This window comes from Nicotiana tomentosiformis, chromosome 3, assembly GCF_000390325.3.
Source record: "Nicotiana tomentosiformis chromosome 3, ASM39032v3, whole genome shotgun sequence".
In the NCBI taxonomy this organism is placed as follows: Eukaryota; Viridiplantae; Streptophyta; class Magnoliopsida; order Solanales; family Solanaceae; genus Nicotiana; species Nicotiana tomentosiformis.
In genome coordinates this window covers 28,879,976-28,952,064 of record NC_090814.1, presented here as the reverse complement: position 1 = coordinate 28,952,064, position 72,089 = coordinate 28,879,976, and the positions used below count along the sequence as shown (strand labels likewise).

General features: G+C 40.2%; 3 protein-coding genes across 4 annotated transcripts; 2 read left to right on the top strand and 1 right to left on the bottom strand.

Moving 5' to 3' along the window:
* Positions 1-14,788: 14,788 nt before the first annotated feature.
* LOC138907542 (uncharacterized) lies at positions 14,789-15,235 on the top strand. The gene has a single exon (XM_070198141.1). It carries the CDS (start codon positions 14,789-14,791, stop codon positions 15,233-15,235), a length of 447 nt encoding a protein of 148 aa, XP_070054242.1.
* A 288-nt stretch (positions 15,236-15,523) lies between these two features.
* Positions 15,524-17,865, top strand: LOC138907541 (uncharacterized). The gene is made up of 2 exons (XM_070198140.1): positions 15,524-15,952; positions 17,467-17,865. The coding sequence occupies exons 1-2, from the start codon at positions 15,524-15,526 to the stop codon at positions 17,863-17,865; spliced, it is 828 nt and encodes a 275-aa protein (XP_070054241.1).
* Positions 17,866-35,825: 17,960 nt separating this feature from the next.
* Positions 35,826-41,562, bottom strand: LOC104097816 (probable alkaline/neutral invertase B). Of its 2 annotated transcripts, none has more exons than XM_009604435.4 (5): positions 41,416-41,562; positions 40,275-40,720; positions 38,634-39,065; positions 36,890-37,448; positions 35,826-36,402 (listed from the first exon to the last, which is right to left on the bottom strand). In XM_009604435.4, the coding sequence occupies exons 2-5, from the start codon at positions 40,701-40,703 to the stop codon at positions 36,113-36,115; spliced, it is 1,710 nt and encodes a 569-aa protein (XP_009602730.1). In that variant the 5' UTR covers positions 40,704-40,720; positions 41,416-41,562; the 3' UTR covers positions 35,826-36,112. The 2 variants fall into 2 exon arrangements, with proteins under 2 accessions (XP_009602730.1, XP_018626888.1); XM_018771372.3 differs by lacking the exon at positions 41,416-41,562 and adding an exon at positions 40,815-40,947.
* Positions 41,563-72,089: the final 30,527 nt, after the last annotated feature.

Sequence of the window (72,089 nt, the reverse complement as noted above, 5' to 3'; positions counted from 1 at the left end):
CGCATATGATGGTTCAAAAAAATTTAGGTGATCCGATTCCGGGGGGCCCTACCCACTGGGAAGGCGTAGGCTATAGCACACGAAAATATGGGAATGAGGCGAAATTCTAGTTTTTTGGTCGAAAAACGCAAAAAATGATGAACGATCATGGAAGGGCGTTGACTATGGTTCTCTAGGTCATATTTGATGGCCCGACAAAATTTTAGGCGATCCGAGTCCGGGGGGCCTGGCCAACTCAGAAGGCGTGGGCTATAGCACACGAAAATATGGGAATCAGGCGGTATTCTAGTTTTTTGGCCGTAAAATGCAAAATATGTGTAAAGGTCATGGAGGGGCGGTGACTATGGTTCCTTAGGTCATATTTGATTGTCCGGAAAAATTTTAGATGATCCGGTTCCGGGGGGCCCTACCCACTGGGAAGGCGTGGGTTATAGCACACGAAAATATGGGAATCAAGCGAAATTCTAGTTTTTTGGCCGAAAAATGCAAAACAACGAGGAACGGTCATGGAGGGGCTATAGCCCACGCCTTCCGAGTGGGCCTGCCCTCCCGTACCCCGATCGCCTAAAAATTTTTCGGGCCATAAAATATGACCAAAGGAACATAGTCACCGCCCCACCATGATCGTACCTCATTTTTTGCGTTTTTCGGCCAAAAAATTAGAATTTTGCTTGATTCCCATATTTTCGTGTGTTATAGCCCACGCCTTCCCAGTGGGTAGGGCCCAACGGAAGCGGATCGTCTAAAATTTTTCCGGATAAACAAATAAAACCTAAGGAACCATAGTCACCGCCCCTCCATGACCTTTACACATATTTTGCATTTTACGGCCAAAAATCTAGAATACCGCCTGATTCCCATATTTTCATGTGCTATAGCCCACACCTTCCGAGTGGGCCGGGCCCCCCGGACTCGGATCGCCTAATATTTTTTTGGGGAATCAAATACGACCTAGAGAACCATAATCAACGCCCTTCCATGATCGTTCCTCATTTTTTGCGTCTTTCGACCAAAAAACTAGAATTTCGCCTCATTCCCATATTTTCGTGTGCTATAGCCCACGCCTTTCCAGTGGGTAGGGCCCCCCGGAACCGGATCGCCTAAATTTTTTCGGACCATCATATACGACATAAGGAACCATAGTCACCGCCCCGCCATAACCTTTCCTCATTTTTTGCATTTTACAGCCAAAAAACTAGAATTCCGCCTGATTCCCATATTTTGCTATAGCCCGCGCCTTCCAAGTGGTCCTAGGACCCCCGAATCCTGATCGCTTAAAATTTTTTCGGGCCATCAAATATGACCTAAGGAACCATAGTCATCTCCCCACCATGATCGTTCCTCTTATTTTGCATTTTACGGCCAAAAACCTAGAATTCCGCCCGATTCCCATATATTTTTGTGCTATAGCCCACGCCATCCAAGTGGTCTCGGGACCCCTGGACGTCGATCGCCTAAAAATTTTTCCGTGCCATCAAATACGACCTAAGGTACCATAGTCACCGCCCCGCCATGAAATTTCTTCATTTTTTGCATTTTATGGCAGAAAAACTAGAATTCCGCCCGATTCCCATATTTTCGTGTGCTATAGCCCACGCCTTCCAAGTAGTCCCGGGATCCGCAGACCCCGATCGCCTAAAATTTTTCCGGGCTATCAAATACGACCTAAATAACCATAGACACCGCCCCGCCATGATCGTTCCTCATTTTTTGTGTTTTACAGCAAATAAACTAGAATTTCGCTTGATTCCCATATTTTCATGTGCATAGCCCACGCCTTCCCAGTGGGTAGGGTCCCCCGGAGCTGGATAGCCTAAAATTTTTCCAGGCAATCAAATACGACCTAAGGTACCATTGTCACCTCCCTTCCATGACCTTTCCTCATTTTTTGCATTTTACGGCCAAAAAACTAGAATTCCGCCTGATTCCCATAGTTTCGTGTGCTATAGCCCACGCCTTCCAAGTGGTCCCGGAACCGCCGGACCCCGATCGCCTAACATTTTTTCGGGCAATCAAATACGACCTAAGGAACCAGAGTCACCGCCCCGCCATGACCGTTCCTCATTTTTTGCATTTTTCGGCCAAAAAACTAGAATTCCGCCCGATTCCCATATTTTCTTGTGCTATAAAGCCCACGCCTTCCAAGTGGTCCCGGGACCGCCGGACCCCGATCGCCTAACGTTTTTCCGGGAAATCAAATACGACCTAAGGAACCATAGTCACCACCTCGCCATGATCGTTTCTCATGTTTTGTGTTTTTTGGCCAGAAAACTAGAATTCCTCGCGATTCTTATATTTTCGGGTGCGCCCACGCCTTCCGAGTGAGCCGGGCCCCCCGTGCCCGGATCGCCTAAAATTTTTTCGGGCCATTAAATACGACCTAAGGAACCATAGTCACTGCCCCGCCATGATCGTTCCTCATGTTTTGCATTTTTTGGCAAAAAAACTAGAATTCCGCCCGATTCCCATATTTTTCGGTGCTATTGCCCACGCCTTCCAAGTGGTCCCGGGACCCCCGGACCCCGATCGCCTAAAATTTTTCTGGGCCATCAAATATGACCTAAGGAACCATAGTCACCGCCCCGCCATGATCGTTCCTCATTATTTGCGTTTTTCGGCCAAAAAACTAGAATTCCGCCTGATTCCCATATTTTCTTGTGCTATCCCACGCCTTCCCAATGGGCCGGGCCCCCCGGATTCGGATCGCCTAAAATTTTTCCGGGCCATTAAATATGACCTAAGGAACCATAGTCACCGCCCGCCAAGATCGTTCCTCTTTTTTGCGTTTTTCGGCCAAAAAACTAGAATTCCGCCAGATTCCCATATTTTCGTGTGCTATAGCCCACGCCTTCAAAGTGGGCCGGGCCCCCTGGACTCAGATCGCCTAAAATTTTCCCAGGCCATCAAATACGACCTAAGGAACCATAGTCACCGCCCCGCCATTATTGTTCCTCATTTTTTGCATTTTACGGCCAAAATACAAGAATTCCGCCCGATTCCCATATTTTCGTGTGCTATAGCACACGCCTTCCAAGTAATCCCGGGACAACCGGACCCCGATCTCCTAAAATTTTTTCGGGGCATCAAATATGACCTAAGGAACCATAGTCACCTCCTCGCCATGATCGTTCCTCATGTTTTGCATTTTTCGGCTAAAAAACTAGAATTTCGCCCGATTCCCATATTTTCGTGAGCTATAGCCCACGCCTTCCAAGTGGTACTGGGACCCCTGGACCCCGATCACCTAATATATTTCCGGGCCATCAAATACGACCTAAGGAACCATAGTCACCGCCCTGCCATAACCATTCTTCATTGTTTGCGTTTTTCGGCCAAAAAACTAGACTTTTGCTTGATTCCCATATTTTCATGTGCTATAGCCCACGTCTTCCCAGTGGGTAGGCCCCCCGGAGCCGGATCACCTAAAATATTTCCAGGCCATCAAATACGACCTAAGGAACCATAGTCACCGCCCCACCATGACCTTTCCTCATTTTTTGCATTTTACGGACAAAAAACTAGAATTCCGCCAGATTCTAATATTTTCGTATGCTATAGCCCACGCTTTCCGAGTAGGCCGGGCCCCACGGAGCCGGATCGCCTAAATTTTTCCGGACCATCATATACGACCTAAGGAACAATAGTCACCGCCCTTCCATTACCTTTCCTCATTTTTTGCATTTTACGGCCAAAAAACTAAAATTCCGCTCGATTCCCATATTTTCGTGTGCTATAGCCGGCGCCTTCCAAGTGGTCCCAGGACTCCCGGACCCTGATCGCTTAAAAATTTTCCGGGCCATCAAATAAGACCTAAGGAACAATAGTCACCGCCCCGCTATGATCGTTCCTCTTGTTTTGCATTTTACGGCCAAAAAACTAGAATTCCGCCTTATTCCCATATTTTCGTGTGCTATAGCCCACGCCTTCAGAGTGGGCCGGGCACCCCGGACTCGTATCGCCTAAAAATTTTTCGGGCCATCAAATATGACCTAAGGAACCATAGTCACCGCCCCGCCATGATCGTTCCTCAATTCTTTGCATTTTTCGGCCAAAAAACTAGAATTCCACCCGATTCCCATATTTTCGTTTGCTAAACCCACGCCTTCCAAGTGGTCCCGGGACTGCCGTACCCCGATCGCCTAACATTTTTTCGGGCAATCATATACGAACTAAGGAACCATAGTTACCGCCTCACCATGATCGTTCCTCATGTTTTGCATTTTACGGCCAAAAAACTAGAATTTCGCCGGATTCCCATATTTTCTTGTGCTATAGCCCACGCCTTCCAAGTGGTCCAGGGACCGCCGGACGCCGATCGCCTAAAAGTTTTTCCAGGCCATCAAATACGACCTAATGAACAATAATCACCGCACCGCCATGATATTTCATCATATTTTGCATTTTACGGTAGAAAAACTAGAATTCCTCCCGATTCCCATATTTTCGTGTGTTATAGCCCATGCCTTCCAAGTGGTCCCGGGATCCTCGGACCCCGATTGCCTAAAATTTTTCCGGGCCATCAAATACGACCTAAGGAACCATAGTCACCACCCCGCCATGATCGTTCCACATTTTTTGTATTTTTCAGCCAATAAACTAGAATTTCGCCAGATTCCCATATTTTCATCTGTTATAGCCCACGCCTTCCCAGTGGGTTGGGCCACCCAGAGCCGGAACGCCTAAAAATTTTCCAGGCCATAAAATACGACCTAAGGAACCATTGTCACCTCCCCGCCAAGACCTTTCCTCATGTTTTGCATTTTACGGCCAAAAACTAGAATTCCGCCTGATTCTCATAATTTTGTGTTCTATAGCCCACCCCTTCCGAGTGGGCCGGGCCCCCCGGACTCGTAACGCCTATAATTCTTTCGAGCCATCAAATACGACCTAAGGAACCATAGTCACCGCCCCGCCATGATCGTTCCATATTTTTTGCATTTTTCGGCCAAAAAACTAGAATTTCGCCCGATTCCCATATTTTCGTGTGCTATATAGCCCATGCCTTCCAAGTGGTCCCGGGACCGCCGGACCCCGATCGCCTAAAGTTTTTCCGGGCCATCAAATACGACCTAAGGAACCATAGTCAACAACCTGCCATGACCGTTCCTCGTTTTTTGCGTTTTACGGCCAAAAAAATAGAATTCCGTCCGATTCCCATATTTTTGTGTGCTATAGCCCACGCCTTCCATGTGGTCCAGGGACCCCCAGACCCAGATCGCTTAAAATTTTTGCTGGCCATCAAATATGTCCTGAGTAACCATAGTAACTGCCCCGCCATGATCGTTTCTCATTATTTGAATTTTACGGCCAAAAAGCTAGAATTTCACCCGATTCCCATATTTTCGTGCGCTATAGCCCACGCCTTTCGAGTGGGCCGGTCCCCCCGGACCCCGATCTCCTAAAATTTTTTTGGGCCATCAAATACGACCTAAGGAACCATTGTCACCGCCCCGCCGTGATCTTTCCTCATTTTTTGCATTTTTCGGCCAAAAAACTAGAATTCCGCTTGATTCCCATATTTTCGTGTGTTATAGCCCACGCCTTCCAAGTGGTCCCGGGACCCCCGGACCCTGATCGCCTAAAAAATTTTCGGGCTATCAAATACGACCTAAGGAACCATAGTCACCGCCCCGCCATGATCGTTCCTCATTTTTTTGCATTTTACGGCCAAAAAACTAGAATTTTGCCTGATTCCCATCTTTTCGTGTGCTATAGCCCACGCCTTCCGAGTGAGCTCGGACCCCCCCCCCCAAAAAATCGGATCGCCTAAAATTTTTCTAGGTCATCAAGTACGATCTAAAGAACCATAGTCACTGCCCCGCCATGACCGTTCCTCGTATTTTTGCGTCTTACGGCCAAAAACTAGAATTTCGTGTGCTATAGCCCACGCCTTCCCAGTTGGTAGCCCCCCCCCCTCGAAGGCGGATCGCCTAAAAGTTTTTCAGGCCATCAAATACTACCTAGAGAACCATAGTCACCGACCCGCCATGACCTTTCCTCATTTTTTGCATTGTACGGCCAAAAAACTATAATTCCGCACGATTCCCATATTTTCGTGGCCGGCCCCCCCGGACTTGTATCGCCAAAAATATTTCAGGGCCTTTAAATACGACCAAAGGAACCATATTCACCATCCCGCCTTGATCGTTCCTCATGTTTTGCGTTTTTCGGCCAAAAAACTAGAATTCCACCCGATTCCCATATTTTCGTGTACTATAGCCCACGCCTTCCAAGCGGTACCGGAACCCCCGGAGCCAGATCACCTAAATTTTTTCCGGCCCATCAAATACGGCCTAAGGAACCATAGTCACCGCCCCGCCATGACCTTTCCTCATTTTTTATATTTTACCGCCAAAAAACTAGAATTCCGCCCAATTCTCATATTTTCGTGTGCTATAGAGCACGCCTTCCTAGTGGGCCGGGCCCCCGAACTCGGATCGCCTAAAAGTTTTCAAGGCCATCAAATACGACCTAAGGAACCATAGTCGCCACCTTGCCATGATCGTTCCTTGTTTTTTTGCGTTTTTAGGCCAAAAAACTAGAATTCTGACTGATTCCCATATTTTCGTGTGCTATAACCCATGCCTTCCAAGTGGTCCCCGGACCCCGATAGCCTAATATTTTTCCGGGCCATCAAATATGACCTAAGGAACCATAGTCACCGCCCCGCCATGATCGTTCCTCATTTTTTGTATTTTACGGTCAAAACACTAGAATTCCGCTCGATTCCCATATTTTCGTGTGCTATAGCCCACACCTTCCAAGTGGTCCTGGGAACCCCGGACCCCGATCTCCTAAAAAATTTTCGGTCCATCAAATACGACCTAAGGAACCATAGTCACCGCCCCGCCATGATCATTTCTCATTTTTTGCGTTTTTCGGCCAAAAAACTAGAATTTCGCTTGATTCCCATATTTTCATTTGCTATAGCCCACGCCTTTCCAGTGGGTTGGGCCCTCCGGAGCCGGATCGCCTAAAAATTTTTCGGGCCATCAAATACGACCTAAGGACTCATAGTCACCGCCCCGCCATGAACTTTCCTCATTTTTGCATTTTACGGCCAAAACACTAAAATTCCGCCCGATTCCCATATTTTCGTGTGCTATCACGCCATCCGAGTTGGACGGCCCTCCGGACTCGGATTGCCTAAAATATTTTCGGGCCATTAAATACGACCTAAGGAACCATATTCATCGTCCCTCCATAATCGTTCTTCATGTTTTGTATTTTTCGGCCAAAACACTAGAATTCCGCCCGATTCCCATATTTTCGTGTGCTATAGCACATGCCTTCCAAGTGGTACCGGGACCCCTTGACCCCGATCACCTAAAATTTTTCCGGGCTATCAAATACGACCTAAGGAACCATAGTACCGCCCCGCCATGACCGTTCCTCATTGTTTGCGTTTTTCGGCCAAAAAACTAGACTTTTGCTTGATTCCCATATTTTCGTGTGCTATAGCCCACGTCTTCCCAGTGGGTAGGCCCCCCTGAGCCGGATCGCCTAAAATATTTCTAGGCCATCAAATACGACCTAAGAAACCATAGTCAACGCCCCGCCAGGACCTTTTCTCATTTTTTGCATTTTACGGCAGAAAAACTAGAATTCCGCCCGATTCCCATATTTTCATGTGCTATAGGCCACGCCTTCCAAGTGGTACCGGGACCCTCGGACCCCGATCCCCTAAATTTTAATGGGCCATCAAATTCGACCTAAGGAACCATAGTCACCGCCCCACCATGACCGTTCCTCAATTTTTGTATTTTTCGGCCAAAAAACTAGAATTGTTTCGATTCCCATATTTCCGTGTGCTATAGCCCACACCTTCCTAGTGGGTTGCCCCCCCCCCCCCCCGGAGCCGGATCGCCTAACATTTTTCCTTGCCATCTAATACAACATATGGAACCATAATCACTGCCCCACCATGACCTTTCCTCATTTTTTGTATTTTACGGCCAAAAAACTAGAAATCCGCCCGATTCCCATATTTTCGTGTGCTATAGCCCACGCCTTCCAAGTGGGCCGGGCCGCCCGGACTCGGATCGCCTAATAGTTTTCCAGGCCATCAAATATGACCTAAGGAACCATAGTCACCGCCTTGCCATGATCGTTCCTTGTTTTATTGCGTTTTACGGCCAAAAAATAAGAATTTTGCCTAATTCCCATATTTTCTTGTGCTATAGCCCATACCTTCCAAGTGGACCCCCGGACCCCGATCTCCTAAAATTTTTTCGGGCCATCAAAAATGAACTAAGGAACCATAGTCACCACCCCGCCATGATCATTTCTCATGTTTTGCGTTTTTCGGCCAAAAAACTAGAATTTCGCTTGATTCCCATATTTTCGTGTACTATAGCCCACGCCTTTCCAGTGGGTTGGGCCCCCCGGAGCCGGATCGCCTAAAAATTTTCCAGCCCAACAAATACGACCTATGGAACCATAGTTACCGTCCCGCCATGAACTTTTCTCATTTTTTGTATTTTACAGCCAAAAAACTAAAATTCCGCCCGATTTTTATATTTTCATGTGCTATAGCCCACGCCATCCGAGTTGGCCGGCCCCCCGGACTCAGATCGCCTAAAAAATTTTCGGGCCATTAAATACGACCTAAGGAACCATATTCACCGTCCCGCCATGATCGTTCCTCATGTTTTGCGTTTTTTGGCTAAAAAACTAGAACTCCACCCGATTCCCATATTTTCGTGTGCTATAGCCCACGCCATCCAAGTGGTACCGGGACCCCTGGACCTCGATCACCTAATATTTTTTCGGGCCATCAAATACGACCTAAGGAACCATAGTCACCGCCCCGCCATGACCGTTCCTCATTGTTTACATTTTTCGGCCAAAAAACTAGACTTTCGCTTGATTCCCATATTTTCGTGTGCTATAGCCCACGTCTTCCCAGTGGGTAGGCCCCCCGGACTCGGATCGCCTAAACATTTTTTGGGCCATCCAATACCACCTAAAGAACCATAGTCACCGCCCTGCCATGACCGTTCCTCATTGTTTTGTATTTTACGGCCAAAGAACGAGAATTCCGCCCGATTCACATATTTTTGTGTGCTATATAGCCCACGCCTTCCAAGAGGTCCCGGGACCCCCGCACCCCGATCGCGTAAAAAATTTTCGGGCCATCAAATACGACCTAAGGAACCATAGCCACCGCCCCGCCATGATCGTTCCTCATGTTTTGCGTTTTACAGCCAAAGAACTAGAATTTTGCCCGATTCCATATTTTTGTGTGCTATAGCGCACGTCTTCCGAGTGGGCCCGGGCACCCCGAAACCGGATCGCCTAATATTTTTCAGGGTCAAAATTTGACCTAAGGAACCATAGTCTCCGCCTGCCATGACCGTTCCTCAATTTTTTGCGTTTTACGGCCAAAAAACTTGAATTTTGCCTGATTCCCATATTTTCATGTGCTATAGCCCACGCCTTCCGAATGGGCCCGGCCCCCCGGAACCAAATCGCCTAAAAAATTTTCGGGTCATCAAATACGATCTAAGGAACCATAGTCACCGCCCCTCCATGACCGTTCCTCTAGTTTTTGCGTTTTACGGCTATAAAACTAGCATTTCACCCGATTCCCATATTTTCGTGTGTTATGCCCACGCATTCCGAGTGGGCCCGGGGCCCCCGTAACCGGATCGCCTAAAATTTTTTCGGGTCATCAAATACGAACTAAGGAACCATAGTCACCGCCCCGCCATGACCTTTTCTCATTTTGTGTATTTTACAGCCAAAAAGCTAGAATTCTGCCCGATTCTCATATTTTCGTGTGCAATAGCCCACGCCTTTCGAGTTGGCCGGGCCCCCCGGACTCGGATTGCCTAAAAATTTTTCAGACCATCAAATACGACCTATATAACCATAGTCACCGCCCTTCCATGACCGTTCCTCGTTTTTTGTGTTATACGGCCAAAAAACTAGAATTCCGCCCAATTCCCATATTTTCGCGTGCTATAGCCCACGCCTTCCAAGTGGTCCAGGGACCCCCGGACCCTGATTTCTTAAAAATTATCATGGCCCAACAAATACGACCTAAGGAACCATAGTCACCGCCCCGCCATGAACTTTCCTCATTTTATGCATTTTACGGCCATAAAACTAAAATTCCTCCCGATTTCCATATTTTCGTGTGCTATAGCCCACACCATCCGAGTTGGCCGGCCCCCCGGACTCGGATCGCCTAAAAATTTTTTGGGCCATTAAATACGACCTAAGGAAACATATTCACCATCCCGCCATGATCGTTCCTCATGTTTTGCATTTTTCGGCTAAAAAACTAGAATTTCGCCCGATTCCCATATTTTCGTGTGCTATAGCCCACGCCTTCCAAGTGGTACCAGGACCCCTGGACCCCGATCACCTAAAAAATTTTCGGGCCATCAAATACGACCTAAGGAACCATAGTCACCGCTCCGCCATGACCGTTCCTCATTTTTTGCGTTTTTCGGCCAAAAAACTAGACTTTCGCTTGATTCCCATATTTTTGTGTATTATAGCCCACGTCCTCCCAGTGGGTAGGCCCCCCGGAGCTGGATCGCCTAAAATATTTTCGGGCCATCAAATACGACCTAAGGAACCATAGTCACCGCCCCACCATGACCGTTCCTCATTTTTTTGCATTTTACGGTCAAAGAACTAGAATTCTGCCCAATTTGCATATTTTCGTGTGCTATATAGGCCACGCCTTCCAAGAGATCCCGGGACCGCCGCACCCCGATCGCGTAAAATTTTTTTGGGCCATCAAATACAACCTAAGGAACTATAGTCATCGCCCAGCTATGATCGTTCCTCATTCTTTGCATTTTACGGCTAAGAAACTAGAATTCTGCCTGATTCCCATATTTTCGTGTGCTATAGTCCCCGCCTTTCAAGTGGTACCGGGACCCTCGGACCCCGATTTCCTAAAATTTTTACGGGCCATCAAATTCTACCTAGGGAACCATAGTCACCGCCCGGCCATGATCGTTCCTCAGTTTTTGTATTTTACGGCCAAAACACTAGAATTCCGCTCGATTGCCATATTTTCGTGTACTTTAACCCACGCCTTCCAAGTGGTCCTGGGACCCCCTGACCCCGATCTCCTAAAATTTTTCCGTGACATCAAATATGACCTAAGGAACCATAGTCACCGCCCCGCCATGATCATTTCTCATATTTTGCGTTTTTCGGCCAAAAAACTAGAATTTCGCTTGATTCCCATATTTTCATTTGCTATAGCCCACGCCTTTCCAGTGGGTTGGGCCCTCCGGAGCCGGATCGCCTAAAAATTTTCCGGGCCATCAAATACGACCTAAGGACCCATAGTCACCGCCCCGCTATGAACTTTCCTCATTTTTTGCATTTTACGGCCAAAATACTAAAATTTCGCCCGATTCCCATATTTTCGTGTGCTATCACACCATCCGAGTTGCACGGCCCTCCGGACTCGGATAGCCTAAAATGTTTTTGGGCCATTAAATACGACCTATGGAACCATATTCACCATGATCGTTCCTCATGTTTTGCATTTTTCGGCCAAAAAACTAGAATTTCGCCCAATTCCCATATTTTCGTGTGCTATAGCCCACGCCTTCCAAGTGGTACTGGGACCCCTGGACCCCGATCACCTAAAATTTTTTCGGGCCATCAAATACGACCTAAGGAACCATAGTCACCGCCCTGCCATAACCATTCTTCATTGTTTGCGTTTTTCGGCTAAAAAACTAGACTTTCGCTTGATTCCCATATTTTCGTGTGCTATAGCCCACGTCTTCCCAGTGGGTAGGCCCCCCGGAGCCGGATTGCCTAAAATATTTCCAAGCCATCAAATACGACCTAAGGAACCATAGTCACCGCCCCACCATGACCTTTCCTCATTTTTTGCATTTTACGGCCAAAAAGCTAGAAGTCCACCCGATTCCTATATTTTCGTGTGCTAAAGCCCACGCCTTTCGAGTGGGCCGGGCCCCCCATACTCGGATCGCCTAATAGTTTTCCGGGCCATCAAATATGACCTAAAGAACCATAGTCACCGCCCTGCCATGACCGTTCCTCATTTTTTTGTATTTTACGGCAAAAGAACTAGAATTCTGCCCGATTTGCATATTTTCGTGTGCTATAAAGGCCACACCTTCAAAGAGATCCCGGGACCGCCGCACCCCGATCGCGTAAAAATTTTTCGGGCCATCAAATACAACCTAAGGAACCATAGTCACCGCCCAGCTATGATCGTTCCTCATTCTTTGCATTTTACGGCGAAGAAACTAGAATTCCGCCCGATTCCCATATTTTCGTGTGCTATAGTCCACGCCTTCCAAGTGGTACTGGGACCCTCGGACCCCGATTTCCTAAAATTTTTAAGGGCCATCAAATTCTACCTAGGGAACCATAGTCACCGCCCCGCCATGATCGTTCCTCAGTTTTTGTATTTTTGCCAAAACACTAGAATTCCGCTCGATTCCCATATTTTCGTATACTATAACCCACGCCTTCCAAGTGGTCCTGGGACCCCCGGACCCCGATCTCCTAAAATTTTACCGTGCCATCAAATATGACCTAAGGAACCATAGTCACCGCCCCGCCATGATCATTTCTCATATTTTGCGTTTTTCGGCCAAAAAACTAGAATTTCGCTTGATTCCCAAATTTTTATTTGCTATAGCCCACGCCTTTCCAGTGGGTTGGGCCCTCCGGAGCCGGATCGCCTAAAAATTTTCCGGGCCATCAAATACGACCTAAGGACCCATAGTCACCGCCTCGCTATGAACTTTCCTCATTTTTTGTATTTTACGGCCAAAAAACTACGCCCGATTCCCATATTTTCGTGTGCTATTGGATTTTTAGTGGGAGATTAATATGTATTTAGAAATTGTGGATAAAGCTTAATGGAGACATTATCCCCGCGTGGCAGCAAGTGAAATTAGAGACCCAAAATCAAATGGTGACTCTTGGGCTATATGGCTAGGTGGCATGTTTAGGGGGATTTTGGCAAAATAATCCTTACAAAAGTGGGACACACAAACCCACAATTATAAGAGATCTTCTTATCTCATTAAGCTGTGATGTGAAGTTTTCTAAGTAACGGATTGAGATCAAACAACTCATATGAAACTTCATAATATGATACCAGCGTGAGATTTGCGATTCTAAGGGAGTATGCTACAATCTTTCTCAAGAATATCATACGGATTTTTCCCTACTTCGATCCGCCGTTACGTGTTTTGTCACAATTGACGTGTGTTAGAGGAATTATCAAGAGAATCGGCTCAGGTATGTTAAGGCTATCCCTTCTTTTCTTTTGGCATGATCCATATGATACAAACGAAAGGAGCAAACGCACAACTTTCATAAATGTTTCTATTCGTAGAAGCACTAGGGGTGCCTATATTCTTGAATTCCCATGTGTCTTATTATTATATCTTCTGTTCATGGGTCTTGAAAAAATACATAGTTGATAAAAGTTTATCCTAAGACATGTTGATTTTATGACATTTCAAGAAATCTTATAAACTTACTTCTTATGCATTTCATTCATTTATACATGTACATTGACCCATGACCAGATGGCTTTATAAATATTTCAGGATTCACTAAGTTATTTAGACTTACGGGCATATTCCTTTACTCCATGTTTCATTTATGTCTTTTATGTACTAATTTTCTTGACATTACATACTTTGTACATTATTCGTACTGACGTCCCTTTTGCCTGGGGACGCTGTGTTTCATGCCCGCAGGTGCAGGTAGAAAGGTTGACGGTCCCCCTTTTTAGGATCCTTGATCAGCGAGAGTTAGTGTGCTCTACTTGATCTGGAGCTGTTATTAGTTTTGGTACGCTATTTTTGTATGTCTATATGGGTACGACGGGGCCCAGTCCTGTCCTTTATACAGTTGTACACTCTATTAGAGGTTTGTAGACAGTCATGTATAGTTGGATAGTATGCGGCCTTGTCGGCTTCCAGTTTGGGATATATAGTTGTCTATAGCAGCCTTGTCGGCTCGCCCTACTGTATTCCTCATGTATATGTATATATGTCTTTTGGACATGTTTTCTTCACGTATGTTATTCACGTGATTCAGTAGTTCATTGACATATGTTATTCATGACCTACCCTCAATTCATGTTTATATCTTAGACGCATGCTTAGGGGTGTTCGACAGGTAGGACTCGAGCACTCGTCATGGCCCATCAGTTTGGGTCGTGACAAAAGTGGTATCACAACAGTTCTGTCCTAGGGTTGTCTACAGACCGTGTCTAGTAGAGTCTTGTTTATGAGTGTTTTGTGCACCACATTTATAAATGCGAGGCTACGGGACATATAGGATATTATCCTCCCTTCCTATCTTAGATCGTGCGATATAAGAATTCATTTTCCTAACGATGTGTTATGTTTTCAGCGATGCCTAAGAAGGCTATTGCCACCCAGAAGGGCAAGTCCGTGGTTGATGAGACTACTAGTCGAGCGCCACGAGTTACCAGGGCTCGGGAGAGTCTCATAGTGAGATTCCATCTCAGACTTCACATGCCCCGCCCTCTCCAGAGCAGCTCGGAGGGGCACCTGCTCCAGCACCTGCCCCTGTACAACCAGCTCCTCAGCTAGATGCACCGGGTCAGGAGATGAGAGATGTTATTCAGCTATTAACTCGATTCGTAGCCGCATAGGCTTGGCGTCAGGAGGTAGGTATTGCTCATGAAAATAGGGCCATTAGTGTGGGGGTTTGTGATTTCATTAATTTGGACCCTTCGGTATTCACTGGAGCAGATCCAAACGAGGACCCTCAGGTATTTATTGATAGGATGCAGAGGACTTTGAGGGTAATGAAGGACACTACGACTGAGTCACTTGAGCTAGCTTCCTATAGACTTCAGGATGTTGTAGTTAATTGGAACGAGTCTTGGGAGTTATCCAGAGGTGAGGATGCCCCTCCAGCATTATGGCAGGAGTTTACAGAGGCTTTTCTTCATCATTATCTACCACCAAAGCTTAGACGGGCTAGAGTTGATAGGTTCTTGACCTTTTGGCAGGGTAACATGAGTGTTCGGGAGTACATTCTTCAGTTTGATTCGTTGGCTAGGTATGCTCCCACTATTTTATCTAAGAAGGAGGATCGGGTTCACCGGTTCATGATGGGGTTGGAGCCACACCTGCTTAACGACTGTATGTCGGTCTCACTTCAGCCAGGCATGGATATTTCTCATATTCAGGCATACGCTCAGGGTGTAGAGGAGCATAAGAAGAAGTAGAGGGCAGATCGTGAGCATGATAGGGGCCAGAGTAAGAGAGCAAGATCTTCGGGTCCTTCTGGTGAATTTTGAGGTGGTGAGAGACAACAATACCCGAGGTATCCAGCCCAGCCATCGGCTAGCGCACCCCCTCAGTTTGCCGATAGGAGATTTGATCGTTCCACATATTCAGGGCCTAGTCAGAATTTTAGGGCCTCAAGTTTACAGTATAGGGGTGAGTCATGTCAGATGAGGCCGCCCTTTCCACGATGTGCTCAATGTGGTAAGCAGCATGTCGGGTAGTGCCGTATGGGGTTGGGTGTTTGTTATACTTGTGGTTATCCAGGCCACGTTGTGAGAGATTGTCCGATGAGAGGTGGTACAAGCATAGTTCAGCCAACGGGATCTGTAGTTGGTTCGTCATCATCAGTACGCCCCCCTAGGGAAGGTTCGCAAGCACCAATCGGTCGTGGTAGAGGCAGAGGTGGAGCATCTAGCTCGAGCGGTCCTCAGAACCGCATTTATGCATTAGCAGGTCGACAGGATCAGGATTCATCACCTGATGTTGTTACAGGTATATTATCAGTCTCCTCATATGATGTATATGGATTGCTTAACCCAGGTTCCACCCTATCATATATTACCCTGTTGGTTGCTAGTAAGCTTGGAATAGAACCTGAGTTGGTTAAACCTTTTGAGGTGTCCACACATATTAGGGATCCAGTAATAGCTAGGCGGGTATATAGAGATTGTACAGTAGTAGTTCATAGTCGATCTACAGTAGCAGACCAAATTGAGTTAGATATGGTAGAATTTGATGTTATACTGGGTATGGATTGGTTGGCTTCTTGTTATGCCAACGTTGATTGTAGATCAAAGATGGTTCGATTCAAGTTTCCAGGGGAGCCTATTTTGGAGTGGAAAGGTAATATGGGATCGCCGAGAGGTAGGTTTATTTCCTATCTCAAGGCAGGGAAGATGATTAGAAAGGGCTATATTTATCACTTGGTTCGGGCTCAGGATGTGAAAGTAGAGTCACCAACCATTCAATCTATCCCTGTGGTTAACGAGTTTCTTGATGGTTTTCCCGATGAGCTTTCGGGTCTTCCGCAGAGCAAGAAATTGAGTTTGCTATTGACATATTACCAGATACTCAGCCAATATATATTCCTCCGTATAGAATGGCTCCTGCAGAGTTGAGAGAGTTGAAGGAATAACTAAGGGACTTGCTTGAAAATGGCTTTATGAGACCTAGTACATCACCGTGGGGAGCACCTGTGTTATTTGTGAGGAAGAAAGATGGTTCCTTGCAGATGTGTATTGATTATAGATAGTTGAATAAGGTAACAATCAAGAATAAGTATCTGCTCCGGAGGATTGATGATCTATTTGATTAGTTGCAAGGTGCCAAGTGTTTTTCGAAGATAGACTAGAGGTTCGGGTACCATCAGGTAAGGGTTAAGAAGAAAGATATTCCGAAGACAACATTTAGGACCAAATACGAGCACTTTGAGTTCCGTGTTATGTCATTTGGTTTGACCAATGCCCCAGCAGTATTCATGGACTTGATGAACCGCGTCAGACCCTTTTTAGATCTGTTCGTGATTGTATTTATCAATGATATATTGGTTTATTCTCATTCAGAGACTGAGCATGCAGATCATTTGCGTACTGTGCTCAGAGTTCTACAAAAAAGGAAGTTGTATGCAAAATTCTCTAAATGTGAATTCTGATTGAATTCTGTAGCTTTCCTTTGGCATATTATTCTAGGTGAAGGTATCCGGGTTGATCTACAAAAGATTTAGGCAGTAAAGACTTGGCCTAGACCTATGACACCGACGGAGGTTTGTAGCTTTCTCGGTTTGGCAGGTTATTACAGAAGATTTGTAGAGGGATTTTCTTCTTTTTCAGCACCATTGACAAAGTTGACTCATAAGGGAGCTAAGTTTTAGTGGACCGATGCTTGCGAACGGAGTTTCCATGCATTGAAGGATAGACTAACTTCAGCACCAGTTCTAACACTCCTAGAGGGAACCGATGGTTATGCTATCTATTGTGATGCTTCTGGTGTTGGATTGGGTTGTGTACTAATGAAGCATGGTAAGGTTGTAGCTTATGCTTCTACACAACTAAGAAAGCATGAGAAGAATTACCCGACCTATGATTTAGAGTTAGCTGCGGTGATTCATGCACTAAAGATGTGGAGGCACTACTTGTATGGCATTCATGTTGATATCTATACGGATCATAAGAGCCTTCAGTATATCTTCAAGCAAAGGGAAATGAATTTATGCCAAAGGAGATGGTTGGAGCTACTGAAAGACTATGACGTTGATATTTTATACCATCCGGGGAAGGCGAATGTAGTAGCTGACGCCCTCATCCGTAGATCTATGGGTAGCATGTCATATTTACAACCAAAGAAGAGTAGGATAGCCCATGACATTCATCAGCTAGCTAGTCTTGGAGTTCGATTACTGGACTCAGGTGATGCCGAAGTTACTTTTCAGGACGCGGCAACATCCTCTTTAGTAACTGAAGTGAAGGAATGCCAGTATGAGGATCCGGTGTTAACTTATTACAGGGATACAAACCCTCAGAAGGATAAGACACCATTTGAGATTACAGGAGATGGAATCCTTAGATATTGAGGACGATTATGTATCCCTAGTATTTCAGGGCTGCGCTGGGAGGTTATGGGAGAGACTCACTATTCTCGTTATTCTATCCATCAAGGAGCAACAAAGATGTATCATGATATCAGGGAAATATATTGGTGGGACAGAATGAAAAAGGATATAGCGGAGTTTGTTGCTTAGTGCCCTAACTGTCAGCAGGTTAAGATTGAGCATCAAAAACCCGGTGGATTATTGCAGGCTATAGAGATTCAAACTTGGAAGTGGGAAGCAATTAATATGCATTTCGTCATAGGCTTACCCCGTACCCAGCATAAGTTCGATTCTATATGGGTGATTGTTGATAGACTTATAAAATCAGCCCATTTTCTGCTTGTTAGAACTATATATTCCACAGAGGATTATGCAAGACTTTACATTAAGGAGATAGTACGACTTCATGGTGTCCCTATATCTTTTATCTCGGATAGAGGAGCTCAGTTTACAGCCAATTTTTGGAGGTCCTTCCAAAAAGGATTGGGAACTTAGGTAAGTCTTAGTAAAACATTTCATCCCCAGATAGACGGATAGGCTGAGCATACTATTCAGACACTGGAGGATATGTTACGGGCTTGTGTGATAGACTTCAAGGGTAGCTGGGATGATCATCTGCCGCTTATTGAGTTCGCGTATAATAATAGCTATCATTCCAGTATTCAGATGGCTCCATACGAAGCTCTTTATGGATGAAGTGTAGGTTGCCTATAGGATGGTTCGATGTTGGGGAAACTAAGTTAGTAGGACCAGAGTTGGTACAATAGGCAATCGAGAAGATTAAGCTTATACAGGAAAGGCTATTAGCAGCTCAAAGCCGTCAGAAGTCTTATGCAGATAATCGACGACGAGACTTGGAGTTTTAAGTTGACGACTGGGTATTCCTAAAGGTATCACCGATGAAAGGTGTTATGAGGTTCGGTAAGGAAGGAAAACTTAGCCCTCAGTACATTGGACCATATTAGATCATACGCAAGGTAGGCCAGGTAGTATGTCAGTTAGACTTGCCTTCTGACTTGGAGTCTGTACATCTAGTCTTTCATGTGTTTATGCTCCGTAAATGTATCGGAGATCCTTCCAGAGTTATGTCAGTTGATGATATTCAGGTCACAGAGCAGCTATCATATGAGGAAACTCCCATTGCTATACTAGATAGACAGGTTCGAAGATTGATGACTAAAGACGTAGCTTAGGTGAAAGTACTTTGGAGAAACAATAATGTAGAAGAAATAACTTGGGAAGTTGAAGAACACATGAAGTCTAGGTATCCTCACTTGTTTCCTCTTCCAGATGAGGATCTGACTGAAATATCACATCCTTAAGGTGCATGTATGGATTCATGTTTTAGTTATTGTCATTGGTCGTGTGAGGTTATTGTCGTTAATGATGATTGTGGCCCTATGTGGCATTGAATCATTGAGTTTTCTATGAGAAGGGTCGGTAGTAGTACTGTTACAAAGGTGACTCTGCCAAAAATTTATATAGATCACGGGGAGTTAAACATTCGAGGATGAATGTTTCTAAGGGGGAAAGGATATTACATCCCGCATTTCGTACGTTAAAGTTTCGCCGTAAGTTAATCGACGTAAGCTCAGGAATGAGATTATTTTTGAGGTTATAAGTATTTATGTTATTTGTAACAAGTGATAAGTGAGTGACGTGAAGATTAGAGGGTAAACAAATCAAAGAATGAGTATTCGTTAAAGTTTGTCAATTTGGGATAAAATACAGTCCAGGCTATAATACCTGATATTTATGGACTAGTGCCATACAAGGTACCACATGACCATGTGTCACGTCCCAAAATCGAGGAGCGCTACCGGCACTCAACGGAGAGAACCCGGTCGAGCAAGCCTGTTAGATTTCCTTCTACCCAAACTCATCCATGAATAAAGAGGAGATGTACTCCATTAATCAAACACTGAAAGGATTTTATTAACAACTTCCTTTTCATTCCCATTAGCAGCTTCATTCATAATTTCCAAAATGTTACGAGTTTATAGAATTACTGAAAAACATAACTTCCAAATACAAACATTTCTAGTTCAATTTCCAACATCAACTACAACCCACAACCTGTCTACGGAGCCTCTAAGTAGAATAGAAAAGTAATATGGAAATGCCGGCAACAAGGCCCCGGCTATACCTCAAATTACAGTACATGAGAAACAAAAGATACATGACCCCGAAATAAAGTGGGGCTCACCAAATCAGCTGAAAAAGAGTGCAATGCTATCATTGATCAATGCCGCCTGTTGTAGAACCACCTGCATCCATTAAAGATGCAGCGCCCCCGGCAAAAGGGACGTTAGCACTGTCGAATAGCACTAGTATGTATAGCTAAAAGTTCCCTTTCAAAATAGAATGCCCATATAAGAAAAGGCAACACATAGAAACAACAAATCTCAATCAACAATATCCAAATGTCCAGTTAAAACATAATAATTTTCAAAATACAAACCTCATATACAATTTTGGTTGGGAGATCATTAGCATCGATATTCTACTGTCTTTGTTAGCACGGAGTCCGATCATGCCCAATCGGCTAGGCCATCTCCCCCCGGACAATGTGGTTTGACATGTGATGCAAAAGAAAGTTGTTACCAAGAATAGTACCACCATGTGCGCAACATGGAGTCCGATCTCCACCCGATCAGCTAGGCCGTCTTCCCACATATGTCGTGTGGGTTGATCTTTTACATTCCATAATTATTACCATCTCATCCCAATTAAGGGAAATAATATCATAATTTCATCCCAAATAAGGGGAATAACCAGAATCCACCCCTACACCGGTACGTGTAGTTTCAGGTATGGGCCTTATGACCCACCCTTCCTCGGTTTTACTAATGATGCTCCCAAAATTATTTTTATTTATTTGATTTGCACATAGAGGTAACATAAATACAATTATACTCACCTCAACATCTTTTACATTGTATAAGTTCTCATTAGTATTTCCAGTCATTCACAACGACAATATTCTCTTGGCTCATTTGGCCATTCACAAGATTCTTTATTCCTAGCACGATAGCCGTATTTCATATTCCACACTTTCACCCCTTTCAGTTTCAAAGATCACCATCAAATATCAACATATAGAAAATTTTAGAAATCATATACTTCAAATCCATTTGAAATGCGAATTTCAAACACAAATGGTTTCTTCCCAAAGAATGAGGCATACCAACCAACAATAGAAACACACATGAAAAATCATAAACAATCAATACACCATTTACTCTTGCAATACTCTTCCCCAGAATGACAAGGTACAATTTTAACACATGAGTATATAGAACTCGAATCACACTTGATATATTTATAAAGCAAAGCATTAGTTAAAGCAGCCACTTATGGGCATGAATTGAGTACAAAAGCTTTTAGGCAATTCTATTTTCGAAATCGTTTTTAAACAATTAAGTCGAGGCTCATTTCATATTCTTTATCACATCCTCTGAAATCATTTGCACTACTAGCCTCAATCATAACTTAAATTCTTGGCACGTTGGCCACACTCTATATCCCCAATTCACTTATTTCATCTTCAAGCATCTTTATAGATTATCAACCACAAGACATTTTCAGTCAAGACTTTAGGTACACATATTAGCAATTAAGAGTCTTAAGAATATTGAGATTTTCTCACACAATTTGGCATCATAACCTTCATTTGGAACACGACTCAAAGACATAGCATTTTAATACGCAAACCATGCTTTGAACAACTATCTTTCGACATAAGGATCATTCGGAATAACCAAGTTTATAGGGAATAACCCGGAATATAGAAGTTAGGAAATCTTGAGCCAATCATACTTGATCTTACGGAAACATTATGGAATTCGATTCTAAGAGAGAAAGTTTAGCCAACATACATCAATTTAGATTCCTTAAACTCTATAAGGTTCTGCAATTCTTAACAACTTCAATCTATTTTAGAAATATAACAAATTGAACCAAAATTAGGAAGATGATCATGGTTCTAGCTCACTTGAGCTTTTTATCAAACACTAGATGTGCATAACATTCAACTACCTCTAGTAATGGTGTTTCTTTCTCCAACAATACCTCCTTACCACCATCAAGATATACTACAATATCCTTTGTCCACTAACTACCTTCTTAGCACCATTATAATCACCAATGAACTCACATCTACCAAATTTTACTAATTAACTCATTACAAAATCTCTACCACACCCAATAATCTAGTTTAAGTATTTATGGCTTCCAATCACCATCTCATAAGTGCTAGTACTTATTCCTTGCTCATTTATTCACTAACAATCCATACATGTAGGTTTAAGGGTGAAAGATTACCTCTTGTAGACCAAATCCTGAAAGTCAACTTTTGGAGTGTTCTTGAGATTTTGAAGAAATCCTATGGAATCCAATACAAAACCTTGTTGTAACTAGTGATTGAGAAGTGAAATCAACATAAAAACACACCTTAGATGTGTATTTGAAGCCTTGGCCGGATGGGTGGTGGAGAGAAAGCCCTAGTATTGAAGAAATGACTTAGCCCCTCTCTATACCTGTCCTTGGGGTATTTAATGGGTTCTTACGTGCGCGGCCGCGGATTTGGCCGCGCATATGACATAGGTCCAGTAAAATGGACATAACTCACTGTATACATATCCAAATGACAAACCGTTTAATGCGTTGGAAACTAGATTCAAAGCTCTTTATTTGATAGGTAGATGACCACATAAATCATTATATTTAGGGAGTTATATTTATTTGAATTTGGGGCTTGTGCCAATTGAAACATCCTTGCCACTTAATGTGTCCAACTTGTTCCACACAAGTTCTTGCCATTCTCAAAACTCCTTATTATGTTCCAACACACCTTAAACATACATTATCAATTCAACATGATGTGGCTCTACCTCATAGGTCTCCTTTAATAATAAAATACGTTATTCCCAGATACCTTTGGCACACTATAAAAACTTAAATCATTAGGAAATTTTTACGGGGCCTTACATTTTCCCCCACTTAGGATCATTCGTCCTCGAATTAGGAGTAGAGTCCATCCCAAAACACTTAACATAACTCAACTCTTCTTTCCAACATTTCAATCCCCCAAATTTGACTAACTCCAAAACTTTTCAGAAATTTCGGCAGAGTCTCCCCTGTAATTGGGTCTAACCACCTGTCAGAGAATCACCAAAACCACCCTAACAACATATCCATAACTCAACAAAGTATCACAGTATATTTCAACAACACTGATCTCAACATTAAGGGCATTACATTAACAGAAGTGGTATCTAGACATGAGTTGCACATAATTAAATCATAATAAAAAAAACAAGTACCCTTTTGAATCACAACCATTTGGTTATACAAGCATGTGAGAATACTTCCTTGACTTTGACAGAGGCAGATCTCAGTTTTCGGACTTATCTAACAGGGAAGACAACTATATACCCCTCATAATCCAATTATCCATTAACTTCACATTCGCTAGATTTCACCAGAACGATAGACAAAGGATTTATAATTACCTTCATAGACGGAGACACATGATACATCGGGTACACGGAGGACAATAATAGGGAAATATCATACTCATAGTTTGGCCTATTTCCTTCAAGATTCCATAAGACCTAATGTGACTACACATACTTTACCTTCCTTAACAATTCACCCAATATATTCATAGAGGAAATCTTAAGAATAACCCGTTCACTTTCTTCAACTCTAAATCACTACGTCGAACGCCCAAACTAAACCCTTTGGCGACCTCCAACAATTACTCTAAGATGTGCTAGCTTTAATATTACCATAAAACTTCCGTTCCAATATATTTGATCACGGGATGATACTTCTTCTTTGACATGTTTGACCCTTCAACCCTCATAGGTTACTATAAATAGGAACAACGAGGTCCGAGATTGGGCTGGAATTGTTTTCAAGATTCCATCAATGTGCTGAGTAGGTCATTTTAGGAGGTTATATCCTAAGAGACATGAAAGTTACTACCAATAGTGCTGACATGGTTAATCATTGTGATGACATCCTTGATTCGACACATGAGGCATAGAGTTGCCTAGTAGGCATTGATAATGTAGGGACCATGTTCATGATTTTGAGATTTAAAAGAAATGAGTCATTTTAGACATGTGACATATGGGAGGCATGGTCGGGAGGATAAAGACATTAGCGTCAGTTATTCTTGGAAGACTAAGAGTCATGAAAAGGACATCAACAATTGTTTCATTCCATATGTGCCTTGTTCGACAATAGTAGGCCTCAAAGAGAAATAGCCAAGTACGTGACACCAGTCGCCTCTTGGAATGTAGGGCAAATCAGTTCAACTCGAAATGAGAATATTTTGGCACCCCGAATGTGATATGGGTTTCAAAATGCATGAAATTGCATTATGGTCTTAGGATTAACTGACAAAAGGAATCTATGTCACAAGCCCATGAGGATGAAAAAGAAGTTGAACACTTGTGAGATTATTATCATTCTCACAACTTAACCATTGCCAATAGTTGGTCCTATATGAGAGGACTAGAGATACGACAAATTTGTCTTTCAATTCAATATGCTCATCATAAGACTGCTTAACTTTCGACCTCACACAAGTGAAATCATGTAGCTAGGACATCTTAATGTTGCGATGAAATCATGTATTGGTCAGAGAGAATGAATACTTTGCTGTGAGCTAGACATGTTTTTGCCATAATAACTCTCAAGTTGCAATACAAGGCCACTTCATGGGCAACTACAATACTAGGAACAAAGTAAGTTATTCACTGAGGCATGTTCTAGGTGGACATGAAAGTCATACTGAGATGGACAAACAAAAAGATCTTCTTGTGACGAATTTGTGAAAATTTCAAATTTCCTAAAAACTTTGTGCAGAGAAGTGACCCCTTCCAATTTAAATATACACATGTGATAGGTATTTAGATATGCTCTCATGTTATAAACAATGAAAATGATTCATGATACTATTCATAAAGGAGTAAAGTGACTGTTCCAACCATAGGAGCCACATACACCGGAGAGAAGAAAGAGTGGCTTAAGAAGGATCTCAACACTAGGCCACTATACATTGGATTTTATACTACATAGGTAAACTTTATGACTGTGCATGCATAAGCACAAGTGGGCATATATTATCCATTTGAATTAAAAGGTTCTGTACGAAATTCATCAGGTATGGTCTCTTGTTAAGAATTTAGGAAATCAGGTGGGAAGTATTACTCCTAGAGTTATAAATCAATTCAAGGACATAATTATATAGCTCAATTCCACAAGAGGTTGTAAATAAGAGAATTTGCGATCAAGAGGCTTCACGAATACTGCGTCTCGTTCAAAGAGTAGGTACATGGAATATTTTGTGATTCAGCATTTTGGTTAAGACCATATTTATGTAGGGCCCTTCAATATGGATGTACATATACAACAAGGGAAATAATGCGGTGTTCACAATAAGGTATCAAGGAGTGACTTACTTGATGACTTTAGATTGACAGGACAATACTTTAATTGATACTCCTCTACTCCACATCCAAAACATACATTAGTACCATAGTGACATACCCCCAAATGACATCTCATACACTTCACACAACGAGGATGGGGTCCGTTAAACTGACTCGCCCCACGTACCTAATATTTACCCTTTTTGTATACATCTTAAGTATTTCCCTTAGTCTTCCTCCAAGCCTTCATGGCGGGAGTAACAATCTCTGCAACAACTCATTGTATGGAATTTTGGAATTTTCCAAATCTACCACCCCTAACACGCTTCTGAGCATGCTCACAACATGACGCAAATTATTTTCACCCGCATATCGGGAAGACCGGAATAGGTATATCTAACCTAAGGGCATTTGTTCTTCTTGTGCCCCCTCTTTCAACAACCGTAACATATTTCAAGAATCATCCAACATAAACCAAGTGGCTAAACCTGAGTGGCTCTTCTTTCATATCAAACATTTCGGCTTATTAATGCCAATAATCCTCTTTCATTTCTTAGGTGCTCTCACCACATAAACTGGTGGCGGGGCAACATTAATAAAAACAGGGACACTTCCCCTAGCAACCGGTTCTTTCATTCACTCCTTGCTTCCTCAAACTTACGGGTTACTCATATGGAAAATGAGACATGACGAGGAAATTAGTTTCCTATTTTGAGCTCTATCACACGATCTAGAGTATCAAAGAAGTGTGAAATTCCTAAATGTCCAAGTAGCCTCCTCATTATAGATGTGGTCAACAACACACTGATAAGAAGGACTCTACTAGACACGGCTCCGAGACATCCTAGGACACTTTAAAACCTTAGGCTCTGATACCAAGTTTGTCACGCCCCAAAATCGAGGAGCGCGACCGGCGCTCAACCGAGAGAACCCGTCCAAGCAAGCCTATTAGATTTCCTTCTACCCAAACTCATCCATGAATAAAGAGGAGATGTACTCCATTAATCAAACACTGAAAAAATTTTATTAACAACTTCCTTTTCATTCCCATTAGCAGCTTTATTCATAATTTCCAAAATGTTACTAGTTTATAGAATTACTGAAAAACATGATTTCCAAATACCAACATTTCTAGTTCAATTCCCAACATCAACTACAACCCACAACCTGTCTATGGAGCCTCTAAGTAGAATAGAAGAGTAATATGAAAATGTCGGCAACAAGGCCCCGGCTATACCTCAAAATACAGTACATGAGAAACAAAAGATACATGACCCCGAAATGAAGTGCGGCTCACCAAATCAACTGAAAAAGAGTGCACTGCTATCACTGATCAATGCCGCCTGTTGTAGAACCACCTGCATCCATTAAAGATGCAGCGCCCCCGGCAAAAGGGATGTTAGCACTGTCGAATAGCACTAGTATATATAGCTAAAAGTCCTCTTTCAAAATAGAAGGCCCATATAAGAAAAGGCAACACATAGAAATAACAAATCTCAATCAACAATATCCAAATGTCCAGTTAAAATATAATAATTTTCAAAATACGAACTTCATATACAATTTTGGTTGGGAGATCATTAGCACCGATATTCCACCATCTTTGTTAGCACGGAGTCCGATCACGCTCGATCAGCTAGACCATCTCTCCACGGACAATATGGTTTGACATGTGATGCGAAAGAAAGTTGTTACCAAGAGTAGTACCACCATGTGTGCAACATGGAGTCCGATCTCCACCCGATCAGCTAGGTCGTCTTCCCATATATGCCGTTTGAGTTGATCTTTTCCATTCCACAATTATTACCATATTATCCCAATTAAGGGGAATAATATCACAATTGCATCCCAAATAAGGGGAATAACCAGAATCCACCCCTACACCGGCACGTGTAGTTTCAGGTGTAGGCCTTATGACCCACCCTTCCTCGGTTTTACTAATGATGCTCCCAAAAATATTTTTATTTATTTGATTTTCACACAGAGGTAACATAAATACAATTGTACTCACCTCAACATCTTTCACATTGTATAAGTTCTCATTAGTATTTCCTATCATTCACAACGACAATATTCTCTTGGCTTATTTGGTCATTCACAAGATTCTTTATTCCTGGCATGATGGTCGTATTTCATATTCCACACTTTCACCCCTTTCAATTTCTAAGATCACCATCAAATATCAACATATAGAAAATTTCAGAAATCATATACTTCAAATCCATTTGAAATGGGAATTTCAAACACAAATAGTTTCTTCCCAAAGAATGAGGCATACCAACCAACAATAGAAACACACATGAAAAATCATAAACAATCAATACACCATTTGCTCTTTCAATACTCTTCCCCAGAATGACAAGGTACAATTTCAACACATGAGTATATAGAACTCGAATTATACTTGATATATTTATAAAGCAAAGCATTAGTTAAAGCAGCCACTTATGGGCATGAATTGAGTACAAAAGCTTTTAGGCAATTCTATTTTCGAAATCGTTTTTAAATAATTGAGTCGAGGCTCATTTCATATTCTTTATCACATCCTCTGAAATCATTTGCACTACTAGCCTCAATCATAACTTAAATTCTTGGCACGTTTGCCACACTCTATATCCCCAATTCACTTATTTCATCTTCAAGCATCATTATAGATTATCAACCACAAGACATTTTCAGTCAAGACTTTAGATACACATATTAGCAATTAAGAGTCTTAAGAATATTGAGATTTTCTCACACAATTTGGCATCATAACCTTCATTTGGAACACGACTCAAAGACATAGCATTTTAATATGCAAACCATGCTTTGAACAACTATCTTTCGACATAAGGCTCATTTGGAATAACCAAGTTTATAGGGAATAACCCGGAATATAGAAGTTAGGAAATCTTGAGCCAATCATACTTGATCTTACGGAAACATTATGGAATTCGATTCTAAGAGAGAAAGTTTAGCCAACATACCTCAATTTAACTTCCTTAAACTCTAGAAGGTTCTGCAATTCTTAGCAACTTTAATCTATTTTAGAAATATAACAAATTGAACCAAAATTAGGAAGATGATCATGGTTCTAGCTCACTTGAGCTTTTTATCAAACACTAGGTGTGCATAACATTCAACTACCTCTAGTAATGGTGTTCCTTCCTCCAACAATACCTCCTTACCACCAACAAGAGATACTACAATATCCTTTGTCCACTAACTACCTTCTTAGCACCATTATAATCATCAATAAACTCACATCTACCAAATTTTACTAATTAACTCATTACAAAATCTCTACCACACCCAATAATCTAGTTTAAGTATTTATGGTTTCCAATCACCATCTCATAAGTGCTAGTACTTATTCCTTGCTCATTTATTCACTAACAATCCATGCCTGTAGGTTTAAGGGTGAAAGATTACCTCTTTTAGACCAAATCTTGAAAGTCAACTTTTGGAGTGTTCTTGAGATTTTGAAGAAATCCTATGGAATCCAATACAAAACCTTGTTGTAACTAGTGATTGAGAAGTGAAATCATCAGAAAAACACACTTAAAAACTCACCTTAGATGTGTATTTGAAGCCTTGGCCGGATGGGTGGTGGAGAGAAATCCCTAGTCTTGAAGAAATGACTTAGCCCCTCTCTATACCAATCCTTGGGGTATTTAATGGGTTCTTACGTGCGCGGCCACGAATTTGGCCTCGCATTGGCCGCGCACCTGAGGCAGAAACTCCCAAATATGTGAGGCCGCGGATTTGGCCGCGCATATGACACAGGTCCAGTACAGTGGCCATAACTTTCTGTATACATATCCAAATGATAAATGATTTGATGAGTTGGAAACTAGATTCAAAGAGATTTAATTTGATAGGTAGAGTACCACCTAAGTCATTATATTGAGGGAGTTCTATTCATTTGAAGTTGGGTCTTATGCCAATTGAAACATTCTTTCCACTTAATGTGTCCAACTTGTTCCACACAAGTTCTTGCCATTCCCAAAACTCCTTTGTATGTTCGAACACACCTTAAACATACATTATCAATTTAACATGATGTGGCTCTACCCCATAGGTCTTCTTTAATACTCAAATACGTTATTCCCAGATATCGTTGGCACATTATAAAAACTTAAATCATTAGAAAATATTTACGGGGCCTTACACTATGACAGTAAGGTATATAAAGTATGTTAAAAGTGATTAGTATTTTTAAGTAATTTGAGATAATTCTTAATTATGTGAATAATTGGTTAATTATGAATTTTTAGTGGGAGATTAACATGTAATTAGAATTTGTGGATAAAGCTTAATGAAGACACTATCCTTACGTGGCAGCAAGTGAAATTAGGGACCCAAAATCAAATGGTGACTCTTGGGCTATATGGCTAGGTGGCATATTTAGGGGGAATTTGGCAAAATAATCCTTACAAAAGTGGGGCCCACAAACCCACAATTATAAGAGATCTTCTTATCTCATTAAGGTGTGATGTGAGGTTTTCTAAGTAACGGATGGAGCTCAAACAATTCATATGAAACTTCATAATACGATAGCAGCGTGAAATTTGCAATTCTAAGGGAGTACGATACAATCTTTCTCAAAAATATCATACGAATATTTCCCTACTTCGATCCGATGTTACGTGTTTTGTCGCAATTGACGTGTGTTAGAGGAATTGTCAAGAGAATCGGCTCAGGTATGTTAAGGCTATCCCTTCTTTCCTTTTGGCATGATCCATATGATACAAACGAAACGAGCAAACGCACAACTTTCATAAATGTCTCTATTGGTATAAGCACTAGGGGTGCCTATGTTCTTGAATTCCCATGTGTCTTATTATTATATTTTTTGTTCATGGGTCTCAGAAAAATACATAGTTTATAAAATTTTATCCGAAGATATTGATTTTATGACATTCCGAGAAATCTTATAAACTTACTTCTTATGCATTTCATTCATTTATACATGTACATTGACCCATGACCAGATGACGTTATATACACATATATTATACGTATATGGGATATAGGAAAAGGTTACGGGGTTATATACGCACCACCACCTGATCTGTTAGTATACGTGATGATTTCGCCCACAGAGGACGAGATGATATGACGGGATGCCCTCAGAGGCAGGATGATGTTATGTACACATATACCTATGCATAATACGACATTTATACGTACATGCATGACTTTATAAATATTTCAGGATTCACAAAGTTATTTAGAATTACGGGCGGATTCCTTTACTCCATGTTTCATTTATGTCTTTTATGTACTGATTTTCTTGACATTACATACTCGGTACATTATTCGTACTGACGTCCCTTTTGCCTGGGGATGCTGCATTTCATGCCCGCAAGTGCAGGTAGGCAGGCAGACGGTCCCCCTTAGGATCCTTGATCAGCGAGAGTTGGTGTGCTCCACTTGATCCGGAGCTGTTATTAGTTTTGGTACACTACTTTTGTATGTAGATATGGGTATGACGGGGCCCAGTCCCATCCTTTATACAGTTTTACACTTTATTAGAGGTTTGTAGACAGTCATGTATAGTTGGATAGTATGTGGCCTTGTCGGCTTCCAGTTTTGGATATATAGTTGTCTATAGCAACATTGTCAGCTCGCCCTACCGTATTCCGCATGTATATGTATATATGTCTTTTGGATATTTTTCTTCACGTATGTTATTCACGTGATTTAGCAGTTCATTGACATATGTTATTCATGACCTACCCTCAATTCATGTTTATATCTTAGATGCATGCTTAGGGGTATTCGACCGGTAAGACTCGGGAACTCGTCATGGCCCATCGGTTTGGGTCATGACACTTAAGGAATATGATATCACCATTATATATCATTCCAAGAAGGCCAATGTAGTGGCTGATGCCTTGAGCTGAAAGGCGGAGAGTTTAGGCAGTTTAGCATATCTACTGGCAGCGGAGAGGCCATTAGCATTGGATGTTCAGCCATTGGCCAACCAGTTTGTTAGATTGGATGTTTCGGAGCCGAGTCGAGTTCTCGATTACATGGTTTCTCAGTCTTCTCTATATGATTGCCTCAAACAGCGTCAGTGTGATGACCCCTATTTGTTTGTCCTCAAGGACACGGTTCAGCACGGCGATACTAAGGAGGTTACTATTGGGGATGACGGTGTGTTACGGATGCAGGGCCGACTATGTGTGCCCAATGTGGATGGTTTGCGTGAGTTGATTCTTCAGGACGCCCACCGTTTGCGGTACTCCATTCATCTGGGTGCCGCTAAGATGTATCACGACTTGAGGAAGCACTATTGGTGGAGGAGGATAAAGAAAGACCTAGTGGATTATATAGCTCGGTGTCTAAATTGTCAGCAGATGAAGTATGAGCATTAGCGGCCAGGTGGGTTGCTTCAGAGGCTTGAGATTCTCGAGTGAAAATAGGAGTGAGTTACCATGGATTTCGTTGTTGGGCTCCCACGGACTCAGAAGAAGTTTAACGCAATATGGGTGATTGTGGATAGATTGACCAAGTCGGCTCATTTCATTCCTGTGGTGACTACTTATTCTTCAGAGCAGCTAGCTCAGGTCTATATTTGCAAGACTGTCTGACTTCATGACATGCCGGTATCCATCATCTCTAACTGGGGTACGAATTTTACTTCACGCTTCTAGAGAGCTGTACAGTGTGAGTTAGGCACACGGGTTGAATTGAGTACAACATTTCACCCTCAGACGGACGAACAGTCCAAGCGCACTATTTAGATATTAGAGGATATGCTTCGTGCATGTTTCATGGAGTTCAGGGGTTCTTTGGATCAGTTCTTGCCGCTTGCGGAGTTTGCCTACAACAACAGTTACCAATCGAGCATTCAGATGGCTGTATATGAGGCCTTACATAGGAGGCGGTGTTAGTCTCCGGTGGGTTGGTTTGAGCCAAGTGAGGCAAGGCTATTGGGTACTAACTTGGTTCAGGATGCTTTGGAAAAGGTTAAGGTTATTCAGGATCGGCTTCGTACAGCCCAATCTAGATAGAAGAGTTTTGCGGATCGGAAGGTTCGCGATATTGTATTCATGGTTGGACAGTGGGTCTTGCTCCGGGTTTCACCCATGAAGGGTGTTATGAGGTTTGGGAAGAAGGGCAAGTTGATCCCTAGGTATATCAGACCTTTTGAGATTCTTCAGAGGATTGGTGAGGTGGCCTACAAGCTTGCATTGCAACCTAGTCTAGTTACAGTTCATACGGTATTCCATATTTCTATGCTCCGGAAATATCACTGTGATCCGTCTCATGTGTTGGATTTCAGCTCAGTCCAATTGGACAAGGATTTCTCTTATGTTGAGGAGCACCGTCTTGGGCAGGCAGGTCCGAAAGTTGAGGTCGAAGAGCATTGCTTTAGTGAAAGTCCAGTGGAGGTGTCAACCAGTCGAGGAGGCGACTTGGAAGGCCGAACATAATATGCGTAGCCGTTATCCTCATCTTTTCACCACTTCAGTTATGTCTTTATACTCGTTCGAGGACAGACGTTTGTTTTACGAGGGGGAGGAGGATGTAACGACCCGGCCAGTCTTTTTTTAGTATTTTAGCCACATTCCCCTATTTATTGCCTCCTCTATGTTGTATTGTGGTTATGTGACTTGCCGGGGATATTTGGTTTTGGTTCGGGTGAGTTTCGGAGTGAAATGGGACACTTAGTCTCGAAGTTGAAAGTTTAAGTGGGCATTTGGACATAAGAATTATAAAATTTCAAAAAAAAGTGAAAATTTTCAAGTGAAAATGGTGTTTGAAAATTAGAGTTGTGTTTGGACATGAATATAATTTTGGGTTGTTTTTGAAGTTTTGTGAGTGATGTGAGTGAAAATTTTAAAAAATAGCTTTTTGGAGTTTTTCAAATTTTTGAAAAATTTCAAAATTCATCTTTAAGTGAAAATTAAAAATTTTATGGCCAAACACCGATTCGAAGAAAAGTGAAAACTTTTCGAAAAAAATAAAAAAATTCTTATGTCCAAACGGGCTCTAAGTTGAAAGAGTTGACCGTAGTTTGACTTTTATGTAGACGATTCCAGAATGGAGTTTTGGCGGTTCTTATAGCTCTGTATGGTGATTTTGGACTTGGGAGTGTGTCCGTATATTGATTTGGAGGTCTGTAAGTCGTTTCGACTTGAATTGGCGAAAGTTAGAAAGCTGAAGGTTTGGAAGGTTGAGAAGTTTGACCGGGAGTTAAATTTATTGATATCGGGGTCGGATTCCGATTCCGTAAGTTAGAATAGGTCCGTTTATGACTTGTGTGCAAAATATGAGGTCAATTAGAGTTGTTTCGGCATGAATCAGAGTTACTCTAAACTTTCAAGACATATAGACGTATTACAATAATCATTCATGAATAAGATAGCTATTCATATATGGTCTCAATTTTATGTGGAATTACAATCGAGAAGACATGCTTCGTTTCATCAAAATTTACTCTTTTTAGGTGACATCTAAATAAAATAAATAAATAAAAAGAGGGATCCTTTTTAGGTGACATCAATTTTTTTTTTAATATCCTTTTGAATAGACATGCACGAGACCAAGCCTCGTATTAGTAGTTTTGACAAGTTTAATTAGTCCACCAAGCAATATTACCAACTACCATGTATAAAAGCTTCTCCAAACCAAAAAATGGTAGTAGTCTATATTCACGAAAAAAGTAATTCAACCAAGACAAAATTAACTTGTTTCTTAGTAATGAAAGCTAATTGATCTCGTCATGATTTAAAAGAAAATCGAAACTCACGATAGTAAAGGCCAAGACTTCTGATAATTGCCTTGCTTTCATATAGGCGAAGAACAATTAATATTAGAAAATTGTTGACCGATTGTAATACTCGTAGGTAATGTAACATGAAGCATAGCAAATTATCAATGGATAAAATGGCATTGCACATATATAGCTATATAGACGAACTGTCAAACTGATATGGTAGGAAACCTCCAATACCGCCTCTCCTTTTGGCTATTTTCCAGTCTCTATTGTACTTGCACTCTTTATTACATAATATATGATCTTTTAGATCTCAATCACCGCGTAGACTTTTTAATTTCGAATATCATGAAATCCATTTATACAAGAGATACTTAAATAATTTGAACCTAGAGGTCCTAAGTTCAAATTGCCTATTTAGTTCTTTTGCGTATTATATATTTTTGAATGCGATCAATTAATGTGCTAACTGATGGTTGTGGAAGATCAATCGGGCGCCTCATCTCCATATAATTCCTCTCCATGTGATAACTTACTGTGTGAAAATTAGTAACTTGAAAATCAGTTACATAAACTGCTACTATTATCATGGAGATGAGCAATTAATATTACTAACATGAGTCTATCATGAAGTTAAAGTGTTAAACAGCATGCATATGTGTACCTCAATTCTAACTCAAGACTGTCTTATTTTGTATCTCAGTCTCTCCTATGGTTAAAGTTAAGCATTTCAAGCTACATCTAACATGGAAATACACTACTTAGATTAGGTCTATAACCAGTATATTTTAAAGGGTCTTTTGTTTCAAAACCAGGATATCCCAGAATTATAATCCTAGGATTATAACCTAGATAATCAATTTCACCTTCTATACGGGATAAGTTATACCAAGATTTTTGTACAAAAATTAATAGTGGTTTTAGCTAATACATCTAACCAAGTAGAAATGACATCAAATAGCCACTCTAAAAGGCTGTTATTTAGGAATTAGCCAGTGCATCCTAAATTTAATTTTTCCGTGCCATTTTTCAGGACAAAAATGTGTTGAGTTATCCTGAAGTTAAGATTTTTAGTTTAAAATTTCAGGACAAAATAAGTATCGGCTAATCTCTAAATAACATCCATGAGAACGGCTATCTGCCAGTTGCCCCTGTAACCAAACAGGGGATAAATCTAATTCCAAAATTTATACACGGGATAATTTACCTAATTCCTTGAACCAAACGGCCCTAGTTGTTAATCTAACAGTACATTAGATATGTAAGCAATATTACCATGTAAGACTGGTCAAATGAGGAAAAAGGAGTTAAAGAAAAAGTGAAAAGATGTATTTTTGAAACAACATCTTGGTGATCATAAATGTAGAGATACCTTGTGGTGAATAAACTTGAAGTTAGTACTGCATTCTGATTACAAGTGAGAGCCTCTAAAAGAAATGAAAGCTACATCAATCCTGCTGCTGGAATGAGAGAGCATCTAGCACTGAAGCTCTATTAAGTATTCTTTACAAGTGAGAGCCTCTATACTGAAAAATTACGAATTTCTTCCTCAAGAGAGAAATATGTAGTTCAGTTGTAATATGACAGTCCAGAAAGGAGGGCGGAGAGGAAAAAGATGCATTAAGTTGTTCAGAACGTCGCTAAACAATATGCACCAAAGCTTATGTAAGAATCAGCATCATTAATCGTTCATTGGGGATTGACGATTAAGAAATTAATAGACATGTGCAAATGCAAGTACGTCTAAGTAGGTTAGTGATCACAAAGTTGACCATGTTAAGAGCTAAATGTCAATTAGCATTTGCGATCATATTAGAAGTAGATTGTTGCCAATGCTGCTAAACTAAGTTCCGGAAGAATTACAGGGTGGGTAGGAAAAGAATCGGAGTAAAGCAAACTGATGGCATTCTACAACAATCTTACTTGTAACTTCCCTACAAGACCTTTGCTTGTTTTCTTCTGTTCTTTCTTCTATGATGCTCTGGCACTTCATTTGTATTCCTCCACATTCTGAAATGTTATGCGATTTAAAAGCTTAGAAGAAACTTGTGTAACAGGTGAGATATAACAATCAAAACGAATTTGATCTTTTCAAGACAGGCTTCAGCTGCTTATCTTCCTCAAGTGCAACCATTCCCACATGGGATGGGTCTTCAAGCATCATCTTTGCCACCAAGTAGCCAGCAATTGACCATGTCTGGTGTTTCCGAGCTTGCTTCCCAATGAATCGCCCAAGTTTTCCATCATAATATTCAGGCCACCCATCCTTGGACAACCTCGTTTCAGCAAGTTCAATGGCACGCCTTGCTATCTGGGGCCGTCCAGTCTTGATACACGCCGCCGTGAGGAGCCATAAAAGCACTGCCGCCAAACACAAAAATAAATATCAGCAGAGCAGTATGCTTGAAAATGTACACAAGACTACCAATGATAACATGTGGCAAATTAGTACTTTTTTCATGACTATTACGCAGTAAATAATTCTTGTATTACCTGAATAAGGTTCCTTAAAAATGTTCAAGTTAAGCCATACAAGGAAAAATACAACAAGAAACTTTCATATGAACAGACTGAGCAGTACATATATGTCAAGGAAGTGTTGGTTAGAGAAACAACTAGCTGGTTGTGTTACAGGAAAATAGAACAAAACTTATCTGAACAAAGTACACCGTTTTACAGACAGGATTAGATTAAAAAGTGAGCTACAATATCAGGAAACATTCTTCAATTAAGATCATCGCTATTTTATTTCACACTTCACTATCCACCAAGGAACACTACTAAGCCAATTGATCTTTTCTTTTCTTTTCTTTTCTTTTTGTGATGAAAATTACTAATGCAATTGTACCTGGCCATGAACCTCCATTATGGTAGCTCCATCTAGTATTTTTTGGATCACATCCTGTTACAATCCGCCACTCATGACCCTCTATAGCTGGATAACAAACCTTCAAAGGCATTTCCCCTACCAGTTCATGCCAACGTGACTCAATAAGATCCATGATCTTAGTTTCCTGTTCAGGGGTCGCTAAGCAAGATAAAATTGCAATACAATTGCCCAAGCAGAACCATCGGAAATCCATGTTTGAAGGGCCAACATTTCCAATGAAATAGCCTCCATGAAGTGGCATGAAATCAAAAACCCATTCTGGAAGAGAATCGGGAATGACATTAAACTTGTTGACTGCTGTGTGGGAATATTCTTCAGTTTTATATCTGTATATGTCATTAACTTGCTTCAGATCGAGCCAAAAGTAGGTTCTCATGTGATAGCTCAATGCGTGCAGTCTCTTTACAATTCGTTCTATGAACTCCTTCCCTTCAACATCTTGCTTGAGTAAGAGAAGTGCACATCTTAAGGCCATGAAGAATAGTGCTTGTATCTCTATTGGGTATCCGTAAACACCCTGACAATGTTCATGTACCACAATATAGTCAGTGAAACTGGAACATTAAATGCATACTTAGGGTAAGCACAATAATATGGAAGAGCAAATTGTCTTAGTTGCATTAAACATTATAAGTTCAGCACTGACGATGCGAGGTCTGTATGAGAAAGAGGAGAGAAGGAAAGAGATCTGCTTACAACCAAAAACCGCAAGGAGATTTAGAAGGGAATACCATTCATGTCCTGAACTTCTCTAGATATAGATGTAATTCAGGATTGCTTCACTTGCCTGTGTGTAGTATGCAATAGTGCTCTCGGACACATTCAATGTTTACACTCAGCTGATTACCGATTACTGGTAGACATGCTTCAGTTATAAGTATTGTTATTTGGTTCGGCAAGCACTAAAACCTCTGGGGCGCAAAGAATTTTTGTAGGGATCTCGCTTTAATTTCCTTTGCAAGAACACTTGGGTTCAAAGGATGGCTTTATTTTCTCTGTTTTGACATGATAGAACAAATTCTAGAAGCAAATTGGTTCCGATCTTTATTATCAAATAGCCACTTTTAAATATTAGTATTACAAAGGCATTTGATATCACCAACCAAGCAACATCAGTAGATCTAGATGGAGTGAGCTTAAGCAAAATTCCTATATGAACACAGAAATCACCACAAGGAAACACTTTTGAAGAAATTCATACATATTTCTGGAGAATGGCAATTTAGCCCAACAAATAGGGGCAATACACAAGGAAACAATTTTTTTGTTTTATGAATCCTACACCCACTTAGTTGTTGTCTCTCAAGTTTTTCTTTTTTCGGCATAATCGCAGATTCCCATACCGCGTTAACAAACATTTCTACAGCTGTAAGAAACCTATCTTTGAAACAGACCTAAGAATTTCATAGGGCACTTCTTAAGTCCAGAAGAGGCAACAATAAAATAATAAAATTACTAGGTAGAAATGGAGAATGAAATCCAATTAGCTAACAACTCCAGGAACTAAAAGGAGCATCTGTTAAAGCCCCCCATGATACGAAAATCATGTCTGCAAATATGAGATCGCGTCTATATAGAAGAGGAATACACATGAATTTGTATAAACCTCCATTAACATTTTAGTATATCAAGCTCACAAGCCCAAAGTGAGTGCATATAAATCACTTCACAACAATTGTGTACGAACAGCAGGAAAACTCACCATTCTACGATCAATCATACAGCATCCATCAGCACAAAGAAGAGTCGGGAATGTGTCAAACCCTTCTGAAAGGCATAAACTAAGTATCAGGCGCATTCCCTTCTGACATTCAGGCATCTCAGACAAGGAAGTATCCCCTGTCGATTTCGTGTATGCACGAAGTAATATAATCCACCAAAATCCAGAATCAATAGGAGCCACTCTTCCTATCGCGCTCTCACCAAAATCTGCCATTAATGTCTCTGTATTCCTGACTGGATCATGGAGCACTTTGAAACTAGCTGGCATTACACCCTCCCCCAGTTGGAATCGATCTATCTTTTTCTCCCATGACTGAAGACGAAGAGTTTTCAAGATGAAATTTTTTACGATTTCAGGTTCCCCATTCATTAAAAAAGCCAATGCACTTGGAACAAAGTCTCTGACAAACACCTGGAGATACAGATGAACATTAATAAACATCTTGAACATGAAAGAATGTGGCTAGTTAAACCTCAGCTACAAATTAAAATGTCGTATACTACCAAAAAGCACTTCAAAAGTATTTATATCATTTAGACAAAAGGATCTTCCAGAAGAGCATTTTCAACAATGATTTTTGTAAAACTCAATTACTAAAGGGCCAGAATCTTTATGAGTGTATATAGGAGAACTCCTCCCGTGTCATGCAATTACTGGATGACAGAAGATTGGAGACTATCTATTCCAGATTCAAACCGGCAGTTTACAAGGAGGAATGCAGTGCCACAGAAGATGTAATAGTGAGTGCATTGATCCATTAAAATTGGACGAGGAGAGACACTGCGCTCCTTCTGGTGCTGGAGATTATATTGGATGCTCTAGGAAAAGGAAATCAGAACTCATCAGACTAGAAACCACAGTCAGGAATATAGTGGAATCTCCTGATCTGTCAAGAGAGAGCTAACGACTACAAAGGATGCAGCTGGCTGCAGTCCCTGAACCCAGCTTGTAGCAAGCCAAACATTCCCCTACGAGTAAAAGATCTTAATTTAATTTATCATTGTTCTTCAGCAACCCAACAATAACACAGATATATCATCCTGTTTGAATACGGTTTCCAAATGTAAAACACATCAAAGTTTATTACTTAGAATGCAGAGTACAAAGATCCATCTGCAGGTATTAAGCCTTTTCCTATAATCTAAGCACACAAAATTATTAGATTAAAGTGATTATCATACAATTTTCTACAAGGTAACTTATCAAACTGTAAATCAGCATTACAGGATTCTGTGAATCCAAACTTAAGTAACAGACAATTCTTCCTTAGACCACAAATAAATTAGCTGTCCACAAGCTTCAATTAAACAATTATGTCTCAATCTTCTTACACAAGTCGAGGTAGGCTATATGAAGCGTCTATATACATTTCACTCTACTCGAGACCCAATTCATTCCAATCAAAAGCTAATGCACCACTCACTGATCCATAATTTGCAATGACAAAGCAAGCGTCCCAGCAGAAATGAAAATTCTAGTGCTCTACTCGAGACCCAATTCATTCCAATCAAAAGCTAATGCACCACTCACTGATCCATAATTTGCAATGACAAAGCAAGCGTCCCAGCAGAAATGAAAATTCTAGTGCTCTACACAGGATATATATTATGAAGGCTTCACCTGATCGTAGTTAAGCTTTTCATCTGAACTGTCTAACGCGGCAATAGTCCCAACAGGACGCCCCCGAAAGTGCACCAAGGAACGCCTCAAAGCTTCCCAAGCCTCAGCGATCATCGGATGTGGCTCTGCCCCAAAAGGTGACCTTGGAGTGGTAAAACCAGACCATTTTGCTGGTGAATGGACAGAATCAAAGTGGTCCAAACCGCGGGAATAATATTCTGCTCTGGAAGGGGGAGGAGGAGAGTTTCCCATCATCTGAGCTTCACTGAAGGACCTCTCATCGAGTGAGCCCTTCCTCTCAATGTTCAAGTTTCTTGGCCTAGGTATCCTCGAGAAATCAATATCATCCAATTCGGCCACACTACTACTGCAAGAGTCATAATTCTTTAAAGTACCATTCTGAGATACATCCACAGATGGTGTTGACATGCTTGAAGCTCAACAATCTGCATAATTCAAACAAGAATTCAAACCACATGCATACTGATCAGGAAAAGGCAGTAACCAATGTAACAGATCAAGAAATGGAGTGTTACATACTAATATAAGAGTGTTCCCATTACACAAAGTGCTTCCCCTCTAGTTCAAAGGATAGGGATAAACAGAGACGATCCAAGGTTTGAACATTATAGGTTCCAGTTCAGAATTCTACCACAGCCCATTTGACTTCTCGGTCCGAAATCTATCAGTTGTAATTATTTATTTTTTAATGCATATAAAGGGTCCGAGACAAAGCTATTGGGTTCGAATGAACCATAAGTCCTTAACTACATCAGCCCGGGCCCCGGGGTGGGAAAGTAGACACTGTATGCGGTCTTTTGCTTGCCTTTCTACAAGAAAGCTGTTTCCAACCCTTAAACCCATGACATGCAAAAGTCACAAATCAAAGCCTAAGGCTACTTAGAATCAAGAATCTCAATTAACCTTTTTCTCAAATCTTGAGTGTTTTCTGAACAAGCAGGAGAAGCTAAGGAAACAAATGATTATTTAAGAAAATTCGATAGAAACAAGAAGAAAACTAAAAACCCATATGCGAAACACCAAGCGGAGCTGCAAACCAGTAATGCATGTAGTAGCTAGTGTCTAGAAAGTGGAAATGGAAGAAGAAAACATGAACATGTTTAACAGAAATTACACTTACGTATAGGACGTCCAGAATATGGTGAAATTAGCGAGAAAGAACAATGATACATAGATCACTAAGTGTGTGTGTGTGTGTGTGTGTGTGAGAGAGAGATGGTGAAATTATTGTTTAAGGGACACTGATGATGACAAATGTGGTACGGCCAAATTCTGCCATGGCGAGTTGTGTTGTTTTGTTTTTTAATATCTTTTGTCAGTACTGACCTGTACCAGCAATTTTTTCATCGACTGGGAAGCATGTAGTGACAAAACAAGGAAAAAGATGAAATGGTTAGGTGTGTAAATTTGGAATGTATATATATGTGTATGTGGGGGATGGTGATGGGGTAAGTCGGTAAATAATCTAAGGTGAAATTCAGAAATGGGGGCTATTGGTTTTGGAGTATTGCTGTGCTATGTAGTTAGTACAACTCTCTGCAAAGCTGGAGCGCGCACACACTCTCTCTCTCTCATTGAATGAATCATGCTTGCTCCGGTGATAATAATAAACGTGTTTACCCGAAATGGATAGAGTTGAATTTATACGCAGTTTCGCGGCGTAATTTAACACAAAATATAAGGATAAATAGAAATGTAAATATAGATTGCAGAGAGAATGCGAAATAGATAAGGTTGTCAGGAACAATGAATCTTAGGATTCAACAAATAGAATCAATCTAAGAAATCTGAAAGAACGATTCTTTACTGTAGAAGAATATAACACTTTTATTACAATGTAAGCCTGAGAAAAACCTTGTTTTACAGAAATAGTAACCAAGCCATTTTATAGTAGAGGGATTTGGCTCTAAGCATAATAAAATAAACATTCAGTGGGAGACCCATAATAAGTCAGCTTTTCCACAATTTCTGCCAAGATTCTCTCTAGTGGGATTGCAACGGCTTTTGTTTGCGAGCTCGATTTTGGTTTAAGCTTGATTTCGACTCGAGCCCGTAATCTTGGTTCGAGCCCGATCCTGGCTCGAGCCCTCGAATTGATTCGAGGTCAATGTTGGTTGGTCTCTGGATTATCAGCATGATAGATCTACTATGCATCATGGTTCGATTTCGATTCGAGCTTGATAATGATATCAAACTCGACATGGATCGGTCTCCCTGAGTTCGAGGTTAGTTTGTTCCACCTTCGGGATCTTACTTCGATAGATCATCGTTCGAACTCGATCGGACGTGCTAAGGCCGAAATCTATTTCGACCGTATACAGATAGTCCCCTCGTTTCTCAGAAAGAATGTGGCGAGAAACGATAAAATTTTTTAAAGGCTCGATCGGATTATAACCTGACGTTTCCCTCGGGTTCGACCATGACGCATCTAGTAGTTGTCCCGTCGGTTTAGTCTTTCAAGGCATTTAATACATGTCAGGCGGTGGTCGGCCACCGTTGATACTGAACCGCCATCGCTTGAACCTATAAATAACCCTTTCTTTTATCTTTTACCACTTTTACATCTTCTATCTTCCAAATTTCCCAAGTTCTTCTTCGTACTCTCCAACTTACCAGTAAATCTGTGATTTCTTTCTGCAAAAGCCCCTCTTCAATTCTACCAAATCTTTGTCACTTTCTTCTATTCCTCACCTTTGAATTCGAAAATGGCAAAAACATCACAAACCATTCCTCAGAAAGAGAAGGCTTCATCTTCACAGTGTGCCGCCGATGAGACACCGGCAGAACCACGGCCTGAGGAGTGTGTTCCCGGGGCGTGTGTTCTTACTTCAGATTTTAAGGTCGATAAAGGTTCATCGGTCCCTGGCCGGTGTGAGCCGGTATCGAGGTACATGTGTTCGATAACCGAAAAGCACCTCAAACAGCTAAAGAAGGATTGCAATTGGGGTGAAAAAGAAATAATAATTCCTACCCCTGACGAAGATATCACTTCTTACGTGAAAGGGTTTTTGAATGTGTATACTTACCCTTTCACTTTAGGTCCCCTCGATTCCGTTATTATTGACTTCTGTCGACAATACCAGGTAATCCTAGGCCAGGTCCATCCTTCTTTGTGGCGGATCGTTATCCTGATCCGATATTTTATGAGCAAAATCGAGGGGATGACGTTCACCCTCGACCATCTTATCCGATTGTACCGTCCTTAACTTTTTTGAGGAGGGTTAATAAAACTTTAGCGTCGGGCTACCAAGGCTCTGTTCTCGAGTATTGACGAGGACAGGGACCGGGGTTGGATGGGCAGGTTCGTTCGAGTAAGGACTTCGGACCTGATTCCGACTGAAAAGATGCCCTTTCCCGAGGAGTGGAATATGAAACGTAAGTGTATTCTTGCTGTTACTTCTACTTTGTTCTTTCATTTATTCTCTCATCGGCACTCCTCTTTTTGTGATGTAGTGGTTCCCTGGATGCCCAGAGCAGTTCCCGATCTCAAGAACTGGGTACGAGCCCTTGTTTCGACCTCCACATACGCCGAGTGCTCATGGCATGATTTGTCAAAGGGTCGGTGGGAGGCCAAAAATCACGGTAAGCTCATTTCTCGTACTCTTTGGTGATCCGAAAGAGGTGGTTTTCAAAATATTTTATTAAGGTTTTCCATATGCAGGTTTGGGTAAAGACGCGGTTTTGAGGCCCTTGTCCAATAAGGAGGAAATTTCGGCCTCTGTCCCAAAGCCAGTGAAGGAAAATAAAAGGAAAAGAGCCTCCGTTCCCGAAGATCCAAAACCGAAGAAGAGGATGGCTCATAAACCGAACAAGAATGTCATTCCTTTGACTGTGGAATCTGTTCTGCATCTAAGGGATGAAGATGAAGAATAAGAAAGAGAAAATGATGAGTCCGCACTGGCGGTCCGAATGAAGAGGACCACTGATGCCTTATCGGCGGCTAGATCGATGATGCTCTATGAGGCTCCGCCTCGAACTGAGGATATACCAGAGAAAGATTCGGGTAGAGTCCCCGAACTATCGGATATCGAAGACGCATCTCATCGGAGCCAACCGGCAGGGGATATGACCGAAGAGGCCCTCGAACCCCTTTGAACCGAGGGGAATGCTCCAGGCGATTCATTTGGGGCAGCAGCAATCGAGGATTCGCCTACCTTTCCCGCTTTTTCCGCAGGGGTGATTTGGGAAGCTCAAGATATGGGAGCCCTCGATCTAGACAGGCCCCACGATGAAGAAGATCTCTTTCGTGACATGTTTATCGGCATTGAGGACGTTGCCGGTGTTGGTGATGAAGCGGATCTTTTTCACGGGGTGCGGCAGGTTTTGAATCAGGTAAGCTTTAAAATTATTTTGTCGGTACTGCCTTTATGTTCATTTTTCGTTAACTTCACTTCTTGTTTCTTTGTAGGCAACGGTAGTTCATCGAGAACAATGTTCTCGATCCCAAAATGAGCTGCATCGATACGAGGCCGACCTACAATGGGCTACTGACGAGAGGAACTCCCTTAGACTTTCCTTAGGGCAGAGAGAAGAGGAAGTAAAAGACCTCCGAGCTGAGCTGGCCAAGGCTTATCGATATCAGACCGATTTTTCTGAGCAGGTAATGATGCTTTTGAAAGCCTATGGGCTTGATACCGGGACTATAGCTAACATTTCGGTCTCACAGTTGCAGCAAAAAATCGAGATGATCGGGAAGCTTCGTGAGGAGGTCGACGTGATAAGAACGGAGTCTTTGCGGTGGAAAGAAGGTATGGACCGCTTTGCTGCAGCAAAAGAGACTGCTCGAGCCCAGTTATCATCGTCCGAAACCCAACTTTAGAAAATGAAGGAAAAAGTCCTGGTTCAAGCAAGAAGAATTGAGGAGCTTGAGGCTCGGTTGGCCTCTGTACTTGCCAAGGCCGAATCTGATGCCGAAAAGGCAAAGGTCGATGCGGATGCGCTCGTGGCCATCTATCGGGCCGATGCTGAAGCCGCCTAAGTCCAGGAAAGAGAGGTAGCCGAGTCCGCCGATATTCGAGCATATTGGGTCGCCGAACTTGCTAAGTGCCGATCCCGAAGGGAAACTCTCGAGGAGATCCATGCTCGTGGTTTCGATCTCGCTGAAGAGATAAAAAGGGCCAAAGAACTCGAAGCCGATGCTGAAGCTCTGTTTTTTGATGGCGATGATGATGACGATAATGATGATGATGGGAGCAAGGGCGGATCCAAAAATGGGGGGGAGCCTGATAAAGAAGAGACCGCTCCTGACCGAGAAGTTTAGTTTTTAGTTTTTACGTTGTAATCACCCATGCAGATAAATTTGTATATAGATATATCTCCTTTTTTGCCGACTTGCTTCTGCTTTTGTTTCCTGTCTTATGAGGAATTTATTCACGCCTTATGAATGTTTTCACAATGATTTGAACAACTTAATCAAATTTGGACTTCGTAGCCTCTGTAACCGAGCGAGCGCTTACTCAAACTTGGAGCAATGTACCCCTTAGGCTTATTAGTTGTCAATGATTCAATCTTGAAGAAATATAGCCCGTAGGCATAATGGTCGAGTGAGTGCTTGCTCAAACTCGAAATAAAAGTAGCCCGTAGGTTTAGTAGTCGAGTGAATGATTCAAACTCGAAGTAATGTAGCCCGTAGGCGTAATGGTCGAGTGAGTGTTTGCTCGAACTCAAAATAAAAGGTAGCCCGTAGGCTTAGTCGAGTGAATGATTCGAACTCGAAGTAATGTATCCCGTATGCGTAATGGTCGAGTGAGTATTTGCTCGAACTCGAAATAAAAGTAGCCCGTAGGCTCAGTCGAGTGAATGATTCAAACTCGAAGTAATGTAGCCCATAGGCGTAATGGCCGAGTGAGTGTTTGCTCGAACTCAAAATAAAAGTAGCCCGTAGGCTTAGTCGAGTGAATGATTCGAACTCGAAGTAATGTAGCCCGTAGGCGTAATGGTCGAGTGAGTGTTTGCTCGAACTTGAAATAAAAGTAGCCCGTAGGCTTAGTCGAGTGAATGATTCGAACTCGAAGTAATGTAGCCCATAGGCGTAATGGTTGAGTGAGTGTTTTCTTGAACTCAAAATAAAAGTAGCCCGTAGGCTCAGTCGAGTGAATGATTCGAACTCGAAGTAATATAGCCCGTAGGCGTAATGGTCGAGTGAGTGTTTGCTCGAACTCGAAATAAAAGTAGCCCGTAGGCTTAGTCGAGTGAATGATTCGAACTCGAAGTAATGTAGCCCGTAGGCGTAATGGTCGAGTGAGTGTTTGCTCGAACTCGAAATAAAAGTAGCCCGTAGGCTCAGTCGAGTGAATGATTCGAACTCGAAGTAATGTAGCCCATAGGCGTAATGGTCGAGTGAGTGTTTGCTCGAACTCGAAATAAAAGTAGCCCGTAGGCTTAGTCGAGTGAATGATTCAAACTCGAAGTAATGTAGCCCGTAGGAGTAATGGTCGAGTGAGTGTTTGCTCGAACTCGAAATAAAAGTAGCCCGTAGGCTTAGTGGTCGAGTTTATCTTAATTCTGATTGCATAACAAATCTCAAAATAGAGGAATTTTCCTTGGATATAAGATGCTGATAAAGAAGAGAACTTTCTTCGCACGTTATTACATGCCTGGGTTCGGGCTAATCTATATGAGCATGGTTCGCTTCGATCATTTGGCTCTTACAATTTTTCCTATTGGAACCCTGTTGTTGTGAAATAACTCTCTTGCGAGGCATCAGATATTGTTGTAAATGCTGCACGATCAATGGTTGCCTCATTAAAAACCTTGCCGAAAAACCCATTTGGGATAAAACCGGTCTAAGGGAAAAAGAGTGCAACGCGTGCTTTCAAGCGAGAGATCCATCTTAGCCCTTGTTCGGACTTCTGCAGATGTCAGTTTTGAAATATAAACAAATATGAAAAGGTCATACCTTAGCAGTAGTACCGTTTTAGATGTGATACACTTCAGCTGCTTGATAGCTGTTTGCCGTTTATAATGCCGAGCCTGTACGATCCCTTTCCGATGTTCTCGAGCACCTGATATGGTCCTTCCCAATTCGGTCCTAGTTTTCCTTCGTTCGGATTTCGGGTATTAATGGTAATTTTTCTTAACACTAAGTCCCCAGGCTTGAAATGGCAGAGCTTGCTTCTTCGATTATAATATCTTCCGATTCGCTGCTTTTGGGCGGCTAATTGGACAAGAGCAGCTTCTCGTCTTTCGTCCGATAGTTCGAGGCTGGTATTCATAGCCTCGTTATTTTATTCTTCCATCGCGAATCAAAATCTGGCACTGGGTTCACCAACTCCGACTGGTATCAATGCTTCGGACCTATATACTAAGAAGAATGAGGTCGCCCCCGTACTGGATTTTGACGTCGTCCGATATGCCCAAAGGACTTCGAGCAGGATTTCTCTCCATTTCCCTTTAGCGTCATTCAACCTCTTCTTTAAGTTTTGAATGACAGTTTTGTTCGTTGATTCGGCTTGTCCATTCCCACTGGGGTGGTATGGCGTTGATAGTATCCTTCTTATCTTGTGGTCTTCAAGGAATCTTGTTACTTTGCTGCCAACGAATTGTTTTCCATTGTCACACACTATTTCGGTGGGTATCCCGAATCGGCATATGATATGATCCCAAATTAAGTCTATAACTTCTTTCTCTCTTATTTTCTCGAACGCCTGTGCTTTAACCCATTTAGAAAAATAATCAGTCATAAATAAAATGAATTTGGCTTTACCTGGGGTCGATGGCAGAGGGCCGACGATATCCATTCCCCACTTCATGAATGGCCATGAGGATAGGACTGAGTGGAGTTGCTCTCCGGGTTGGTGGATCATCGGTGCAAACCTTTGACATTTGTCACATTTACGAACAAATTCCTTCGCATCTTTGCCCACATCGATCCAATAATACCCTGCTCTGATTATTTTTTGAACTAATGTATCGGCTCCAGAGTGATTCCCGCAAGTACCCTCGTGCACTTCCCGTAGGATGTAATCGGTATCTCCCGGACCCAAGTATACTGCCAACGGTCCATCGAATGTTCTTCGGTACAGCGTTCCGTCCGAAGCCAACGTGAATCGAGCAGCTTTAGTCCGTAGGGTTCTGGAATCTTTAGGGTCCGATGGGAGTTTTTCGCTCTCTAAGTATTCAATATACTTGTTTTTCCAATCCAGGTTAAGCTTGTAGAATTTATTTCGGCGTGACCTTCTTCGATTACCAATCTCGAAAGTTGAACAACATTCCCCGAGCCCGAGTTATCTACCTCGACCGACGACCCCAAATTCGCAAGCGCATCGGCCTCATTATTCTGTTCCCGTGGTACATGTTGTAAAGTCCATTGTTTGAAATGGTGCAAAGTGACAAGCAGTTTATCTAAATACCTTTGCATTCTACCTTTACTTGACTCACCACCAGCAAGGAGTCGCAATTGGCTTCAATGACTTCTGCTCCCAAGTTTCTAGCTAGCTCTAGACCTGCAATCATGGCTTCATACTCGGCCTCGTTGTTAGTCAACCTGATAGTTTTAATAGATTTCCTAATAGTGTTACCCATGGGTGGTTTCAAAACTATGCCCAGCCCGGACCCTTTCACGTTCGAAGCCCCATCCGTAAAAAGGATCCATACCCCCGATGATGTACCTGATTTCAACAGGAGTTTTTTTTCGACTTCGGGTACGAGGGTTGGCGTGAAATCGGCCACGAAGTTTTCTAAAATTTAAGACTTGATGGCTGTGCGGGGTTGATATTCGATATCATACCCACTGAGTTCGACGGCCCATTTCGCTAGTCGGCCTGATAACTCGGGTTTGTGCAAAATATTACGAAGCGGGTAAGTGGTTAACATACATATGGGATGACATTGAAAGTACGACCTTAACTTTCTTGAGGTGCTTATCAGTGCAAGTGCCAATTTTTCTAGGAGCGGATATCTAGTTTCCGCTTCTTCTAAGGTTCGACTCGTATAATAAACGGAAAATTGCGTACCTTGCTCTTCTCGAACTAGGACACCGCTTACGGCGACTTCCGATACTGCCAAGTACAAACAAAGTTTTTCGTCTGTTTTTGGAGTGTGAAGTAGTGGTGGGCTTGATAGATATCGCTTTAGTTCCTCTAATGCTTGTTGACACTCCTGGGTCCAAGCAAAATCGTTCTTCTTTTTTAGTAGAGAGAAATATTTGTGACTTCGGTCAGATGATCTTGAAATGAACCGGCCTAAGGCTGTAATCCGACCCGTTCGCCTTTGTACGGCCTTCACGTTGTCCACAACGACGATGTCTTCGATGGCCTTGATTTTATCGGGGTTAATCTCTATTCCCCGATGTGACACCATGAAGCCGAGGAAGTTGCCCTAACCGACCCCGAAAGCATATTTCTCGGGGTTGAGCTTCATGTTGTATTTTCTTAAAATCTCGAATGTTTTCTGCAAATGAGTCAAATGGTCCTCTGCGTGCAGGGACTTAACGAACATGTCATCAATATAAACTTCCATTAATTTTCCTATTTGTTCTTTGAACATTTTATTTACTAGGCGTTGGTAAGTAGCCCCTGCATTTTTAGCCCAAAGGGCATCACATTATAACAATACGTTCCATATTTGGTGACAAATGAAGTCTTTTCCTGGTCCTCCGGGTTCATCTGGATTTGATTATACCTGGAATAGGCATCGAGAAAAGTGAGGATCTCGTGGCCGGCCGTGGCATCGATCATGCGATCGATGTTGGGCAGCGAAAAGGAATCTTTGGGTCATGCTTTGTTCAAATCCTTATAGTCCACACACATTCTAAGTTTGTTCCCTTTTTTAGGGACTACAACTACGTTGGCTAGCCATTCGGGATATTTCACCTCCCGAATGGACCCTACTTTGAGAAGCTTGGTTACCTCGTCCTTTATGAATGCGTGCTTTCTCTCGGACTGGGGTCTTCTCTTTTGCTTTACTGGTCTGAACCTGGGGTCCAAACTTAGCCGATGCGTCGTTATGTCCGGCGGGATCCCGGTTATATCTAAATAAGACCAGGCAAAATAATCAATGTTATCGATAAGAAATTGAACGAGTTTCTTCCTGAGTTCAGGGCTCAACCCCGTTCCCAAGTATACCTTTCGCTCGGGCCAGTGCTCGATTAATATGACTTGCTCTAGCTCCTCGATTTTTGATTTGGTGGCGTCAGAGCCATCGGGAATCACGAAAGATCGAGGGACCCTTTGATCATCATCCTCTTTGATTTTCTGGTTGTCTGGCTGGGTTGATGCCGAAGTCTGTGATTGCTATTTGGTGTCCCGTTCTCCTTCCGGGACCGATCCTTTTATCGGTGAAAGTGAGGACGTTGGTTTATCTTCGTCGACGGTGAACATTTCCTTTGCGGCTGGTTGTTCTCCGTACACCATTTTGACACCTCTCGATGTCGGGAATTTGAGAGCCTGGTGTAGGGTCGAAGGTACAGCTCTCATGTTGTGGATCCACGGCCTTCCGAAAAGGGCGTTGTATCTCATATCGCCTTCGATCACTTGAAACTTTGTTTTCTGGATGGTTCCGGCCACGTTTATTGGTAGGATTATCTCACCTTTGGTGGTTTCACATGCCATATTGAACCCGTTTAGAACCAGAGTTGCGGGTACGATCTGATCTTGTAGGCCTAGCTGCTCTACTACCTTCAATCGGATGATGTTGGCCAAGCTACCTGGATCGATTAACACGCGCTTAATTTTAGTTTTATTCATGAGTACGGATATTACCAGTGCGTCATTATGAGGTTGGATGACCCCTTCTGCATCTTTATCATCAAAGGACAAAGTCCCCATGGGTGCGTAATCTTAAGTCCGAGATCGCTTTTCCCTCACCATCGATGTGTTAGTGCATTTAAGCACTGGTCCCTGAGGGGTATCGATGCCGCCAATGATCATGTGGATGACGTGTTGCGGTTCTTCTTGCTCGTTTTGCTTGCTGAAATCCCTATTTTAAAAATTGTTCTTCGCCCTATCACTCAGAAATTCCCAAAGGTGCCCTTTGTTAAATAAGCGAGCTATTTCCTCTCTTAGTTGCTTGCAATCTTCCGCTCTGTGGCCATGGGTACCATGATATCGTTTGATTGGGATTTCTTCGGGCAGGATCGGTCTGCATGGGTCGAGGCCATTTAGTGTCTTTGATGCGTCCGATGGCTGACACGATAGCGGATACATTAACGCTGAAGTTATATTCTGATAATCGAGGTGCTTCTATAGGATCGGCACATTTATCGAAGCCGCTCTTACTCATAAGCCCCCGAGAATTTTGTCCTCGATCAATCCTTCGATTGTTCTGTACTGCATTGCGTGCTGAACCGTTGCTCACCCGATCTGCGACATACGGTCGATATCGGTCTCTGTTCGACCTTTATTCTCTGTCGATCTCCTTTTTGTTTTTAGTAATTGTCCTATTCTTATGAACGGGTCCGTAAGGAGCTCCCAACTGATCATCCTCGACCCTAATTTTCGATTGGTATCGGTTGTGTACATCTGCCCAAGTTATCGCTGGATACTCGATCAAATTTTATTTCAGCCGATGTGATGTTGTCGAACTTAGCTCGTTCAACCCTTGGGTGAAAGCTTGTACGGCCCAATCGTCTTTGACTGGGGGTAATTCCATGCGTTCCATTTGAAATCGGGATACAAATTTCCTCAGCATTTCATTCTCTCTTTGCTTTACTTTGAAGAGGTCTGATTTCCTTGTTGCAACCTTTATGGCACCAGCATGTGCCTTTACGAACGAATTTGCTAACATGGCAAAAGAATCGATGGAATTCGGCGGTAAATTGTGGTACCAAATCATCGCTCCCTTCGAGAGGGTCTCCCCGAACTTTTTCAACAACACGAATTCGATCTCATCGTCCTCCAAATCGTTGCCTTTTATGGCACATGTGTAAGAGGTGACATATTCGTTAGGATCGGTCGTACCGTTATATTTGGGAATTTCAGGCATACGGAATTTTTTGGGGATTGGCTTCGGCGCCGCACTCGACGGAAAAGGCTTTTGTATGAATTTTTTTGAATCAAGCCCCTTTATCATTGGTGGAGCCCCAGGGATTTGATCGCCCCTGGAATTATACGTTTCCACCCTCTTGTTGTTGGCTTCGACTCGTTTTGTGAGTTTCTCGAGCAATTTAGTAATTCCGGGAGTAGTCCCCGATTCTTGCTCGTTAGATTTCACTATGGCGGGCTCTATTCTGGGGGTGACTTCTCGAAGTGGATTGGAATCCGGCCTGCTTTGTGCGTGAGTTTGGCTCTGTAGCTGAGCTATTGCTACTTGTTGGGCTTGTAGCATCTCGAAGATCATACGTAAGCTGGCCCCGATTTCCCCTGCGTTTTGGGTGTCTCGGGCTACGGATCGAGTACCGCCCTGAATGCTTCTTTCCGGTTCGGAGCGTTGATTCGCCTCCAAAGCTATTTGTGAATTGACATCCAATGGTATTTCGGGTACTTCGATTCGAGCCTCGGTGCCATTGTTAATTGGCCTTCCGGCCCCGGGTGCCAAGTTGTTGGTTTCATCTTGAAGGCCAGCTTCATTATCGATCAGTGAAGCCATTTGATTGGTGGTCATTCGTAGCTGATCCGAAATTCAAGATGTTTTCGGAAATAAGTGCAAAGCACAATAGCGTGTTTTTTCAGATTTGTATCAAATAACTACTGTTATCCTCGATCCAACGGTGGGCGCCAAACTGTTTACTCGAAAAATGGATAGAGTTGAATTTATACGCAGTTTCGAGGATATGTGGCATAACTTAACATAAAATATAAGGATAAATAGAAATGTAAATATAGATTGCAGAGAATGCGAAATAGATAAGGTTGTCAGGAACAATGAATCTTAGGATTCAACAAATAGAATCAATCTAATAAATCTGAAAGAACGATTCTTTACTGTAGAAGAATATAGCACTTTTATTACAATATAAGCCTGAGAAAAAACTTGTTTTACAGAAATGGTAACCAAGCCATTTTATAGTGGAGGGATTTGGCTCTAAGCATAATAAAATAAACATTCAGTGGGAGACCCATGATAAGTCAGTTTTTTCACAATTTCTGCCAAGATTCTCTCTAGTGGGATTGCAACGGCTTTTGTTTGCGAGCTCGATCTTGCTTAGAACCCTCGATTTTGGTTTGAGCTTGATTTCGACTAGAGCACGTGATCTTGGTTCGAGCCCGATCCTGGCTCGAGCCCTCGAATTGATTCAAGGTCAATGTTAGTTGGTCTCTGAATTATCATCATGATAGATCTACTCTGCATCATGGTTCGATTTTGATTCGAGCTTGATAATGATATCGAACTCGACATGGATCGGCCTCCCCGAGTTCGAGATTAGTTTGTTCTACCTTCGGGGTCTTACTTCGATAGATCATCGTTCGAACTCGATCGGACGTGCTAAGGCCGAAATCTATTTCGACCGTATACAAAACATTAAAACGCCTCCACCATCAATCAGTAAGTAATTTGGAGGAGTTCATTAGAAATGGTCACTCGGCTATCTTAAATTATCTGTTAAAATTATTTTTCTTTCATTTGTAATAATAAAGTCACTTAATTATGTATATAACACTCAGAAGGTTACTCAACTAGATTTTCCAAATTTTTGATTGTCAAATACCTATTTTACCCTCTAAATTATCAAAAACAAATTAACTTTTTTAAATATTATAAGTTTTTTTCTCTTTTTAATCTACACCTATAGAAAAATATATTTTATTCATAAAATAAAAAATAAAAAATTAGTTTTCGGCTCATATAATGACGGAATAATAATATAATTGAGCATAATTTTCAACCATATATAATGTATATTATAAAAATATATTTATTTAAATAATTATTTTTATATTATGTGCGTGGAGTATATATTTTACAACCTTTATTTTCTTTCATTCTCAATTGTGTAAATATATTTTTAAATTTTTGTTGTTAATACTAAAATTATTACGAACAAATTATTCTAATTAAGTTTTTTACTATGCTCATTATTTTGTTATTCCAGCATTATATATGCTTAAATATTTTTTATTTTTTAATTTATAAATAAAATTTATTTATTATATAGGTAAGTCCATAATATAAATTAAAAAGGAAAAAAATTATAATATTAAAAAGTTAAAAAAATAAAAAGAAGATAAACCATTTAAGTAATGGACTCTAATTTCGAGTCATATAGAAAATGAATAATATTTCCATATGTTAAAAGTTGGAGTCTTGTACATATGATAAATAAAAACATTGTTGATCATGAGTGAGGATATAAATTAAGAAAAAGTTCTTGCCCATTTTGGACAGCTCAAATGTAAAGTTATAAAGCAAAATCCTTTTAGGATGAGCTTTATAATGTAATGTTGATGTTAAGAAAAAGTTCTTTGAATAATTAAATCACTTAAAGCTAATTGTAATGGTACACGTCTACGTTAAGAGCCCGTTTGGACATAAAATTTGATGGAAGATTTCGAAATCAACGTTTGTTCATAAAATTTTCAATTTTCAGTTGAAGATACATTTTGAAAATTTTCGAAAATTTGAAAAACTGCAAAAAACTGTTTTTTAAAATTTTTACTCAAATCACTCACAAAACTTCAAAAACAACCCAAACTGAAATTTATGTCCAAACACAACTTTAAATTTCAAATACCATTTTTACTTGAAAAATCTTTTCACCATTTTTTCGAATTTTATAATTCTTATGTCCAAACGCCTACTTAAATATGGATTGATATGATTTAGAAAGCTTGATAAGTACCATTATATTACACCCAATGTGTAAAAATACAGTATTGATGAAGAAAACTTGAATTCATTCTGTTTGAATATGTGCATCGTACAAATTAGAGGATGAGCTCAAAGCAATACCATTTATGAACTAAAGTACATAAAGAAAACAGCATAAGTCTTGCCACATTGATATAAATTGAGTTCTAAAATTTTGAACTCACAATAAGTCGGATAGATCAAAATAAGAAAGAGGCAACATAATTAAATCAACTTGTTTCCATGTCATCAAACTTTTAGTTTCACTATTTTGAAAAACATCGACCATATCCCTCCAAGCATAGAACACAACATTTAATTTCATATAACGTTATTTCTCGTCAGGAAAAAAAATAATACATTCTGTAATTCATTCTTAAACCCAAAAACGAAAAGTTACACAACCATCTATAACGGCGGATAAATAAACCGATAATGCAGCTAGTATTATTCTACTTTTGAGATTATGGAAATTAGCAGCTTGTCACCTAGTCCTTGAGTGGGGGACATTGATCCAAAATGGGAAAAGAATATCCAGAGGGGGTCGATGAACTGCGAATGGTTATTCAAGGGTGATCAATAAAAAGGTTGATATTAGAAAATTTTATCGTGCATACGTGAATTTTTAATTTCTATTACTCAAATTTTCACTTAACTATCAAAACTTATCTAGTAAAATTATGTTTCTTTTATTTTGTAATAGATAAATCACTTAACTATATCTATAATGCTCAAAAAGTTATTCAACCAGATTTCTCAAACTTTCTAGTTGTCAAATACTTATTTTACCCTCTAAATTATCAATCTTTATTTTTCTTGCTATTGCATTTTAAAATATTATGATATTTTTTCTCTCTTTTATCTATATTACGAAATTATCTACAGAATAAATAAATTTATTTATAAAGTAAATAATTTTCAATGATATGTAATGTTGGAATAATAATAATAATATAATTGAGCATAGCAAAACATTAATTAGAATAACTTGTTCATATTAGTAATTTTGATATAACAAAAAAAATCAAAAATATATTTACACAATTGAGAATGAAAGAAAATAAAAGTTTTTAAAACATATATCCAATGCATGTAATACAAAAAAGTTATTTAAAGTAGAGATATTTTCTATATATACATTATACATACTTGAAAAATGTCGTATTAATTATTTTATTATTACACCATTATATATGCTTAAAAATTGTTGATCACTTTTTTACTTTATAAATAAAATTTATTTGTTCTATTGGTAAGTCTGTAATATAGATTTAAAAATATCATAATATTAAAAAGTAGAAAACAATAAAGATTGATAAATTAGAGGGTAAGATGGGTATTTAGTTGGTTGACTGACCTTCTAAGTGTTATAGGCATAGTTAAGTGTAACGACCAAGAATTCTCAACCTCGGGACTGTAATGGTACCTAACATCTACTTGTTAGGCAAGTCGGCGTTATCAAATTAATTAACCAGTTTAACACTTATTACAGGGTGATGATAATTAACGAATAATAAACTCATAAATGAATACAGTATTAATATAAATAACGCGGTGCTAAGCTACTCCCAGAAATCCGAAGTCACAAGTACATGAGCAACTAGAATACTACAAATACGGTCTGAAATAAAGTACAACTGTTTGAAACTAAATAAACAGTAAAGGGTACCTCTGGAGCAATGTTTAAAGTACTCTATTTCGAAGGTCTTGGTCATTTTATCATATTTTGAGTTATGGAGCTCGGATTTGGGCGATTTTGAAGGGAATTTTCACTTTTTGGATTGGGATAAGTGTTCTTTATTTGGATTTGATTATATTTCTTGATTCCATATTTATTTTTAACATTAAATTAGTGATTTGAATGGGAGAAAATGAGAATTTTTGTATAAACTTTCAAAATGTAAAATGAAGATTTGAAGGCTGATTTGATGTCGGAATTGGATAATTTTGATAGGGTTGGACTCGTATCGGAATGGATATTCGGATTTTGTGAATTTTGTCAGCTTCTGAGGTGCGTTCCCGGGGTTGAATTTTTAGTTTTCATTAAAGATCGAAACTTTATTATCCGGAATTTTTTCATATGGTTTTTATTTATGATATTAAGTTATTTGGGCTAGATTTGAGCCGTCCGGAGGCTGTTTCACGCTAGAAGGTCATTTTAGAGTATCGGTTTAGCTTCTTTCAGGTAAGTATCTTATCTAACTTTGTGTGGGAGAACTACCCCTTAGGATTTGAGTCGTTTGTGCTATTTGTGTCATGTGAAGCCGTGTACGCGAGGTGACGAGTACGTACTCGGGCTTATATATGGAAAATTGGCCGGCTTAGACTCTTAGGCTTCTTTCATATACTTATTTGGAATTGTTAGCACATGTTATATCTTTTATTCGTCATGTCTACTATCACATGCTTTATTTGAAGTTGTCGTTACATATCACATTCTTTACTTGTCGAGTTTGCTCTTATATGCTTTATTTGAAGTTGTTATCACTTTAATCATTGTGTGATTTATTTTATTTGGAGTTACTCTTAGTTAAAATTGTTGTTACATGATATCCTTTTATTGTCGGGTTATTCTCATGCATTTCGACGTAGAACTAGTTCGTGCCATCTCTTTCATTGTTAGCCTAATTCATACACTACAATCCGAAGTTTGCCATTTCATAGAAATACTTTCACTATCGAGTTTATCCTTAAATAATTAATTGAATTTGAGGTTATCGAAAGGCATTAATCTATTTCAATTGAAGTTGTATTTAAAGGGGATGTTGTTCCTTGTCGAGTCACATTCTTGTTCATTTTGTTGTTATTGAGATTCCATACATATTGTGTTTGAGCCGTGGGCTATTTGTCGTGGAAATATTGATATTGTTGGATATTTGGAAAGGTTGTGGCCTATGGGCACTTGTGGTACGAGTTGATATATCATGTTGTTGTGATGTTAGCACATGTAAATTGTTGTGTGATTTGGTTGTTATTATGTAGAGTATAAGGGTGGCATTTCACCGTTGTTATGCGGGGCATAAGGGTGGCATCTCACTGTGGTTGAATGTACAGAGTGATACAGGTGGCTATTATGTTATTGTCCGGACGGAACGATAAGGGTGGCTACTATACTAAGATATACGTGTGGCTATCAGAGTGATACGGGTGGCTAATGATATTGTCAGGGTGGAGTGATAGGGGTGGCTATCAGAGAGATAAGGGTGGTAGTGTCAGAGATGATGTGTTATGGCTTGGGGACATTGCGTTGATAATTTAGTGTGCTGGTGTGCCATATCATACACCTTACATGACTTGTTGTATTGCTTCGATGAGCTACTCGATGTCTTTGATATTACTTTTTGATTTGGGCTGCAGTAGTATACTCGGACAAGCATACACCGTAGCATGCCACTTATACTAGATCTGGAGTATGAAACTTGACATTTATTAATCATGCCCATGTGTTCTTGTATTATCTGTTTTCAAGTTGTTATTGAGCCTGTGACCAAGCTGGACATATTGTAATTGTGAGCCTGTGACCATGCTGGGAGGATTGTGATTGTGAGCATATGACAATGCCAGGCGAATTGTGATTGTGAGCCTGTGATCATGCCAGGCGAATTGTGATTGTGAGTGTGTGACCATGTCAGGTGGATTGTGATTGTAAGCCTGTGACCATGCGGGCGGATTGTGATTGTGAGCCTGTGACTATGCGGGCGGATTGTGATTGTGAGCGTGTGATCTCGCCGGACGAATTGTGAATGTGAGCTTGTGATCATGTCAGGTGGGTTGAGATATTGGCACGTGAGTTGTCCGCGCGATTGTGATTTAAGATGTGGGCACAAGGTGCCTGAGCATATGATGGTGGGTTGAGACCCATGACTTGTGACTATGAGATGAAGTATCTCGGAGTGATTTCATTGTAAAACTTGTGTTAGAATGACTTGATTAATTAGTTGACCTTTGTGTTCCTTATTTGGTTGAACGATATTTCATAGTGTTTTTATTGCTTTACTGTTTATATCCCTTGTTGATTCTTGTTGCTATTTACTGATTTCTGCTTTCCATTATTAGCTTTATACTTCTAAACTGCACAAGTTATTTTGTCTAGTAAGTGTCTTGACTTGTACCTCGTCACTACTCCATCGAGGTTAGTCTTGATACTTACTGGGTACCGACCGTTGTGTACTCATACTATACTTCTGCATATTTTTGTGCAGCGCTAGGCATTGGAGATATCGGACTCGAGCGGAGTTAGCTTGTTGATCGCGAGAATTCAAGGTAGAACTGTTTGGCCGTCGCAGTCCCTTGGATTCCTTTCCTTATATTGTACTGTCAGTTGTCATTTGAACAGTATTGTATTTTCGATCTTTGAGATCTTTCCATGTACTTAACTAGAGTTCGTGACTCTGTATTACCAGTCTTGGGAGGTTGTTATGATTATTACCGCGGAGGCTTATTCCGCTTTTATTTCGGTATTTTTATTAAACTATGTTTCAAATTATCATTGCTAAAACTGGCTTAATCGTTGTTAGTAATCGGCTTACCTGGTCTTAGAGACTAGGTGCCATCACGACGCCTGCGGTGGGTTCTTGGGTTGTGACAAAAATCCGAACCCAATAACTATAAAGTTAACCTACGGTCAAACCTAGAAAAATCCCACATATTCAAATTGCTAACTTTCGGCAAACAAGTCAAATCAACCTAGGGACCTCCTACTTCAATTCTGGGCATACGCCCAAGTCCAAAATCACAAAACAAACCTACCGGAATTGTCAAAAATACCGATCCGAGGTCGTTTACCCAAAATATTGACCGTGGCCAACTCTAGCCACATTTTAATCAGAATTTTCATTTTTAACAAAGTTTCATATAAAAGCTTTCGAAAAGCGACATGGACCATGCATGCAAACCAAGAAACATCAAATGAAGCTAATAGAGGTCTTAGAATATGAAAATAAAAGTTAGTACACAAAATGACCTATCGGGTCGTCATATTAAGTGACTTTTCTATTATAAATAAAAAAAAATTATTTTACTAGATAATTTTGGATAGTTGAGTGACCATCTGAGTAATTAACTCGTGAATTTTGCAATTTAATATCTCAATTGTTGAACCTCAATAACGTAAGGAAAGCTTACAACTCAAAGAGACTTCTAACTAGTCTGAGGTCATAGGTTTAACTGCTATTAGATTAATGAACCAGTAACATTTTTTGCAGTGAAGATTATCGAAATCAGAATCAAGAATTTTCCTGAAGTGAACTTCGTCACGGAAGAACCAAAAAGAGAATATTTTTCATTCAATGGGAGAAGCATAAAGAGAGTTTGTAGATTTTTTATTTTTAAAGAGGAGAGTATCAATTATTTAGGGAAAAATCAACTCCTCCATTTTTTCACGTTCTTTTTTTTAAATGTGTTATAACTTTTCTACAAATAATAACTCCCCAATACATAGAATAGTTCGGGATCCCCTGAGCTTGATAACTTTTGTTTAGTTAGGCCTTAAACTTCACGTGGTCTTTAATACCCCCCTAAACTTGGCAATTTCATAGCCTCGACCCCCCTGGACGCTGACAATCTATGAGAGTGTGACACAAGCGCTGCCACATAAATTGTTTTGTCCATGTGGCATTTTTTACAATAAAATTATATATTTTTATTATTTTGTGCTAAAAAGTGTATTAAAAAAATTAAAACAACATTATTTTGACTATAATTTTTTATTTTTCTAAATATAATAATATTTTAATTAAGTTACTTTTACATATTTGGCTAGAAAAATAATGAATACACAGTTAGAACATATTATCATTGCATCTAAAAAAATACAATAAAAAATATATGATTGGAACTCCATATATTGGCTAAATAAAATGTTTAGCTAAGAATAGTAAAACTCCGACCAAATATTTGTGAATTTGAATAAAGAAAAATGTGTAATTGAAATAAATAGTCATTTCATGAAAATAAAAATAAAAATACATAGTACTTTTTTTTTCTGTAGAAAATATACAATTTGAACTTCATTACTTTGGCTAAATCTTCTTGTTATTTGGCTAAAATAAATGGAGTTCAACTAAATTTTGTAGATTTGGACCGGAAAAGAAGATAAGAAATACATAACAAACATATATTCATTGTATATAAAAAATATAATTGGAAAATAAATATGCAATGTATATTAAGAAAAAATAACAAAAAATACAATTGGAATAAATAAATCATTATATTTGATTATGTGACAATTAATATTTGAAAAATACTCCATTTGGAAGCTAATTTTTTGATTTTTCTTCCCTCCCATGCGCCTAAAAGAGAGTGTATTCACGCTCTTTGCCAAATCATCATCTAGGAGGGTCAAGACTATCAAATTTTCAAGTTCAGGGGGTATTAAAAACCACATGAAGTTTAAGGGGAACTAAATAAAAGTTGCAAAGTATAGGGGAGTCCCGAATATTTCTGCCTTTCTTTTTGGGTCAGGTCACATCGGGTCATGTTTGTCCACGTGGGTGACCCACGATCCAAATCCAACATTCAATATCTCCCACTTTACACATAATGGACTAAATCAAACCAATACTATATCAATAACACACGTAATTCATTCTGACAAATAATTCGTGCAACCTGTGATCATATAGAGCTATAATATCTCAACCTAATAACATTGTACAAAAGCTCCATGTATAAATTCAATCATATACGGAAAGAATTCACGACGAACATGAGGATCTTATGACTCGCAATACCCCATACATCATTTCGCTACTCCAGTAGCTAGTTATCTGATTTTTCATCCTCGAAAGAGGTAAACTTTAGTTTATGTATAACATTGTACCCATATTACACTCGATACCTTCATGATAAGTGTAATGGTTGACATGTGAATATAAATTAAATTATCAATTTTAGTTGTCTTCCCTTTCTACATGAATCTATCTGTTCCAAATTAACCACTTTTCTAGATATACACTACATTGTCGAACTATTAGTAACATACTTAATGTCACGACCCAAAATCTATTAAAGGTCGTGATAGTGTCGAACACCACTGTCAGGCAAGTCAACACTAAATAGTCAATTAAATTCTCATTTTAGTATCTTTTGAAAACATAAATTTCCTTCAATTTAACTAGTAACAAATGATTTGTTTTTAAGGAATAACATTAACGTTTTCAAATTTTAATACTAAATATCCCATAATCATCCTAGAACCCGGTGTCACAAGTGCATGAGCATCAACTAGGAAGATAAAATAGAATACAACACCTGTCCAGAATACAAAATTTGATAGGATAATACATAAGTAACTCTGAAGGGGACTCTGATGGCTGCGGATCGTAGATGGAAATGCAGCTCACCTAAGTCTCCGCACTGACCACACCTCTGCGCCCGCCAGGCTGCTAGACACATATGCGCCTGCACAAAAATATGCAGCAAGTGTTGTATGAGTACGTAAATCAACGTGTAACTAGTAAGTATCCCGCCTAACCTCGAAGAAGTAGTGACGAGGGGTTGACTCTGACACTTACTATGGCCAACAATAATATACCGATAATATAATAATTTATGGATTTTATAAGGTAACTGTAAACTCAGTAACATGAAGCAGATAAATAATTCTTTTGTTAATAGGGGATTTTCAAATTTCTATTTCATCATTTATCAATTTGTCTCAGACCAGGGAGGCAATATCATTATTTATAAATTTCAAGGCAAGCAATATAAGCATGCGCAAATCATGCCGAGGTCGTACGACCCGATCCAACATAATATTTAAACTGTGCACTGCTAGATGGTCAAATGACGCGAACCATAGATGCATCTATTTTCCCGCTCGCGAATCATACATGCGACGCGGTCAAATATAAATTTATCAATAATAATAATAATAATAATAATAATATTTTTTTCTCAATTTTCCCGATCGCTAATCATACTTGCGACGCGGTTACACATAGATTTCTCAAATAATTATTATTATAATATTCTTTAATCCTTTTCAAAAATATGAAATTCAATTGAATACTTTCAAGTCCCGAAATCCTCAATTTTAACTCTTTTCAAGGCATTAAATAAACAAACCAAATAACGGTATCAGCAAAATATGGTGTAAACCTAGCACTACCCGGACATAGGTATAATTAGTAGCTACGTACGGATTCTCATTACCTCGTGCGTACGTAGCCCCCGCAATTAGAAGCACATATTAATTTAGTTCACCTATGGGGTTAATTCCCTCTTACAAGGTTAGAAAGGAGACTTACCTCGCTCCGAAGTTCTATAGCCGGCTCCCAAGCTTTTCCAACAATTCAAACCAATGCCCAATACTCCAAACTAGTCAATACATGTGCAAACCCATAAAAATATACTCTAATACTCACAACAATTCAATTTACAATAATTTTCAACTCCGCTCGAAAAATCGATAAAGCAACCCTCGGGCCCACGTACCCGGATTCCAAAATTTTTTGAATACAAACACTACCCATAGCACTACGAACTCAAATATATAATTTATTTTCAATTCCATGCCCAAATTCGTGGTTAATATCCAAAAACATAATTTTCTAGGTTTTCTACCAAAATCTCAAATTTTTACAAATTTTCAAGTCTAAATCCATGTATAATCCAAGTATTTAATTTGCTATAGATGGGAATCATTTACCTTGATATGGATGGCGAAACTCTCCCTTCCAAGAGCTCCAAAAATCGCCCATCCAAATAAAAAATGGAGGAAAATGGCCAAACCTCGGCTTTAAGATGACACTGTCCAGCCCGACTTCTCGCACCTGCGGTCAATTGACCGCTTCCGCGGTTATGCGGCAATTATTTCGCTTCTGCGGAGACACTGGAAGTTGCCCCCCTTCTCACCTGCGGACAACGTCCCGCTCCTGCAACATCGCAGGTGCGCAAAGCCACCTCGCTCATGCGCTCCCCTCTGCTTCTGCACTCCAAGAGGCCGCATCTGCGCCATCGCACATGCGGAAATGTCTCGCACCTGCGGACACTGCCCCGCCTCCTCTCCTTCACACCTGCGACTCATGGCTCGCACCTGCGAACTTGCTCCTGCGACTCTTTCCATGCAGGTGCGATTGCACCAGATATCAGCTGCCTCATCATTTCTTCCAAGTCCAAACTCGATCCGTTAAACATCCGGAATCCACCCGAGGCCCTCGGGTCCTAAACCAAATATACCAACACGTCCCAAAACACATTACAAACTTAGTCAAGCCTTTAAATCACATCAAACAACGCTAAATACACGGATCACCCTCCAATTCAAACTTAATGAACTTTAAAACTTAAAACTTCTACAATCGATACTGAAACATATCAAATCACATCCGATTGACCTCAAATTTTTCACACAAGTCATAATTGACATTACGGGCCTACTCCAACTTCTGGAATCGGAATCCGACCCCGATATCAAAAAGTTCACTCCCGGTCAAACTTCTCAAAATTATCTAAATTTTCAACTTTCGCCAAATGACTTCAAAATGACCTACGGACCTCCAAATTCACTTTCGGACGTGCTCCCGATACTAGAATCACCATACAGAGCTATTCCCAGACTAGGAATCCCAAACGGATATCGATAACATTGAAATGCACTTCAACCCAAATTTATGAAAATTTTCTAAAATGCCGACTTCCACAATAGGCGCCGAAATGCTCACGGGTCATCCAAAACCCGATCCGGACATACGTCTAAGTTCGAAATTATCATATGAACCTGCTGGAACCTTCAATTCCTGATTCCGAGGTCGTTTTCTCAAAAATCCAACCTTAGTCGACTCTTCCAACTTAAAGCTTCCAAAATGATAAATTTCTTTCCAAATCAACTCTGAACTTTCGAAATTTTAATCTCGGCCACGCGTACAAGTCAAAACGACCGGTCGGATCATTACACTTAAGTAGCAACGCTAATTGAAACTTCAAGAAATAGTCAAAGGTCAATGGCTATTCCAATAAAAGTTTTAATGTAACTTTTTGGGTCTCACACAATTGAGAAGCACAAATTCATTCTTCCATTAACTTAATGGCCGTTTAGCCATATGGTATGAAACACGTGCTACGATGTTATTACCTTATAATTGCATGTGCTTCTCAAGCTTTTATTCGTTCAATACCATACAGATCCTGATAAAAAACCTCTAGATATCTTACCTGAATTTCTCACTTCAATAATCCTCAAATTCAACTTCTTAGAAAAACTCGCATTTGGTTACAAAACAGGTCATAACAGGATGTAAATTCATAAGTCCGACTATTTTTCATTATCGACCTTCACAAGAAAACGTGACCTCACACTTACCAAGGTTCTATAAGATCTCATATCTTCATATTTCTCAATATAACAGGTGATTGCTCGTGCAAGAGAGCCAATCTCGTGACTTATTCGACACACTTTCAAAATAAAATATTATCACATGCATAAAAAATACGAACATAAATCTAAGAGTCAAATATTGATGAGTATATTATAATGATTAAGTCATTTTACAATACAAAAACATATGCATATCCTTCGCAAATGTAGAGCTATAACAAGATTCTCAAACAAGTCTCAGATATCGCCTATAAAAAAAGATCAGCCATCATAGGAATATATTATAAATTTATTTTTCCACTTGCTATTATGTCTTTCAAAATGTTATACTCGATGTCAATATTTTTGGACTTGTTGCGATACTTAGGTTCATTTTTGTATGCAATAGCCGCTTGACTATCACAATATAAAATCATGGGACGCTGAGAATTCTTTACAATATCTAATTATTCAGAGAACCATTTTAGCCAAACAACTTCTAGTACTGAATATGCACATGCCGTGAACTCAGCTTTCAAAGTCGAAAGGGTTGTACAAGTTTGTTTCTTGCTATTTCATGAAACAACACCACCATCAAGTAAAAAAGCATAGTCGAATGTTGATTTTCTATTATTCTTCTCACCAGCCCAATCAGCATCTATATATCCTCTTAAGTATAAATTATTTTCATTATAATATAGTGAATAATATGTAGTTCCATTCAGGTATCGAAATATCCTCTTCACAATTTTTCAATAATCTCTTTCACGATTGGACTGGTACCTGCTAACTAAACATACGGCATAATAAATGTCCAAACAAGTACACATTATAGCATACATCAAACTCCCGACAATACTTGAGTATGGAACTCGAGATTCTTTTTTTAGTATTTAGATACATTTCAAGGTTTAAATTTTTGCCTCTCGCTATAAGAGTATCCATGGGTTTGTAACTATTCATTCAGAAGCGTTCCAAAAAGAAAATTATATAAGTTTCTTGAGGCAGACTCAACAACTTCTTGAAACAATTTCTTAGGATCTTAACTCCAAGTATGTAGTCTGCCTCACACATATATTTCATGTCAAATGATTTAAAAACCATGACCTGATAGTTTTTAAATACTCTAGATTATTTTCGATCTGTAAAATAAATATTTTACTGGACTTCTTTATATATATTGTAAGGCCCCGTAAAATTTTGCAAAGGAAAAATAATATTTCATGGTGCCGGACTAGACTTACGTGTGTGAGGATTGTATAACAATGCACTGAAAAGTAAAGGAAAAATTTTGGCAGCGCAACGTGTTTCTGCGGTCCATTATGCGACCGCAGAATCACTCTACGGGCCGCATAATGGCCTCAAAAGTGACGCAGAAGAGGGTCATTTGGATGCCATTCTACGGTCGACTATGCGACCGCAGAACTATTCTGCAGTTCATTATGCGAATGCAGAACTGGTCTGCGGGCCGCATAGTGACCACAGACACAAACAAAGTTTTGCAGTTTTGGACACCAATTATGCGACAGTTATGCGGTCCGCATATCGATTATGCGATCGCATATGCAATCGCAGACCTTGTTCCGGAGCTCCATTTTTGAGTTTTTAAAACCTGACCCTACTTTGTTAAATACACGCTTTGGGTCATTTTTGAGCTAAAATCTCACATTTTAGAGTGAGAGAGAGTGCCCTAGAGTGAGAAGGTGTTCCTCAATAATTGTTCTTCAATTCTTGCTCAAATTGTGGAAGATTAAGAAGGGAAACTCACTAGGTCTTCATCCTAGAGGTAAGATTCTATACCCTAACCCTCAATTTCAAATTTTGTCTAGAAATGGGTAATTAGCAAGATAATATTTGGGCATGAGAGTTGTTTATTTTACATTCATGTGTTATCAAAGGGTGTAGGAAGATTGTTGAACTAAACATGGTAAAGATTGGGTTGTGGGATAATGGAATCCTCCATAAAAGGACCTTGAAACCTTTATGCATACCTAGTGTTTGATAAAATGCTCAAATGAGCTAGAACCATGAGCATCTTCCTAATTTTAGTTCAATTTGTTATATTTATACAATATATTAAAGTTGCTAAGAATTTCGGAATATTTTATAGTTTAAGGAAGCTCGATTGATGTATGTTGGTTAAACTCTTTTCTTAGAATTGAATCCTACGACATTCATGTAAATTATGTAAGTTCCGAATGGTTCATTATAAAATTGGCTATTCCGAGTAAGATTGGGTTGAGAGTTATATGTTCAATAAGTATCCTAAATGCTTTATTCATGTCATGTTATCAATTGAGGATGTGTTCAAGCATGGGCTGTGCATTAATAATGTTTCGACTTCAAGTCAAGTTCAAGCGAAGGCTATTATGCCAAAATTTATGAAATATCTCTATGTGCCTTAGACTCTTAATTGCTCACATGTGTACTACACACCTTGAATTGAATTGTTGTTGTTGGTAATGATGATGTTGATGTTGGAAAGTGAAAAGGTGAGCATGAAATACTAAATATGGCCAACGTGCCAAGAATGATTATATAATTATGGCCATTAGTGCAAATGAAATGTAAAGATGTGAAAGAAGTATGAAATGCGATGATTGATATAAAAAGGTTGATGTCTCGAATAAGACAGCCTAGCCGATCGGGTCGTGATCGGATACCATGCCGCACACATGGTGGTGATTGTGCTGAAAATTATAATTGAAATGGTGATTGTGGTCTATGTCCCTAATGGATAGCCTAGCCAATCGGGTCGTGATCGGACTCCGTGTTAAAGACGGTGGTATTGATATTGAGAGTAATTGTGGTCGATGTCTCTAATGAGATAGTCTAGCCGATCGGGTCGTGATCGGACTCCGTGCTGAGAGTACGGTGGTACTGATATTGTGAATAATGGTATTGTGAACAATGGTATATCAATACTAAAAATCTTCCAATGTGAGATATGAAAATTAATTTGAACACTGTCTTGACCCTAAATTGAGATTTGATGTTGATTAATGCTTCCATTGATATTATGATAATTTTGTTTGTATTATTTGTCATTCTATTGAGAGGGTATTTAGTTATACATACTAGTGTTATTCGACAGTACTAACGTCCCTTTTGCCGGGGGCGCTGCATCTTTAAATGGATGCAGGTGGTTCCACAGCAGGAGATATTGATCAGTGATAGCAGTGCACCTTCTTCCTAGCTGACTTGGTGAGAGACCCACTTTATCCCGGGGTCATGAATCTTTTGTACTTTGTGTATTCTGTTTGAGGGATAGCCGGGGCCTTGTTGCCGGCATTATTATTGTACTCTTCTTTATCTATAGAGGCTCTGTAGACATAGTGTGGGTTGTATATTGGTGTTGGGGAAGTCAAACTCGTTGTGTTTTACTTGAATTACTATTTCCACTTCAGATTATAAAAAATGTGTGTGGAATTGAGACTTTAAAATGAAGAAACTAATGGTAAGAAACTGGTATTGCAGACATGATCACTTTATTGTTTGATTAACGAATATATATATTCTCTTTATTCATGAATGAGTTTGGGTAGAAAGAAATCTAATAGGCTTGCTCGGCCGGGTTCACTCGGTTGAGCGTCGATCGCATTCCTTGGTTTTGGGGCGTGACATATATGCAATAGTCTTTATTGATCTTGGTAAATTATACGAGATCACCTCTTTGTGAAATCTTAAATATCTTGCCTTTGAAGACTGCTTCATGCCATAAACAGATCTTTCCAATTTGCAGACCTTCTATTCTTGGCCTTTAATGATGAAACCTATACGCTTTTCTATGTAAATTATATTTAGTTCTCTTTTGAGAAACGTTGTACTCATATTAATTTGGTGTAATTCTAGTGCCAAACCTGCAATAATAGCCAAACGTGAGCGAATTGAGGTAAACTTTACAACTGGTAAAAAAATCCTCATAATGTATTCCAACTTATTCCGTAATGCCTTTTTCAACTAATTGTGCCTTTTATATTTCTATTGACTTATCCGCTTTATGTTGACTTTGAGAACCCATGTGTTCCTAATAGCTCTATGCTCAGGGGAAAGGTTAACTAGAACTCAGATTAGTTGGTTCTCATAGACTCTAATTATTCTTTTATTGCTTTCATATACTCATATTTTCTTGTCACGACCCCAATTTCCTACCTTAGGATGTCGTGATGGCACCTAGTCTCTAAGACTAGGTAATCCTAATAACATGGAAATATTATATAAATAACGACTAAAATTATGAAATAAAGCTGATAAGTCTTATAATAACTCCATTACAAAATCACAATACAACATTCTCAAAACCCAGTGAAGCTGAGTCATAAGCTCTACATAAGCGTACTAAAACCTCTAATACAACATTGTTTGATAAAAGAATAAATAGTAATGGGAAGATAACTGAAGGTGACTCCGAGATCTGCGGAGGTAAAGTAGGAATACCTTGAAGTCTCCAGCTGCACTGACACAACTCTCAACAATACGATAAAAAGTACCTGGATCTGCACAAAATTATGTATAAGCATAGCATGAGTATACCACAACGGTACCAGTAAGTATCAAGCCTAACCTCGGTAGAGTAGTGACGAGGCTAAGTCAAGACACCTACCAGACATAGAAACCTATATGAGATATAACATAAAACTAACAATGAAGGGATTATAATTTACAACTAACGACGAAGATAAATGGAAAAACTCAAATGCCAGCAAGAAGTAGACGGGTAATAGAACATCAGCATAATCAGAACACCAATAGGATATGAATGAACTCAATAAGGAAAACAGATAACAACGCAATTAATCAAATCGTTCTCAACACATGGACTTGCAACACGATTTACCCCGAGGTACCACTCCTCGAAATCACAAATCATGATCCACAATTTCCTAATCTTGCACGGGCACCTCGTGCCCACAATAACAATCACCTTCGCACGGCAAAATCCTCGTGCTACCAGTACATCGCATCCGTATCAATATCAGTTAAGATGATCGAGAGATATATTTAAACAAAACAAAACATAGTAACAATCTTGAATAATATGAGGCGTCAAATGAGATAATATATTTATTTTAGGATTCAAATAAAGTAAAAAAAAGGGCAGGTTGTGCTAATAGAGTATCAGGTGGGTTAGTTTGGAAATTAATAAGATAAAGAAAGAATATCGTATTCAAACAAAATAAACCTTAGTTAAATTAACGAGTAAAATATAGAATTTGATAGAAATAGAATGTGACAACAATTTTAAGTAAAGTAAACATCAATAAGGTGATGAGTAAAATCTGAGAATCCAATTAAAGTAAAAATGTGATAACCATTTAAAAATAGTAAGGCACCGAGTGAGATAACGAGTTCTATCTTAAGAGACTTAAAGAATAAGACATGTTAATAATTCTTCTATTAAAAATCGTTATGTTACCAACAACTTGACCGAATATGAGATAATGACCCTACGCAAGTAAATTCACCTTGACATTCAATTTACCAAATAACAACGGAGGCACATATTGGCACATTAGAGTAACACAACAAGCCACGTAGAATGCATGACTCGCACAAGAAGTCACTATCGTCCCAGTACTGGATTAACAACGGTCAACCAAATATGATCAAATACCAATGAAATGATTGAAGAAAAACAATAACCGTCCAACTGATAAACAATTCCAACATAGAACGCACCATGAGAATAACAATTTAGGATAACTTTACTGTCACAACAATTACAACATATCAATCTGTTACAGCGTGCAACCCGATCCCACACAATAATAACAATATCTGTTATGGCGTGCAACTCGATCCCATGCAATAGTAACAACATCTGTTGCAGCGTATAACCCGATCCCACCTATATCATATCATCCATCCTTATCGCTCCATATCATAACTTTTCATATCATTTCAATACCGTTGCGGCGTGCAACCCAATCCCCAAATAAGAGGCATTACACAAATAACTATTACCAATTACGGCGTATCACAAAACCAAACACAATAACGAAGCTACACAAGAAGTCATAAATGGATGATAAAGTTACACGATAACTCTCAAAATCAAATGGAAAGTAATGACAATTTATAAATAAAGACACGATTACCAAAAATCAATTAACAATTAAGCCATGTAACATATAAGGCATGAATTCAACAAGTAATTATAATTAACAAATAAAACATATAATAGTGAACTTGACAATAAAAGATAGAACATGTACTAACAACTTCAAGTAAGGCATGTACGAGCAAATTCAACAATGAAGGATATAACATGTTGTGACAAATACAATTAAATGCATGGAAGAAGTCTAGAAGTCTACACAGGTCAAATACCACATATAAGCTCGTGTACACACTCGTTACCTCATGTACACGTCTTTCATATAATTCAAATAGTACCATCACTCAAAACCTAATGGGTAGTTTCCTCCACACAAAGTTAGACAAGATACTCACTTCAAACAAGCCCAATCGATATACTAGAAGTGCCATCCCGCTCAAATCATCCTTCAAATGGCTCGAAACTATCCAAAAGCAACTCAAAATCATCAAATAATGCTATAAGAAGCAAACCCAATCGATAAAGGTTGAATCTTTACACATTTACCCAAAGTCAACCAAAAAGTCAAACTCATGCTCGCACCTCGAAACCCGACAAAACTCATAAAATCCGACAACCCATTCAATTACGAGTCCAACCATACTAATTTCACTCAATTCCGACTCCGAATCGGTGTTCAAAACTCAAAAATTCACTTTAGGAAAGTTTAGGC

Bases quoted from the DNA above. Each gene is read 5' to 3' on its own strand.
- LOC138907542 (XM_070198141.1), top strand. From the start codon at position 14,789: ATGCAGAGGACTTTGAGGGTAATGAAGGACACTACGACTGAGTCACTT.
- LOC138907541 (XM_070198140.1), top strand. From the start codon at position 15,524: ATGGGGTTGGGTGTTTGTTATACTTGTGGTTATCCAGGCCACGTTGTG. The intron at 15,953-17,466 runs GTATATAGAGAT...ACGGATCATAAG, and splicing joins ATCCAGTAATAGCTAGGCGG to AGCCTTCAGTATATCTTCAA.
- LOC104097816 (XM_009604435.4), bottom strand. From the start codon at position 40,703: ATGTCAACACCATCTGTGGATGTATCTCAGAATGGTACTTTAAAGAAT. The intron at 39,066-40,274 runs GTGAAGCCTTCA...CTGTATCTCCAG, and splicing joins AAAAGCTTAACTACGATCAG to GTGTTTGTCAGAGACTTTGT. The intron at 37,449-38,633 runs GTGAGTTTTCCT...GAACATTGTCAG, and splicing joins GTATGATTGATCGTAGAATG to GGTGTTTACGGATACCCAAT.